The sequence below is a fragment of the Desmodus rotundus genome, chromosome 9, assembly GCF_022682495.2.
Source record: "Desmodus rotundus isolate HL8 chromosome 9, HLdesRot8A.1, whole genome shotgun sequence".
NCBI lineage: Eukaryota > Metazoa > Chordata > Mammalia > Chiroptera > Phyllostomidae > Desmodus > Desmodus rotundus.
In genome coordinates, this window is record NC_071395.1 from 73,082,863 (window position 1) to 73,153,351 (window position 70,489).

Here is a 70,489-nt window from a genome sequence, read left to right on the forward strand (position 1 = left end):
CTCAGCCCCACAAAGACTACCCTTCAAATTCCAGTCACAAGCCCACGTGCTTCTGACTGACGGGCTGTAAATCAGAGGTTCCATTGAACTCCTTGGATTTAACTAACTTGCTAGAGTTGCTCACAGGAACTGTTTACTCCCTGGATTACCAGTTTATTACAAAGGGTATAAGATTTAATGGCCAGATGAAGAGATCCATAGAACGAGGTCCCCAAAACAGCTTTCATCCCCATGGAGTTCAGGCATGGCAGAGGTGTTCTGGTTACCCAATGTGGAAGCTTTCTAAACTCTGTCTTTTTGGGGCTTTATGGAGGCTTCATTTCATAAATCATTAGCCACTGGTGATTGAAGTTGGACCTCTAATACCATGTATAAAAGTAAACTCAAAATGAATCAAAGACCTATGTATAAGCTAAAATTACAAAATTCCAAGAAGAAAACACAGGTATAAATCCTTATAATCTTGAATTAGGCAATATTTTTTTAGAGATGATACCAAAAACAAGCAACAAAGGGAAAAATGTGTATATATATGTATATATATGACATAATCAAAATTTAAAACTTTTGTACTTTAGACACTATCATGAAAGTTAAAAGATAACCAATGTCATTCCAATAAATTCAACAACAAAAAGTAAAATTAAAAAAAAAAACCACATTCTTCATGGTGAGGAAAAACGTTCCCATGAGTTTTGTTGCATTTACTGACACAATTTATCTTAAAACCCAAAACTCTTGGGGACAAATCATGTGTTTTTAGACAATGAAGTCTCATTTATTTTCATTTAAAAAAAAAAAAAAAGCCCCAGCTGGTGTTGCTCAGTGGATTGAGTGCCAGCCTGTGAACCAAAAGGGTGCCAGTTCAGTTCCCAGTCAGGGCACATTCCTGGGTAGCAGGCCAGGTCCCCAGTTAGGGGCATGTGAGAGGCAACCAATTGATTAAAAAAAAAAAAAATCTTTAAAAAAGAAAGTAAAAATCGACAGAATAGGAAAAAATGTTTACAAATCATATCTGATAATATATTTAAAGAACTCAGAATTCAAGAAAAGCAGCCCTTTAATAATTCTAAATAATGTAATTCCCCTTTTAGTAGCATGTTTGCTTTATAAAGATAGATGAACAACAGAAGTCTGAATATTTTTCCTGTTCTTTCACTGAAAGAAAAACATTGGTGTACTTAAAGACAAGCAATTGAAAGCTAATACTTCCATGGGCCATTCAAATCATGATCGTAGTGGAGCACTTAAGATGTATGTAATGGAGCCCTGGCTGTGTAGTCCACTTGGTTAGAGCATTGACCTGAACTACCAGGGTTGTAGGTTCGATCCCAAGTCAGGGGACATACAAGAAGCAACAAATGACTGTAAATAAATGGAACAACAAATCAATGTCTCTCTTTCTCTCTCTCCCCCCTTCTCTCTCTGTCTCTCTGAAGTAAATAACATTTTTAAAATGCATGTAATGGAACTTTAAAATAGATTAAAAATACTTCAGTAACTGCATTTAATTGGTTACTTTGTAATTGGAAATAAAGTCCGTCTTTCTGTAAAAAGAGAAAAAGAAAAGAAAGAAAAGCCCAATTTTTAAATGAGTAAAGGATTTGAAGAGAGATTTCTTCAAAGAAGATACACACTTGTCTAATAAGCACATGAGAAGGTACTCAAAAAGATACATCATTAGGAGTCTTCCGATCAAGATGAAGGCATAAGTGGATACACTTTGCCTCCTTGCACAACCAAAGAAGGACAACAAATTTAGAAACAAAAAACCAGAACTACCAGAAAATCTAACTATATGGAAGTCTGACAACCAAGGAGTTGAAGAAACATTCATCCAGACCGGTAGGAGGGGCAAAGATGGGCAGCCGGAGTGGAGAGGATGCACAGCAAGGCAGCAGCTGGTGGACTGGAAGTCCCACATTCCTGTGTGGATAAACCAGGAGGAACAACTGGGGAGCAAGACAGACTAGGAGTCCAGTGTGGGGAAAGAAATCCTCAAAACCTCTGGCTGTAAATATCTGGAGGGATTGCAGCAGCGAATGCCCAGCCTCCCAGGAGAGTTTGCTGGAGAGGCCCACAGGGTCCTAAATGTACACAAGCCCACACACCTGGGAATCAGCACCAGAAGGGCCAATTTGCTTGTGGGAAACAGTGGAAGTGACTGAAAGCTGACTGAGAGCCAACCACATGGCATTTTGGACCCCTCCCCCACATATGGTGCCACAATGCAGTGATGTGGGTTGTCCCGCCCTGATAAATACCTAAGGCTCCACCCCTTAGGTAGAGTGTAACAGGCACACTGAGACCAAAAACTATGGCCCAAATGGAAGAACAGATCAAAGCTCCAGAAATAGAACTAAGTGATGAAGAGATAGCCAACCTATCAGATGCACAGTTCAAAACACTGATAATCAGGATGCTCACAGAAATGGTTGAGTATGGTCACAAAATAGAGGAAAAAGTGAAGGCTATGCAAAGTGAAATAAAGCAAAATATATAGGGCACCAACAGTGAAGGGAAGTTAACAGGGACTTAAATCAGTGATTTGGCCCAGAAGAAAGAAAGAAACATTCAACCAGAACAGAATGAAGAAATAAGAATTCAAAAACATGAGGAGAGGCTTAGGAACCTCTGGGATTTTAAAGGTTCCACCATCTGAATCATAGGGGTGCCAGAAGGAGAAGAGGAGAGAAAGAAATGGAAAACTTGTTCGAAAAAATAATGGAGAACTTCCCTAATCTGGCAAAGGAAATAGACTTCCAGGAAGTCCAGGAAACTCAAAGAGTTCCAAAGAAATTAGATCCAAGGAAGCATACACTAAGGCACACCATAATTACATTACCCAAGATTAAAGATAAGGAGAGAATCTTAAAAGCAGCAAAGAAAAGGAGACAGTTACCTACAAAGGAGTTCCCAGAAGTCTTACCTACTGATTTCTCAAAAGAAGCCTCGCAGGCAAGAAGGGGCTGGAAAGAAATATTCAAAGTCATGAAAGGCAAGGACCTACATTGAGGAATACTGTATCCAGCAAAGCTCTCGTTTAGAATGCAAGGGCAGATAAAGTGCTTCCCAGATAAGGTCCAGTTAAAGGAGTTCATCATCACCCAGCCCTTATTATATGAAATGTTAAAGGGACTTATCTAAGAAGAAGAAGATGACCAAAAGTATAAATAAAATGACAACAAACTACTATCAACAACTGAACCTAAAAAACAAAAACAACAACTACCCGTACAACTAGAACATGAACAGAATCACAGAAATGGTGATCACATGGAGGGTTATGGGGGTGGGGGGGGAGAATGGGAGAAAAAGGTACAAGGAATAAGAAGCATAAATGGTAGGTACAAAATAGACAGGGGGAGGTTAAGAATACTATGGGAAATGGAGAAGCCAAAGAATTTATATGTACATCCATGGGAATGAACTAAGGAGGGGAATATGGGTGGGAGGGGGTTGCAAGGCAGAGGGGGAGAAAAAGGAGAAAAAAAATTGGGATAACTAATAGCATAATCAATGAAATATACTTTAAAAAGGATAGTGAGGAGAGAATGAAAAGCAGATGAGACCTTATTGGAGTAAATTTTGGAGATTAAAAAAAACAAAAACAAAGGAGAAATAAAGTCCGGAGGAAGCCCTGCGCACAGTTGGGATTCTGGCCTTCTGCATTTCAGCCTGTTAAGGGCTAAGCTCTCCTTTTACCTCCCTGGTTCCCAGCTAGCAGCTCGCACTCCCTCCCTCGTGTGGTCTCCATCAGGTTGCCATGGAAATAAACTTTGTTGCAAGGGAGTCATCCCAGTTAGAAGCCCCGGACCTCCCTGGGTCTGAAACCTGGACAGCCAACTCCTGCAACAGGCTGCGGGCAGAAGGAGGGGCCAGGGGAAAGCGGCGCCTGAGTTGGGAAGCTCGTGGAACCCCGCAGAAGCCTCAAGGCCCCCGGGCCCCGCCACCCCTTTCCGAGCGATAGAAATAGGTCTGCAGCCGCGTCCACAGCTGATCGCGCTGGGACCCAGCCGGAAGCGGCCTTCCCGACCCAGCTCCTTGGCAATGGCTAACGAGCTCTATGGGGCAAACCTTGGGACCCTGAGCGAATTCGCCTGGACCCCAACGCTGACCCCTGAAGGTCTGTTTGACAAGCCTGTCGCGGAAGAACGCTCCGCTGCCCGCAAGCCCAAGTCGGCGATGGCCGTGGGCGAGAAAGCTGGTCCGCGAGTGGGCGCAGGGGTCTGTGCCCAGCACCCCGCAAGAGCCGCTGCGCTCCTTCTTACCAAGGAAGGGGCGCCTCCACTGGACGAGGGCTGCTGTCTCCGCCATTTCCCGCATCTCTGCATCTTTACTTGGCCATCGCCTTCTCCATCACCTCTTGCCTCTTGACCTTTATCCATTTACAGCTTGCCTGAGTGGCTTAGGCAGGGACAGGGGAGGGCGGGCGGAGAACGGAAAAGAAGGGCTCGGCACTTTGTGTTTGGGAGGCGCGCTGCACTCGCTTTAGCTTTTAATACTTGTTTCTCCTCTGCTTGTCGTTTCTTCTCTGCTTGCCACTCACTACCTTTGTGCATCAGTAGGAACGACCGAAAGCTGCTGGAGGTAATGAAATAAGGGTCTCTATATTTGTACTATTTGTACCTTAAGGTTAGGAGAGAGGGCAGTCAGACCCCAACGTTTAGAATCTCAGGGTGCAGTTGAACCCCGTTTATATTTAGGATAATATCCCAGACCGTATCACTTTGTGGTGTGGGGGAACGCATCATTTTGTTTTTAAGGGGCTCACTGTTTTTTTGTTTTTTTGTTTTTTTTTTAATTTTAATGTATTTATTTTAGAGGGGGGAAGGGAGGGAGAAAGAGAGGGAAAGAAACATCAGTGTGTGATTGCCACTCTTGCACCCCGCACCTGGAGCCTGGTCTGCAGCCTAGACATGTGCCCTAGACTGGGAATAGAACCGGTATCCCCTTGATTCGCAGGCCCCCACTCAATGCACTGAGCCACAGCAGCCAGGGCCCCCAAACTGTTCTTTAAGGAATGAACCAACCCTGGCCTGTGGGTTTTCAGAGAGGGTCTGCGAGAGGGTGGAAGCCCTGGCTGGGTCTGGGCTAAAATCCCATGAAGCTGCCTCACCCCAGCAGGAGCCTGCTGTGTCCTGGAGCTGGCACAGACAGATCTCCTGGTGCAAGAGCCAGAGTGCAGTGCTTTTCCCTTCTTTTCCTTTTTTAGACTTTTCTTTGCAAATAACAGAAAAGACATTGGTACTAGTGTAAGCAAGAAAGGGGACAATTAAAAGGAAGCAGAATGCCCATGGAACTCAAGGGCACAAATGAGTTGTGACTTTGGCAACTCAGTGGAAGCAGCGATTGGAAGACGGGGCATTCAGGGAGTCTGTGGTCTCCATCCTTCATCCCTGCTTCCCTTTGCCCGTTGGTTTCCTTCATGTTCTTCCTGTTGCAGGCTGGCTCTCTCTGTTATTCCCAGAAAATGGCCCCTGCTAACCTCTCTGTGGTTAGGGAAAAAGGGTCAGTTGTATAAACATGGCTATTCCTGCTACCATTTAGTCTGTGTGGGGAGTGGAGGCTGTCCTGGAAAAGGAGGGAGGGCTAGGCAAGCATCACACACACCACCCTCAGAGCCAGGCTTTCCCTCAGCTGCTGTATTTCAGGGATGCCTGGGCCTTCACAGCCCACTTTGGTTGTGCAGAACAACAAAGAGTCAAGATCTCTGCTGAAGGGACCCAGCCCCCAGACACTCCCACTCCTGCCGGCAGAGGGGAGGGGGGCGGTTCCTCTGAAGGGAGTGGACAGTCCCACTGCCAGCTGCCCCAGGAAGTGGTTAACATGGGGCAGGAGGATGTGGGTCCCACCCAGTGGGATGCATGGGCCTGGTCCCAACACTGATGTCATTTCTCTCAGGCTTTGGTGTAAAGCGCTGGGGGCAGAACTCAGCTCCCGAAAACAGCAACTGGCCGCATCCCACCAGAAAGAGACAATTAGAACTTCTTGGAGTTCAGTGGATACCACAGGGAGTGTAATGAAATCATGACTTCAGGCCCACACAGAGGCCAGGAAGCCCATGGTTTAGGCAGTCATAATGGGTCTGAAAGTAAGAGATAACGACCTGGTTTCAGCTTCCTCTTCTGGGCCCCTAGAGAGCAAGGACACAGCAGCCCCAGCATTCTCCCTGGTGGATTTGCATTTCCCTGTGTGCAGTGACAGAGAGTCCTTTCCCTCACAGAGGCCTGGGGGGTGGGCAGGAGGGCGGGCTCTGGAGCCAGCTGCCAGAGGGTGAGTCCCAAGTCCACCACTTAGTTCCTGTGAGAATTTGGGGACAACACTTACCATCTCTCTGCCTCCGTTTCTTTGTGACATGAGGATGATAGTGGTACCTGTCGTCAGGGGGTTTGTGATGGTAATTTTGTGTCAGCTTGACTGGGCCACAGGGCCCGGATAGTGGGTCAAACATCATTCTGGGTGTTTCTGTGAGGGTGTTCTTAGATGCAGTTGATAGGGGACTCAAGATGTGGAAAATTTTAGTTTAAGGTAAAAAGTTATAAGCCTAGCAAGTAATGTATATGTTAAAGATTTTGTTTCAGAGACTACAGATAAGGCCCGTCCTGGCTCCTGGGAAAACAGCTGACCTCCTGGGGCACTGCTAAAGAGTACCGCCTGGGGACAACTAGAGGCATCCGGGCCTTGTGTTCCAAGAAGAGGCAGAGGACCACCTGACAATCCACCCGACCCTGGGAACAGCTAACTGCCCAGGACAGGAATGTTGCAGCTTCTTTCACCTAATCCTCCCTGAATCTCAAAGCCCTCACCGCACCTTGTTTATTCCCTGCTATAAAACCCTTGGCCTGGAAAGGAAAGACAAGATGGTCTGTTAGGGTGTGAACCCGCCATCTTCTCAGATCACTGTCCATCTGAATAAAGCGCCCATAAAGATTCAATGGCGGAGTGGGGTGGAGGGTTGGGGAGAAAAGGCATAAAACTGTAATTGAATAACAATAAAAATTAAAAAAAAAAGATTCAATGACTGTCATTGCTTATTGGGTCTGGTAGTGACAGGCAGCAGGAATGCCGGTGTCTTTTCTGGTTTCAAAATTACATGCCTGATAAAAGCAGAGGAAAAGACTGCACACTGAGTCTTTTGTCTTGAGGGTTTTTATCTGTTGTGTACAGGAGGGAGTTCTAGGGGAGGTCTCATCAGAACATTCATCAGCTTCCCAGGTGTGACCCTTAATATGCTGATACGTCAAAGTGAGGTATAGTGGGGTTAGGGGTCATGAAGCAGGGTGCAGCCAAGAGGAGGGCCCCAAGAAGGGATTTGTAATGGGGTCCAGGACTCAGGGTGTCCAGGAAATATTAGAAAAATGTATGTAGGATGTCTTCACCCCCACAGGCCTGAGCCAAGGGGGATGGGACACATGGAACAGGGCCATTCAGAGCTGTTTTGGGTAGCAAGAGCTTTGCAGCTAACCCCTGGCACAGTCATTTAACATATCTATAACCTTTAACTGGTTTCATGGATGTGTTAAGTAGCTGTGGCCATGCTTTGAGCCAGGGGGATGGGACCAAATTCCACCCAGGATGGGACTGGGAAGCAACTCCCCCTGGTTACAGGGCCTGCGTGAGAGCGTGGAGATGATTGGCTCCATGCCATGGGGCCACACCTGCCCAGACTTACTATGGCAGCCCAGAAAAGCTGGAAGAATACAGGGATGCTGGCAGGTGTAGCTGACTGTAGGAGGAGTCAGAAATGGGGCTGCAAAGGAAGATGGGCACTGGGATTTATACCTAGGCCCGGCAGCCATAGAAAGGAGAGACCACACGGCTTCAAAGTAGTGGGGAGGACCACAAGGTTTTAGGAAAGAAGAGAGACCACGCGGCTTCAAAGAGTAGGGAGGACCACAAGGTTATGGGGGCAGAAAGAAGAGACCATGCAGCTCTGAAGGAAGGAGTGAACCACGAGGCTCTGAAGCAAGTAGATAGATAGAGGTCCATGTGGTTCTGAAGTAGGGAAAAGGACCACGCGGTTCTGAAGGAGAGTAAAGAGGACCACGAGGTTTTGGAGTGCTTCTTCTTGCCACGCGGCTTAGGCAGCAGGAGAGACTTTGCAGCCATAGAGAAAGGGGAGAAAGGACTCTTGCTGCTGGGCCGTGAGAAGGTGCCACATGGCTTTGGATTAACTGGAGATTGCGGCAGCCACACAGCTGATGGTGCTGGGAGCCTGAATCACGGACTTCTACTTCTTTTCCTGAGACACGGTACCCCGGACTGGGCACAGGGAGAGGGAAGGACTGTGCATCTGTGGGTATTCTAGAGGACTTTAGTATCTTACTGAAGACATTAGGTCATTATTCTAAGTTTGTGTAACTTTTGAATAAACAATTCCTTTCCTTTTCACCAGTCTCTGGCATTGAGAGACGTCTTTCCTCTGGCGGCGGGCATTGCGAACCTAGCAGGTGGGCGTGGGGAGAAGGAACCTCCAGAGACAGAAAGGCAGAATCCTTTCTGTAATAATTTATCGTGAACCACCCCCACCCTCTTGCTCTGTAACAGTCATTCTCTGGTCAGCTCCACCTGTATCTTGTATTTGTCTGGATCTGACTGGTTTTATGTTTTTTATTCCTCTGACTTTATTGTTTGGGGGGTTGGCTGGCACTAACGGCACAAACTGAGGTAAGGTACCTGCTGTCTGGTTGGGGAGGGGAGATGTGAACCACCTGCTCCTAAGTGGCTTTGGTTAGGGAGGGGAGGGACTTGTTATTTCTTAACTGGCTTTAATTGCTCAGCTGTTCATTTAGCTATTTTGTCTCTGTTTCCCTCATACTGAAGCAGGGTGCAGCCAAGAGGAGGGCCCCAGGAAGGGATTTATAATGGGGTCCAGAGCTCGGGGTGTCCAGGAAATATTAGAAAAATGTATGTAGGATGTCTTCACCCCCACAAGCCTGAGCCAGGGGGGATGGGACACATGGAACAGGGCCATTCAGAGCTGTTTTGGGTAGCAAGAGCTTTGCAGCTAACCCCTGGCACAGTCATTTAACATATCTATAACCTTTAACTGGTTTCATGGATGTGTTAAGTAGCTGTGGCCATGCTTTGAGCCAGGGGGATGGGACCAAATTCCACCCAGGATGGGACTGGGAAGTAACTCCCCCTGGTTACAGGGCCTGCGTGAGAGCATGGAGATGATTGGCTCCATGCCATGGGGCCACACCTGCCCAGACTTACTATGGCAGCCCAGTAAAGCTGGAAGAATACAGGGATGCTGGCAGGTATAGCTGACGGAGGAGGACCACAAGGTTTTGGGGGAGAAAAGAGGAGACCACGAGACTCCAAAGTGAATGGGGAGGAGACCATGCGGCTCTGAAGGAAGAGGAGACCACGCAGCTCCAAAGTAAATGGGAGAACCACGAGGCTCTGAAGCAAGTAGATAGATAGAGGTCCATGTGGTTCTGAAGTGGGGAAAAGGACCACGCGGTTCTGAAGGAGAGTAGAGAGGACCACAAGGTTTTGGAGTGCTTCTTCTTGCCACGCGGCTTAGGCAGCAGGAGAGACTTTGCAGCCATAGAGAAAGGGGAGAAAGGACTCTTGCTGCTGGGCCATGAGAAGGTGCCGCACGGCTTTGGATTAACTGGAGATCGCAGCAGCCACACAGCTGATGGTGCCGGGAGCCTGAATCACGGACTTCTACTTCTTTTCCTGAGACACGGTACCCCAGACTGGGCACAGGGAGAGGGAAGGACTGTGCATCTGTGGGTATTCTAGAGGACTTTAGTATCTTATTGAAGACATTAGGTCATTATTCTAAGTTTGTGTAACTTTTAAATAAACAATTCCTTTCCTTTTCACCAGTCTCTGGCATTGAGAGATGTCTTTCCTCTGGCGGCGGGCATTGCGAACCTAGCAGGTGGGCGTGGGGGAAGGAACCTCCAGAGACAGAAAGGGGGAATCCTTTCTGTAATAATTTATCGTGAAGGAACCACCCCCTCCCTCTGCTCTGTAACAATACCACTGTCAAGGAATTTTTCTAGCTTCTCACTGACCTGCCCCACTTAGAGATGGCATGGTATGAAGTGTGAGGCTGACCCCAGACACCTGCCTGCCATGACCCTGTGAACAGGTGGCCCCAACAACCATCACAGCCCCAGCTGGGAGTTAAAACTTGGAGGACAGTGTGTGGGATAGGCCCTGAGCAGCCAGGCTCCACCATTAGCTTCCTGTGGAGAGTAGAGCTTCCTTAAGGACAGAGGTGGCAAACACAAGGCCCACAGGCTGAATCGAGCCCTCCACCTTTTTTTTTTATCTGGCCTGGCACCTTGTTCCTACTGGGCAGCAGTGCCAGCTGAGCTCCTTGCCAATAGCTAAGGAGCAGTTACATTTATACAGTCCTAAAATTACATTCACCCTTGGAAGACAACCACGAGGCTGATGTGGCCCCTGGTGAAAATGAGTTTGACACCCCTGCTCTAGGAGAATCTGGGTTTGACCTTGAGAATGAACTAAATTAGAACCCATAAATGGACTCTGTCCTGTTCAATGGGATGCCCAGTGCAAGGTAACAGGAACAAATAGGTTTGTCCTGAGAAGGCTCTTCCATGCTTCTCATGGACTCACAAGAGGGCCTTGGCCGTGTGGTGAAGAAACAGGCTCTGTGACATACTGGCAGATTTTTGTCACTTAGTAACACCGAGGACTTCAAATTCAGAGCCCAGTCACGTGCCTGCCACATGCAGCAGAAAACGGCCCACAGGGCAGCTGGTCTGGATTACATTCAGAGAGCAAGTTCATTGTGCCCGCTTCCTTGTCCCTGGAGGAGGAGCACCAGAGTCCTGGGTGCAGAGTCCTGATGATATTTTCCCTTCTGCACAGGCTTATCCTACCTGGGACCAGAAGCAGCCACAGCTCCCTGAATCTCAGGAAAAGAACATTCTTTTCAAGTACAGGTGTCCTGCACCCACCCAATGAGCAGTGAAATGGAAAGATTATGCCTAACACTTACTACGTGCTCTCTTGGAGCTGAACACTGATCCCAGCTCATACATGTATCTCATTTAATCTTCATAACAAGCATCATAGTCGGGGAGACCATACAATGGACCCCTTCAGCTGTGTGGCAGAGGGAGGGTAAAGAAAGCGGGTGAGGCCCAAGTAGATGGCAGGAAGAAGTGACTCTGAGGGAGGAGGGGGACATGGTGGGGAGGGAGTGCAGATTGCAACCCTAACAACCCTAACAAATTCCTAACAACCAACGTGGGCTGCTGAGTATTGCAATGGGGTAAACTGAGTGGAGCTTTGCTCTCAGCAGTGAGAACAACATTGGTACAATGGTAACTCAACACCAATGTGTTTAATTCTAAGATTATCGATTCACTGGGGCCAATGAGGGTAGCCTATTAACGGGGGAATTATTGCTAGGGTGGATCTTCGAATTCCAAAGACACTTGGAGGCCAGGAGGGGAATTAAGGGATATATTTGGGGAATGTCCCTTTATCATTATTATTCATAAACCCTCACTTCACACCCACTGTGTGGCAGGGACTGCCCCAGGCACTGGCACTGACCTGCTGAGACATGGCCCCTGTCCGCAGGATGCTTGCCATCTGGTGTGGAGAGACCAGGAGAGCAGCAGTCGGGACGATGCCAAGTGCTGAGGGTTCTGATGGGGTGGGGGACTCAGGGTGCTCCAGGAGCACCGGGCAGAGGTGCCTAAGCCAGTTGCAAAGACATGGAATCACTGTGCACAGCAGAAGTCACCCAACTAAGGCCTAGATGCCATTCCCCCTGCGGCCTCCTTCTTCACCATCTCCTGGCTCTAGGAATCCATCTAAACTTCAAAAACTACAAAGCACAACTTGAACTAAGAGAAAATCCAAGCTCAACATTGACAAGTAAAAATATATCTGTTTTTGCCCCTATTTAGAAGCCATTTAAAACCTCCAAAGTGTCCATTTCCATGGTGTATCTCTGGCAGAGATACCAGCTCCATTCTTCCCCTAATTCTCCCTGCATGTGGGTGGCACAGAGAGGGCTCTCAGCCTGGCTGTGGTGGCCACTGGACGAGGATCGTGGGTGAGGCTTCTACAAGGTTTGCAGGTGTCCTGCCAGCTGCACATGCACATTCCTGAGATGCTGCCATCCCACCTGGAGTGCTGGCCTGTGGGAGCCAAGGGAGGCAGTCTGGGTGGCCACAGAGCGATCCTGGGCATGGACATGTAATGCCCAGCAAAGGCACCGCCGAAGTTCAATAACTTCATAATAGAAGGCAGGTCAGAGGGTAATTTGTTTAGAGGTGAAGAAACTGAGACCCAAAGAGTGGTCAGGAGAGTCAGGACTTACAAGCAGGTGAGGAGCACCCCCGTTCTCCTCCATGGCCCAATCCCTCCCAGATAACTATTATCAGGTGAGGATGGGTCTCCTTCAGGGCTTGGTAGAGTTTTTCTTTATGTGTCTCACTCCAGGAGCTGCTGAAGCTGAACAGCATCCTCATCTTGTCTGGATTGGTGCGCTCAGCCAGCACCTTCTGATACTGCTCGTCACTCAGCACCTGTCCATGTAGCTTGTCCAGGACTTGTTCCACCGAAGTCACTCAAGCCATCAGCTGCTCCTGATGCCAGTCCACAATGTACAGTAAGGCTGAGGCATCTGGGGGTGAATATGAGTTTGGCAGCAAATAAGGAAGAGCTTCCACTACAGCCTCTACTTCTGATTCCCCACCTCTAACTCTGTGCTCACCTTCTCTGCCTCCCTGGGTGCTCCCCCTGTGAAAACACGGACCACCAGACATGTGGTCTATACCTCTGCCCCCCTCATGTCAGCTTCTAGCCCAGCCTTCTCCTGGAGCTGGGTGTGGAGTCGGGTTCATGATGGAGGCATTGGAGCTTGTTCTGTGGAAGGTACCAGGGTCTCCATGGGCAAGCATAAGGAGGATGGGGAAGGACTCTGCCCTGGGGCACACACCACTCTCCAAGGTCTGATCCCTTGTAAAGTCTGCAATGATAGAGTCCCTTTGTTTCTCTCCTCCCTCCCCTCCAGGAGCAGATAGCACACCCCAGAGCAGCCATGGCTCCTGTGGTCTCCAACAGCTGCTACTGACCTGCATGGCATGGAGGGACCTGCATGGCATAGAGGCTTCAGGTCTGAGGTCTCCTGAAGGAAAACAGACAGGAAGAAGCTTCTGTAACAGTGGTAGTTATTAACACCAACGGGAAGCCTTGAAACGGCAACACATGTCTCACTTCTGAGATATTGGGTTCTTAGGATAAATTACAGACTCATTCTAACAGAATTTAGAGAAAGGGTTGTAGGTGAGTCCATTCCTCATGCATATGGGGAAACTGAGGCCCAGAAGCTATGATCAGAGGGACAGAGAGAGTTATTAATTTGTACCTGAGCACTGCAGACATGTGTTACTTCAGTCTTGGCCTGGACGGTGCCCTGGGGGAGGAAATACTGAGTCCTTGGTAGATAGCTTCATCTATGAGATCTCCTTTTCCGAGTGGAAGTGTCTACCTCCTTGTCTTTGTCTGGCCTTGTAGACTCACACTGTTTATTTTGGACTTGATGTCAGAATCAAGATCAAGAAAATCTTAGTACTCAGAGTAATGGGTAAATTTCAATGGGGAAGCAAACAACAACAGTAACAATGAATGAAAGGTGTAACAATTACTTGCACAGGAAAAGAAGGGGGAGTCCATAGCAGCTCCTGTGGACAAGGCCTGAGAGTTTTGGCCATCCAAGTTCAGTGTGAGGGCTCAGTGTGGGAGGTGAGCTCAAGCACAGGGGAGCTCTGGCTGTGGTGCTGGGGCATCAGGTTCATGTGGTTGGAGGGAGGGGGAGTTCCAAGTCTTCCATGCTGACTGGCTGGTCTTAGAGTCCATCCTGACTCATCCTCAAATGGGCACATCTGCTGAGCAAGGTGCTGGGCTGGCAAAGTTTTGAAAAACTAAACTGTAAGAGGAATGATGGAAGAAACTAGAGGTGCTTATCTTGCATAGGAAAAAATTTAAGGGAGGCCACTACAGTCTTCAAGTATCTGAAAGTCTTTACTGTGGGGATGGGGATAGAGCATCTGTCAGCTGTAAGGGGCAGAATTAAGACTGAAGAGAGGAAGAGACTGGCTTAATGTGAGAAAAAATAACCTTACTGCTATATTTATTAAGGACTGATTCATGAGATGAGAACATACATCAGTAATTTAATTTTTTCTGCAATAATACGAGTTAGGTATTATGGTCTTCATTTTATAAATGAGGAACTGGTGAATCAAATGAGTTAAGTAATTTCCCACAATCACCCAGCAAGTAAGTGCCAGAGTGAGATTCAAACCCAGGCCTGATGCTGGGGCTGGTTAGTGCACACCTGCGATGGTGCTCAAGTGAGACTGAGTGAAACCTGTTCCCTTTCTCCGCTCTGGGAAGCTGTGGTAGCAGCTCAGGAGGCAGATCCAACTTATTGCAATGGTAGACAAGTGTTAGCTGTCCCTTCAAGGAATGTTTAGGGGATTTTGGTCCTTGAGGCTGTTAGTGCTCATTTAAAAAACTATAAATTGTCATCCATTCCTGAAAATTCATTATTTGATTCTCTCTTGCCTACCTTGAAGAAAGCTTAGTGACCCAGGGTAGAGTATCCGCTATTGTCAAAATTGGCTTAATTCAGGACTTCTGGTCAAGATAGAGGCGTAGGTAGATACACTGTACCTCCTCACACAACCAAAAGAAGGACAACAACAATTTAAAAACAAAAAACAACCAGAACTGACTGAAAATCGAACTGTGTGGAAGTCCAACAACCAAGGTGTTAAAGAAGACACATTCATCCAGACCGCTAGGAGGGACGGAGATGGGCAGTTGGGTGGAGAGGACTCATGCAAGATGGCGGTTGGTGGACTCAGTGAGGCAGCGGATTGTGGAGTGGGGTGGGCAAGGCAGCAGCTGGCAGACCCTGCGACAGACCAGGCAACCCAGGGCTCCAGCTTGGGGAAATAAACCCTCAAACCACTGACTGAAAACACCTGTGGGGGTTGAGGTAACAGTGGGAGAAACTCCCAGCCTCACAGGAGAGTTTGTTGGAGAGACCCACACGGTTCTAGAATGTCCACAAACCCACTCACCTGGGAATCAGCACCAGAGGGGCCTAATTTGATTGTGGGTAGTGGAGGAAGTGACTGAAATCTGGCAGAGAATGGAGCAAGAGGGGCCCTCTTGGACCCCTTCCCCACATACGACGTGGGTTGCCCTGCCCTGGTGAACACCTAAGGCTCTGCCCCGTTACATAACAGGCGTGCCAAAACAAAAAAATGGCCCAAATAAAAGAACAGATCAAAGCTCCAGAAAAAATACAACTAAGCAATGGACAGATAGCCAACCTATCAGATGCACAGTTCAAAACACTGGTAATCAGGATGCTCACAGAATTGGTTGAATTTGGTCACAAATTAGATGAAAAAATGAAGGCTATGCTAAGTGAAATAAAGGAAAATGTACAGGGAACCAATAGTGATGGGAAGGAAACTGGGATTCAAATCAATGGTGTGGACCTGAAGGAAGAAAGAAACATCCAACCAGAAAAGAATGAAGAAACAAGAATTCAAAAAAACAAGGAGAGGCTTAGGGACCTTCAGGACATTTTAAAGGTTCCAACATCCGAATTATAGGGGTACCAGAAGAGGAAGAAGAAGAGCAAAAAATTGAAAACTTATGTGGGCAAATAATGAAGGAGAGCTTCCCCAATCTGGCAAAGGAAATAGACTTTCAGGAAGTCCAGGAAGCTCAGAGAGTCCCAAAGAAGCTGGACCCAAGGAGGAACACACCAAGGCACATCATGATTACATTAGCTAAGATTAAAGATAAAGAGAGAATCTTAGAAGCAGCAAGAGAAAAGGAGACAGTTACCTACAAAGGACTTCCCATAAGACTGTCAGCTGATTTCTCCAAAGAGACCTGACAGGCAAGAAGGGGCTGGCAAGAAGTATTTGAAGTCATGAAAGGCAAGGACCTACATCCAAGATTACTGTATCCAGCAAAGCTTTCATTTAGAATGGAAGGGAAGATAAAGTGCTTCTCAGATAAGGTCAAGTTAAAGAAGTTCCTCATCACCAAGCCCTTATTATATGAAATGTTAAAGGGACTTACCTAAGAAAAAGAAGATAAAAAATATGAACAGTAAAAATGACAGCAAACTCACAGTTATTAACGACCACACCTAAAACAAAAACAAGAGCAAACTAGGTAAACAACTAGAACAGGAACAGAACCACAGAAATGGAGATCACCTGGAGGGTTATCAGCAGGTGAGTGGGAGGGAGAGAGTAGGGGAAAGGTACAGAGAATAAGGAGCAAAATGGTAGGTAGAAAATAGACAGGGGGAGGGTAAGAATAGTATAGGGAATGTAGAAGCCAAAGAACTTATATGAGTGATCCACAGACATGAACTAAAAGGGGGAAATATAGGTGGGAGGGGGTGTGCAGGGCGGAGGGGAGTGAAGGGGGGAAAATGGGACAACTGTAATAGCATGATCAATAATATATGTATTTTTAAAATTGGCTTAATTCATACAATCATATTATCATCCAGTTCTGATTGTTTCAGCTCACATCCAATCTGTTATTAGAAAAATTGCCACAGGCCTTGCTGATATCAAACTCTGTTAATACAGGGCAGTGTGGAGACTTGAAGGTGCATGGGAAGGGGAATGGAGTTTAGAGTCAGATTAACTTGAGTTCAAATTCCGGTAATACAGTTGTTATATAAATAGAAAGATTAACTTCTCTGGGGTATTCTCATCAGCAAGTTGTGATAATACGGAATCTCTCTCTAGCTCTCTCTCTCTCTCTCTCTCACACACACACACACACACACACACACACACATTCTGTAACTGACTTTCTGAGCTCCCTACTCTTGTCTTGACTTTACCTGATTTCACCACGGCCTCCCACACCAGAGTTCCTTCTTCCTTGTGTCTTGTGTACAGCCTGATACTTGACCTCAAATGGCCAATGTATAACTCAGAGAAGAGCTGGGCATTCCCAGGGCTCCGATAGCAGAGCTCCAGTTCCTGTAGGAGGAGATATCATGTGAGAGGCAACTACTCATCCTGAGAGTGAGGTCTCTCTCCACCTGACACCCTCATGGCCTTGCTGAGCCCCATGGGCACCCTAATCCTAACCCTAACCCTCACCTAGCCTTAACCCTTGAATGATCTATATTGAAATTAATCACACTCACACTCTCACACCAGTTCACACTCTCTCTGCTCTTTTCCACAAACCCCAACCCAGAAGAGAGAGGACACAGCTGGGTGCCTCAGGGATGAGTCAGGACTCATCCACAGGGTAGTGCTCACACATCCTAAACCAGATCCTTCTCCCTCCTCCTCCCCCATCTTGAGGCCAAATCCTCATTTCTCCAGCCCACAGCCTGTCTTCTCAATGGATCACAAGTTTGACCTACATTGAACCAAGAGAAAATTTATATCCATCCCCTTTTCTAAATCCCATTCGAGACAGACTTTTGATTCCCAGCTGTCTTCCAAAACTCCCCTCCCCACTTTCCCACACTCAGTAAATGGCACTACCACCCACTGAGCCCTCATGTTCCAGACTTAGGCATCATCCCTAACTCCTGCCTTTCTCTCCCATCACCAAGTCCTGTTGACTCTACCTGCAACCTGTCCCTGAGTCCATCAACTTATATATCTCCACTGTTACCTCCCTAGTCAAGCCTCCATCAGCTCCTGCCTGCCCTATAGCAAGGGCCTTTAGACTCGTCTTTCTGATTTCACTCCTAACTTCTTATCACCCATTCTTACCCAGCAGGCAGAGACATCTGCATGAAACTCAATCACTCTCGTTTTACAGGTAAGACCCTCTAAGACACTGTCATTGCACTTGGAACAAAATCCAAACTCCACACAGGGCAACATGGTTGATGGGCCCCAGGAAACCTCTGTCTGTTGTGTGACCCCATCCACTTCCTCTCTTTGCTGCAGTCATTGAGCTCCACCACACTGATCTCCAATTTGTCATGTGGAGGTGCAGGGTGCTTGCTCCTCTCTGCTTCTGTTCCTGTAGGGCTCTGTCACAGTGTCCACCCACCAGAACCCTTCTTGTCACTCAGGTCTCAGCTCAGATGTGGCTGCCTCAGTGACACCTCCCAAGACACACCTTCCTAGACGACCTGTTGTATAGTAGCCTAAGTTACACTCTCACGTGGTCTAGTGTGTTTTCCCACAGTGCTTTATGTTTTTGGTCACTAATTTTTTAATTATTTATTTAGGTCTCAACCCACCAGGATGTCATCATCCCAAGGGCAAGGCCTTCTCTGTCTTGTTCAGTGACCATCCCAACTGGAGCCAGCACATAGTTGGCAGTGGGTAAACGTTTGTTGAATGACTGAGTCCTGTCTCTCCTCCCTTGTTAACAACTGACACAGCAGGAAACTGTAAGGTATTCATCCCTGGATTCACGTGTCCCTACTGAAAGGTCACATATCACTCCCTCCTGACTACTGCACATCGACTCAGTAAGCCTCTCTTTCCAGCTCTGTCCATATGTCAGGCAAGAGTTTCAAGTTCTTTCTAAGTCCTGGAGGGATCCCAGGACTCAGGGTCATATCGTTCCAGCACCATGGTGGAGGGGAACCCTGTATGAAAGGTCCACTTGGAACTGGAGAGGTAGTGGAATGGGAGAGACTGGACTGTGGGAAGCAGGTAAGGAGGTTGAGGCTGGTGAGCAGGGTGGGCAGGAGCCAGGGCACTGACGCTGGGGTCCTCCAAGTAGGAAGAACCAGGAAGCAGAGGCCCTGATCACTGAGAGAGGTCAGGAGGGACCAGAGCACCCACTGCAGCCTGCCCCAGCCTCTCATGGAGAAGGACGCTCTGACCCTGCCGGGCACAGGTCCTGACCTGGCTCCAGGAAGTTTGCATCTGTGTCCTGGCTCTGCCTCTCCTTCCCCATGTAACTCACGATTCTTCTCTGTGCCTCAGCTCACTCCACAGGTGGCTAAATCCTCTGCCACCCATGGCTGCTAACAGTGGTGACATCCTCAGTGGCAGCAACAGTAGCAGCAGAACAAGTTATGGGGCACTAACTAGGAATAGACTTTGTGCTAGATGTCTAACATGGATTCTCTCTTTGACCCAGGAGGCAGGCTCTTACTCACTCATTTTACAGATAGGGGGACAGATGCAGAGAGCAGAGAAGCGACTTGCCCCCTGTGGTGGTGTGGGGACCGGAACCTGCTTCTCCCCGACCCCCTTCAGTGCTTATAGCACAAAGCCAGGCAAGTTCCTGCTTGAGAGGCAGTGTGAAACCCACATCCTCCCTGCAGGTGCCTTCTGAGTGTCAGCCTCTGGTCCCTCTGAGTCCTCTGAGCTCTCCCTCCCTGGTGTGTGTCAACCACATGGGTTTCTGAAATGCCCTTGGCCAGTGTTATATGCGAGAGCGAGATCTCTCGTTCCAGGAACTGACGGACTCAGACTCTTAAGAGATTTATAGATGGTTTATTGGCCAAACAAAGTTTTTACCTGCGCAGGGGCGAACTCTCCGATGAGAGCCGCGCCAAACGCTCACAGGCTAGCTCTTTTATAGGGTGAGAAGCAAGCAAGCAAGTTACAAAAGCAGGAGTTGCTGTTATCTCTGCATAGCTCTTGGCTCTGGAGGAACATTAACCAGATGTTAAAATTTTCTTTTGAAACCCTGTCTCCTGTCGATAAGAACCACCTGTCCCACTTAATTTGTACCCTCAGTTTAAAGATAAGGGTCCAGACCCGAGATGAGTCCGGCACCCAAAGTTTTATGGCCCTCTAACTAATTGGCTATAACTCAGAATGAGCCCTCTGCAAATCACGTATTGTTTACCTTTACTTTGGCCGACAATGTTGTTTCTCTCCCCTATCTATTCTGGTGACCTTCAAGAGGTTTTCTGCTTAGCAATGCCTATAATTGCCTAGCTTTCTTGCCTAGCTCTCTTGCCTAGCTCTCAACAGCCAGTAGTGGGTTCCAGAAAGGCCCTTCTTCCCCAGCAAGCCTCTTAGCTCCATTCTTGTCTGGGCCTGGATCTCCCTCTGAAAGTGCAGGTGCCAGTCACTGCCCAGAGGAAGGACTGCTAGGGTTCAGTGGGAGATGGGGGCTGGGGCCTTGAGATTGACAACACACAGAGGGCACTATGTCTACCCACCCGACTCCAAGGCTGCTCTTTCCGGACTCGGGCACACAGCTCACTCAGGCCCATCTGCTCCCAGGTCTGCAGGGCCAGGTCCCAGGCCTGCTGCTCCCCATACTGAGCCACCAGGCATGAGACCACCTCCATGCTCTCCACCTTCTCTGGTTGAGTTGTGGTCACACAAGGAGACTGCTTGCGGAGATCCTGGTCAGGCAACTGGTGCTGGAACTCCTTCAGCTGCTCCTTTGGCATTAACTCCAAGTTCCAGACCAGCTGCTGCTGGACACTATCTGCCATCTCTGCTCCCCCAAGCTGGTCTGTTGCACTGGCCTTGTCTGCGCCACTGGTCATCTCAATCTCGGCTTGGTGGGCTTTGGGGATGTTCACTGTGAGGGGCATCAGGCAGGCAGAGAATAGTGCTCATTCTTCGGCCCAACCTTCTCTCAATGCAGGAGTCCCACATGAGTCATTATCTTTAGCTTGTACACTGCTGTTCAGCATTCAGAACCCACTTTGTAAGCCCAGGGTACCTGACAATGGATGGTACTGGGGGAAGGGAGGTGAAGGGGAGAGGCAGGGAAAGGCAGGGGAAGGATGAGTATAGACTGGCTGGGAGGCACTGGGAGGGGTCAGGTTACTGAGCTGCTGGGTCTGGGCTGGGGGGCAGTCAGGAGAGGACAAGGGAGGGATGGGAGGATGGGATGTTCAGGACACTCACTGTTCTGTGCTCCTCAGTCTTCCTTCTCCTGGACCTGGAGGACTGGAATCAATTAACACTAGAATTGAAAACCTGAATGACCAGTTTTCAGGACTGGCTGTGGCAGAGTCTGCTCCCAAGTGTGTTTTATTGTGTTTTGTTGATCCGTGCCCCCTTTCTGGTTCTTCCCTGGGTTGGGTTGGGCCTGCCCTTGGCAGGTCCTGTAAAGGGACCTGCCAGTTTCTGTGCCCCTTGTCCATTCAGGTTCTTTTTCTGGGTTTCCCAGGGCTGGGTCCTGCCCTTTCATGTGGCTATTTTGGCTTCTGCTGCTCATGAACTCGGTGGAAGGGTTTTTCCTCCTCTTCCTCCTCCTCCTCCTCCTTGTCTGAGGTTTCTGGTGCCTGGTCTCCCTGGTTGAGCTCCAGGGAAAGGCTCCTGCCTGCCTGGAGGATTAAGTCCCAAAGGCAGAGAAGGCAGCCTCCTGCAGTTTGTGAATAAACCTGTAAATGTTTTCCTAGGAAATCAGGGTTGCTGAAGCGCTGTGGCTTCCGGATGAAGTGAGCTCAGTGCCTGCTTCAGCTCCCCAGTTTGTTGAGCTAAATGTCTAATTCAACAGAGTTACTAAATAGGATTTGCTGGGAAGCACTTGTGGAGGAGTCTGTTTCCACTGCCAAAAGCCAGGTCACCTAGGAGGAGCTGTAGGAGGCTGCAGTGGCATTTGGGAAGAGAAGGCTGGCATGGATGGGGCTGCTGGGGGCATTTCCCCTTCCTCTGGCTGATGGTTTGGGAGAGGCTGAAATCATCATGGAGGGGAAAACCAGTACGGTCTTTATACATACATTGCTGTTTTTTAAAAAAATTATAGTTTACATTTGATATTAGTTCCAGCTATACTGCATAGTGGTTGGACAGTTATATATTTTATAAACCAATCCCCACAATATTTCGAGCACCTACCCAGCAAGCACATATTATTATAATACTTTGTTCCTTATGCTGCACTTCATATCCCTGTGACTGTTTTGTGATCACCAGTTTGTAAGTCTTAATACCTTCACCTTACTCACTTAATCCTTTTCCTCTGGCCACTGTCACCCTCCCTCAAAGTCCGCTTCTGTACAAGTGATAGTGAAAACTCTCCAATGGAGGCGGAATCCAGAGGTTATGCACCTTCTACGGTTTAGTGAAACCATCTGATAACAGGAAAATTAAAATGGAATAAGCATTGCTAAGACAGCCACTGTAAAGAGTCAGGAGGCTGTTAAGGATGTGGGACCTACACACACCTGTTCCTCAGCGGTCAGAGCTGCTCAGCCTGATGCTGAGCTCAGCTGAGGCTGAGCCATAACCATCCCCAAACAACCACTGCTCTGAGGACATACACGAGGACTTTCCTTCTTGTAGTTTTTGTCCATTTGGTTTGTATGTTGGAAATAACCACTCTGTGTTAACCTAGTGCCAATTGATGGTCACTCAGACCAATTCAATGCCAACAGGAATCCCAAAATTGAGGTGCAGGGAGGAAACTGTATTCAGTGCAAAACAGCTCAATCGTGATACAGGTAGGCTGTGAAAACAACACGCCTGTGAGGAGGCCATGGGCCAAGTGACCCTGGGGCCTAGTCCTCTCCAACTAGACAGCTATGATGTGCTCCGCACTGTTCAGCTCTGTGCAGGTCTGCTCCGGCCTGCAGCGGTCTGCTCATTCAGCTCTGGCATTGCTGTTTGAGCTCCAGCCAGGGAAGCAGTCTTTGGTGGAACAACACAGTGTGCTCCCAGAGCTTCAGGGAGTGACTTATATGGACAGAAGTTCCTGTCCCTGGTCCCTGACTGGTTTGTCTTCATGCAAATGAGGGCTACAAATCCTTACAGTTTGACGGATCCCAAAGTACTGTCCTGTTTGTCAGGATGGAGTCACCTCTGATTGCTTGGTGACATCTAAGGTCCAAGGAAGGCCAATGGAAGATACAGCTGCAGCAGCTCTGACTGGACAGGGAAAGCTTCAGTCCTATTGGCTGAGATAGGAATCCAGGAGCTCCTTTACAAAGGCTGGCTCAGACAGCAGGAACACAGTGCAGGCAGGGGGTTCAGTCCAGGAGGCAGGCAGCTTAGTGCAGGCTGCTCTCTGAATGCAGGTTGCATGAGAGGCCCCTCGTGCAAATAGAATTGGCTGCTAGCCTCTCAAAACGGCACACTAATGTCTCTAAACTCTTCTCATCTGGTCAGCTAGCCCCAAAGCTCGAAGAACACTGGACAGTAGCACGTCCTTCTTAATTAAAACAGCTTCCTTAAGCTAGTTTTTATTTATTAAAGATGAGTCCAAATCTCATGCATCTGGAAAGCAATTGTGTTAGTTTCTGTTATTTCTTCAGATGATAAAATGAGCACTCATTTGTGTTAAGTCAATGAAATAGGGCCCTTTTACAATTAAATGTGAATTTACAAATATATGTTGGTAGTTCTGCCTGGTGGCAAAATATACCTCATCTGTAATATCCATATAGAGACATACATAAAGAGTATCAAATGATACAAAACGAAGGAAAAATATGGATTCAAATATGTTTTCTGGCAGATGCACTAAGTTCAGGTTTTGTTCTGGTGGCCAAAGTTTTTCGTGCTGTAGCAATTTCTTTAGAGCCTTTTCTAAAATCCAAGAAGGCATGCTATTGTCTCTGACAGGTTTGAAATCCTCTACTGTAAGGATTCTCCTTACGTGTCTTACCAACAAACACAAAGAAAAGAATGTGGAAAGCAAATGTGCACACTCAAGTTGGAAGCCTCAGAAAGTGCAGTGTCCCCCAAAGGCCTGAGTGTTAAAAGGGGCAGATTTCACTAGGGGAGGAGAGAAAGCGTGGGGGTAAATGGGTGCATGCCCTTCTGGAAACAAAGAATGTGGGGGAGGAAAAGAAATGGAGCAGAGCGTGGCCAGTGTGGCAGGGCAGGGTGGAGGTGGGGAGTGAGGAATCCTCTGAGGGTCTTCAGCAAACCTGGCTTTGATTCCCAGGCACAAGGGAAGAGGAAATGTTGTCCCATGACCCCCCTTTTGTCCCAGTTCCACAAGCGCTGGTTTCCTCTTCTAATTTGTCAAGGCATTTCCCCAGTGAAGAGTAATTTTCCTCTAAGGGACAGCAGTCTCTTGATTTTATCTAGTGCTCTCAAGTGACCTGTTTAAACACAGCGTTCCTACTGGTTCTGGAGGTGCGTTATTTTTTGTTCTAGTTCAGTGGGCAAGTAGACAAGCTTTAAGGTACCAAAGAACCCGAATTTGGCCAAGAAAGCTTGAATTTTATGTGATTTTTGTCTAGAAAACTAGCCAAATACAGTTCTCTGAACTGCAGTTTTAGTTCATGCCATCAGCCTAAGTTCCCCATCCTGCCACCAAGTGGTGGCTGGTGAGCATGGCAAGTTTAGGTGTGGGTTTCTCATTTTGCACTCTGCCTCATGGGTGGTGACCTCTCCCCAGGTGCCCATTAAATAAGATGCACTCCTCCTTATCAAAGTGTGTTTTGGGGTGCCTGTCACTTTGGACATCCCTACAAACCTTGTGGGCAAAGTTTGCTTTCAACCTGGAGGACCCCCCTTCCTAAGTATCAAATGTGATGATGCCAAGCCCTTTCTGGAGGATGCCTTTTTTACTGGCAAACACGACCGAGGGATGCCCCTCCCAGGCATCAAACCCGAATCACACAGAGGGGCACTCTCAGTGCAAATGTGGCACCAAAGTCACCAGGGGAGGGTCCCCTACCAAAACTGAATAAGGTCTCTGAAACGTCATCTACCGCATGGGCAGTCTTGGATCTGAGGGGACTTACCTGAGACCCGCAGTCACCACCAGATGGACAAGTCGAGCACAAGGGGCTCATGTAGGCAACAGATGCATTAAAAAACCCCCATTTTTTAATTCATTTTTGAAGAGAGGGGATGGGAAAGGGAAAGAGAGGGAGAGAAACATCCATAGGTTGCCTTTTGCTCACGCCCCAACTGGGGACCAACCCACAGCCCAGGTTGTGTCCTACTAGGAATCAAACTGGCGACCTTTCAGTCTGCAGGGTGACACTCCCACCAACTGGGCCACACAGGTCAGGGCCAGATGCATCGTAGCTAGGGCGCTGTCAGGAGATCAGGTCACTGCCCCATGTTAGGTGTCAGCCATGGTCACTGGCACCAACTGAACAGCGACAGAAACCCCCAGTTTGGGGTGCGGTGAAGAAGGAGTCTTTGCTGAGTGCAAATAGCTCAGCAGTGAAACTGCACAGCTGCAGAATGACAAGACTGTGAGAGAGCTCAGCAGTGTTACAGCTCAGTTATGAGTCGGCACAGCTGTGGAGCAGTGTGGCTGCAAGGCGGGACCCCAGCAAGATGGCTGTATGGGGCGGGACAGCTCTGCTCCGCCCGGCTCTGGTTTGGTCCACTAGCTGTGCTCTGTGTGCTCTGGGCTGGCAAGATGTCTTTGCTGTTTCAGCTCCAGCCAGGGAAACACAGTCTTCAGTCTTCTTGGAAAGGGAGGTTGAGTCCTCTGAGCCAGGAGGAGCTGACTTACAAAAAGTGAAGTTCCCACCCCTGTCCGTGAGTGGTCCATTCTCATCACATTCCCTGAGATGCTACCATCCTACCTGGACTGCTGGCTTGTGAAACCCAAGGGAGGCTGCCTGCGTGCTGATGAAGCTTTCTTGGGCATGGACATGTAATGCTGAGTAAAGGCATCACCGAAGTTTGACAACTTCATATTAGAACGCAGGTCAGATGGCAATTGTTTAGAGGTGAAGAAACAGACACCCAAAGAGTGGTCAGGGGATTCAGGACTCACATCAGGTGAGGAGCCCCCCTAGTCTCCTTATTGGCTCTACTTCTCCTCGAGTTCCTTAATTAGGTGAGGATGGGTCTCCTTTAGCGCTTGGTAGAGTTGATCTTTGCAGGCCCTGTCCCAGGAGTTGCTGAAGCTGAACAGCATCCTCATCTTGTCTGGATTGGTGGGCTCTGCCCGCACCCTTTCATACTGCTCATTGCTCAGCACCTGTCCATATAGCTTGTCCAGGACTGGGTCCACAGATGTCACTCGGGCCACCAGCTGACCCCGATGCTGGTCCATGAAGTGCAACAAGGCAGGAGCATCTGGGGGTGAAGGTAAGGCTGGCAAGAAATAAAGAAGAGCTTCCACTACAGCCTCTACTTCTGATTCCTCACCTCTAACTCTGCACTCACATTGTCTGCCTCCCCCTGTGAAAACATGGACAACCAGAGAGGGGCCTCTGCACCCCTCATGTCAGCTTCCAGCCCAGCCTTCTCCTGGAGCTGGGTGTTGGGGGTGGGTTCATGATGGAGGCTTTTGAATTTGTTCTTTGGAAGGTGCCAGGGTCTCCAAGAATAAGATTAAGTATAAGAAAGGACTTCTGCCTGGAGACACACTTCACTCTCCAAGGCCTAATCCCTTGTAAAGTTTGCAAAGCATCCCTTCCTCTTTCTCCTCCCTCCCCTCCAGGAGCAGATAGCACACCCCAGACCAGCCATGGCTCCTGTGGTCTCCAACAGCTGCTACTGACCTGCATAGCATGGAGGGACCAGAGTGGCTTCAGGTCTGAGGTCTCCTGGAGGAAAACAGACAGAAAGAAGTTTCTGTAACAGCAGTAGTTATTAACACCAACGGGAAGCCTTGAAGCTGCTACACATGTCTCACCTCTGAGATTCTTGGATTCCTTAACAAGCTACAGACTCACTCTAATAGCATTTCAAGTAAGGGTTGCTCGAAATTCTATTAGAGAGAGGGAGAGGGAGAGAATAACTTCTCCCTGAACACTGCAAACATGGTTTAATTCAGTCGGGGCCTGAATGGAACTCTGGTGGAGAAATAACGCGTCCTTGGTAGATAGCTTCAACTATGAGATGTCCTTTTTCCGAGTGGAAGTCCACCGCCTTGTCCTTGTGTGACCTTCCAGACTAATACTGTTTGCCTAGATTTGGATGTCAGAAGCAAGAGTTAAGATCAAGAAAACCTTACCACTTGGAAGTAATGGTTGGATTTCGATAGAAAAAGTAAACAATAAGAACAAAAGTAACAAATGAATGAAGGGCTCTTACAATTACTTGCATAAGGAGAAGATGGGGGAGTGCATAGCAACTTCCGTGGACACGGTCTGGGAGTTTGGGCCATCCAAGTTCAGTGTGAGGGGACAGTGTGGGAGGTGAGCTCAAGCACAGGGGAGCTCTGGCTGTGGTGCTGGGAGCATCAGGTCCCTGTGGATGGAGAGAGGGGGAGTTCCACGTCCCCCATACTGACTGGACGGTCTTACAGTCCATTCTGACTCATCCTCAAATGGGCACATCTGCTGAGCAAGGTGACTGGGATGGCAAAGTTTTGAAAAACCAAAATAAAAAGGAATGATGGACGGGACTAGAAGTGCTTAAGTTGCATAGTAAGAGAGTTAAGGGAGGCCAGGATCAGTATTTGAAGGGCTTTCCATAGAGATGGAAATAGAGCCTCTGTCAGCTCCCAGGGAAGAATTAAGACTGAGGCGAGAAAAAGACTAGCTTAGTAAGAGTAAATATTAGAATATTGCTATATTCATTAAAGACCACTGCATGAGATACATCAGTAACTTAATTTTTTCTGCAATAATATATTAGGTATTATGGTCTTCATTTTATAAATGAGGAACTGGAGACTCAAATGAGTTAATTTCCCACAATCACCCAGCAAGTAAGTGCCAGAGTGGGATTCAGACCCAGGCCTGACACTGGGGCTGGTTAGTGCACACCTGCGATGGCGCCCAAGTGAGACTGAGTGAAACCTGTTTCCCTTCTCCTCTCTGGGAAGCCATGGTAGTAGCTCAGGAGGCAGATCCAACTTATTTCAACAGCACACAAGTACTAGTTGTCCCTTAAATGAGTGTTTAGGGCATTTTGGTTCTTGAGGCTGTTAGTGCTCGTTTAAAAAACTGTAAATTGTCATCCATTCCTGAAATCTCATTATTTGATCCCCTTTTCTCTACCTTGAAAAAAGCCTAATGACCCCAGTTAGGGTATCTGCTATTGTCAAAATTGGGTTAATTCATACAATCATGTGACCATCCAGTTCTTATTGTTTAAGCCCACATATAATCTGTTATGAGAAAGTTGGCCAAAGGCCTTGCTGGTACTAAAGTCTGTTAACTCGTGTGGAGAAACGACGTGCATGGAACGGAGCTGAGAGTCTAATTAAGTTCATATTCTGGTCATATACCTGTTCTGTAAAAAAAAATGGACATAACTTCTCTGTGCTTTTCTTACAAGCAAATAGTGATTGCACACACTGACACAGACAGACAGACAGACATTCTGTAACTGACTTTCTGAGCTCCCTGCACTTTACCTGATTTGACCAAGGCCTCCCACACCAGAGTTCCTTCTTCCTTGTCTCTTAGGTACAGCCTGATACTTGATCTGAAATGGCCAACATATAACTCAGAGAAGAGCTGGGGTTCCCCAGGGTTCCGATAGCAGAGCTCCAGTTCCTGTGGAAGGGGTCATCATGTGAGAAGCCACCATTCATCCTGCAAGTGAGGTCTCTCCCCACCTGACACCTTCTTGGCCCTGCTCAACCCCATGTGGAGACTTGCATGATCTGTACTTAAATTATCACCATATCAGGCGCTGCTCTTTTCCATATTTTCCACAAATTCTGACCCAGAAGAAAGAGGACACAGCTGGGTGCCTCAGGGATGAGCCAGGACTCATCCACAGGGTAGTGCTCACACATCCTAAACCAGATCCTTCGCCCTCCTCCTCCCTCATCTTGAGGCCAAATCCTCATTTCTCCAGCCCACATCCTGTCTTCTCAATGGATCACAAGTTTGACCTACATTGAACCAAGAGAAAATTTATATCCATCCCCTTTTCTAAATCCCATTCGAGACAGACTTTTGATTCCCAGCTGTCTTCCAAAACTCCCCTCCCCACTTTCCCACACTCAGTAAATGGCACTACCACCCACTGAGCCCTCATGTTCCAGACTTAGGCATCATCCCTAACTCCTGCCTTTCTCTCCCATCACCAAGTCCTGTTGGCTCTACCTGCAACCTGTCCCTGAGTCCATCAACTTATCTTTATCTCCACTGCTACCTCCCTAGTCAAGCCTCCATCAGCTCCTGCCTGCCCTATAGCAAGGGCCTTTAGACTCGTCTTTCTGATTTCACTCCTAACTTCTTATCACCCATTCTTACCCAGCAGGCAGAGACATCTGCATGAAACTCAATCACTCTCGTTTTACAGGTAAGACCCTCTAAGACATTGTCATTGCACTTGGAACAAAATCCAAACTCCACACCAGGGCGACATGGTTGATGGGCCCCAGGAAACCTCTGTCTGTTGTGTGACCCCATCCACTTCCTCTCTTTGCTGCAGTCATTGAGCTCCACCACATTGACCTCCAGTTTGTCACGTGGAGGTGCAGGGTGCTTGCTCCTCTCTGCTTCTGTTCCTGTAGGGCTCTGTCACAGTGTTCACCCACCAGAACCCTTCTTGTCACTCAGGTCTCAGCTCAGTTGTAGCTGCCTCAGAGACACCTCCACAGACTACCCACATGGCCTGGTGAGTTTTCCCACAGTGCTTTGTGGGTTTTGGTCACTATTTCTTTAATTATTTATGTAGGTCTCAACCCACCAGGATGTCATCATCCCAAGGGCAGGGCCTATCTGTCTTGTTCAGTGACCGTCCAAGTGGAGCCTGCATGTAGTTGGCAGTGGGTAAACGTTTGTTGAACGACTGAGTCCTGTCTCCCCTCCCTTGTTAACAACTGACACAGCAGGAAACTGTAGGGTATTCATCCCTGGATTCACGTGTCCCTACTGAAAGGCCACATATCACTCCCTCCTGACTACTGCACATCGACTCCGTCTGCCTTTGCCACTTAAGAGAGTTCGAGGACTCGTCTGAGAACAGAAGGGAAAGGATCGACCCTGGTTCCACTACAGACTGTCCTTCCGTGGATGCTCTGACCCTGAGCAGCATAGTCTGGGCTGAGGTGAAAACGGGGACATCACGGCTGAGTGTCCAGTGTCTGACCACCTCCACCTCTGGTGAGAAGGGGAGACAGAGAGAGGACAAAGCCAGCCCCTGAGGTCCAGGAACTGGTCTGATGCTCACAGCTGGATCTCAGCGTTGTTACTAACGCATCTGTGCTGCCACCTCAGCCGTGCGTCCTCTGGCTGTGCACACACGATCTCTGAATGTCCCTTTCAGACAGGGTGCCGTGCAGCCCACAAAATGCCAAACACCATCCCGCCCCTCTACACTCGTGACCGCTACTTCATAAATTGTGGCTTTGTGCTGGCTGAGTCTGCTGTCCCCAGAGACAAAGTCACTGAGGTTCCCAATGACTGAATTTCCCTGCCTTCTGACAACACCAGATGGAGAGCAAACCTCCATTTCCTTAGATCTTCCCCCGGGTTACCCAACCACGTCCCACATCACAGACAGGTTCTTTCTGAGACCCTGACCTGAGCAGCCGACGGTTCCCACTGGTGCATGTTCTCAGGCTATGATGAGAACTGACTCTGGTGTGTTCCCTACGGGTGTGTTCCTGGTGCTTGTACTTGGAGATCATCGACACCCTGTAGCCCAACCCTTCTCAGTTCCCCTAAGTCCACCCTGTTGTGGTCCCTATGCTGAAGGTGACCCTCACTCCTACTGGCTGTCTTTCTCCCAATCTTTGAAGCCTTCCCTCTTACCCCAAATCCCATTTGCTGTCAGCTGTACCCCAGTTGGGCCTGTCCTGGGAAAGCCCTTTGACTGGCCCCACAGCTATTCCCAAGCATGACCTCTGACCTCAGGGAGGGGGAACTTGGGGGCTGCTCACCTGAGGGATTATTACCATCTCCTCTGAACCAGACACAGTGTATCGGGAGCCCATGTAGAGCGAGCTCAGCGGGGGCGGCTTGTGTAGTTGCACAAAATGGAACTTCTTTTCTTCATCGTCTATGGCCTAGGGAGCACACAGAACACGCATCAGGGAGGGCAGTCTGGATGTGGCTCAGAGATTCTGCCCTGTGAAATCTGGTTCAGCAAAGTGAGGCGGTGCCTTTACTTGTTTCTTTGTAAGGAGGGGTCTATACCCTCCATGGTATATTGATGCCCTGGTTACCTGCACCCCCTCCTACGTGACTGCCAGTCGTGGAGCCCCATAGTTGGCCTTGGCCGTGTTTGGGATCTCGTTTGGGTAAAACTAGGAAAGAAGTGAGAATGGAAGGGGACAGCTCTGGGTATGGAATCCTCCCATCCTCTGACCCCTGGAAAGAGGCTGATGAAGTGTGAGTGATGACTGATGAGTGATGAGTACATGGTGAGTGAGGGAGCAGTGAATCCAGCTGGGGGAGGACCTAGGGGCCCAGGAGACCAGTCCATGGCCGCACAGGGGCAGGATTACTCATCTCTTTCAAGTTTCCTGTTTTGGAGGCAGTTCTTATGCCCTACTGACCCATCTATGGGGCTGTCTAGGAGCCTGTCATGTCTCTGTCAGCCCATACTGGCCCAGCCTTTCTGGCTTTGGTGTCACCTTGAGAATGGAGCAGTCGTTGGGAATCAGGTAGAGGTGGAAGGTGAGTTCCTCATGCTGGAGGCGATAGTAGAGCAGCACACTGGAGGTGATGGGAATGCACAGGACAGCACGGATCTTTCTCAGCAGCACCATGGGGAAGAAGCTGGGGTTCTCCACGACTGCATGGTGTGACTCCACCCTAGCGGGGGTCTCCAGGACTATCCCCTCCCATTTAATGTGGGCCACTTGGAAGCAAGATTTGTCCACATTTTGTCCTGAAAAGAATGAATTTGAGAAACAAGGATTTAATGCTGCGACAGAGCCAGGCTTGGCATGGAAAGTGTGGTCCTCAGGTGCAGGCTCAGTGGCTTCCCTGAGGGACCCAGCTAGGAGAGCCAGAAGGACTGGGCCTGGGCTTTATTGGAGCTGCTGGTACAGGTTCTCTACAGAGGGAGCACCTCCGGAAGGCCCTCAGTCTAAACCTACACTCAGCTGTGGTCCTGGATTCGGGAAACGTATTGACCCATGGTTACTGTGCTGGTGTGGACTCTAAGTCAGTGAGTGATGCCTGTTGGCCTGACTTCCTGCAAATAGAGAACGGGAAGGAAAAACTACAGTGGGAAATGGAGTGTGCGTGGGTAGTGTACATTTGTGGACTGTTTGTCACCTACCCTCAGATTCTTCTTTTTGTGGAAGAACCAGCTCTGTCTCAGGACTCAAGTTTGGTCTTCCACTCGGGAAGCTGCTGCTCCCATGAAGCAATGACGCAGGTGTGTGACCAGGACTTGACTAAAGTGGATGCTCCTAACCAGGACTTCGATCTGGAGGTGGTGACACAGAGATTCTTCTGGCAGCAGCTACGGATTCAAGAGTCCCGTAGCCACCACGGCAGGGCGATCTGCAGGGGCTGTGTCTGCAGCAGACGTCTCTCCATCTTACTTGTGACAGCCTTGGCTTCCTAGCATTCTTTGGTTGCTGCCTTTTTTTCTTTAATACTGGTTGCCTAATCATTTGCTATGTCTATGAGCTACTTGACAGTATTGCTAGACATTTCTTTTCTGCATAAATCACCAGTATTTGTTTCTATGTTTTTACCAAGAACTCAGATCAGTGCACCAGGTGTGAATGTTGACACCAGGAGAGAGCTTGAGGGAGGAAGGCTGGTAGTGGGAGAATCAATGGCTCAGGTGTCAGGGGTCCTGGCTCCATCCCTGCGTTGCCTGGCAACTGCTGTAATGCAGGCGGTTTCTGGGCAACCAAGGCCCATCCAGGAAGGCTCACAGGCCCTCAGTCTGCATGGGCACCAATGGGAACATTGCAGACTAATGTGTATCTCAGGAGGGGCAGGGAAGATGGCTACTCTGGTCTACTCAAATATTAATTGCTTTTTTGAGTGAAAAATAATACCACAGAGGTGTACAGCATTTGACAAAATGTATAAGTATTTACCTCTGACCCCACCAAGCAGTGCAACTGTCATTACCATCCTTCCCTGTTTCATGAGTCTTTCTCTGCGGCAGGACCTCTTCATGTTTCTGTTACAGCAAGGAGCTTTGTCTCCTGTCTTTCCCACACTGGTTTGAATTGTCACAAGCCGCTGCAGACCTTTCCAAGGTCCCTGCTAATACGTGATCCCTGCTAGCGATGCAGCATCCCTGGTTCACCGCTCCCTTTTGGTTTCAGAGCTGAGGTTGCTTCCATGATAAACAGTCCTGCAGCGCACATGTTTCTGCAGAGAACTTTTCTATTTCCCTTGGGGTAGCGCTGATAAGTCCCAAGGGATGCAAAAAGTGTGTGAAAGGATGTGAACATTTCTTGTTTTGCCAAATTGTTTCTCTAAGAGGTGGTGCTCTTGTCACTGCCCTGGTGACACTCGGTGTATGTCATCTTGCTCTCCAGTGCTGAAATGTCCTCAGGTGTCAGATGGAGGAACTGAAGCCCTGAGCCAGCCAGAGCCTTAGGGTGGGAGCCCTGCACTCTGACCATAGTCTGTGGCTCTTGCAGACACTGTGCCTCACTAATTTTGGCTGAATTCTGGGAAGTGCTGTGTGTGCATCCAACTTGTCTCCTTGCCGGGGAGACCAACTGTCTGGCTTGCCTGGGACTGAGAGTGTTACAAACTTTATGTAGAATCTTACAAATGAAGAAAAATAGCAGCCAGTGCCCACTTCCCAAATGAAGCCACTATTAGGCACTGGGGTCATCGTTTCCAAGACGATAAGCAGCTTCAGCACAGATAGCAGGAAATGAGGAGACCTGGAAGGGGCTTGGTTTCATGGCTGGGCCTCACACAGTGAGCTACAAGGAGACTTTGTGCATTTTGCTTTTTGCTTTATGTACAGTATCCCAAGGGAAATGTCCTGTCCGGGTACAGGGTGAGGTCCAGAATGTGGCCTAGAGAAAGCTGGTGGACATGGGCTTGGGCAGACACAGGGTGGGTGTGGATGGAGCTGTTTTTCCTGGTGGTCATAAACCCAGGTTAGAATCCCACCTCTGGTCAAGCATCTTCACCTCTCCATGCTTCTATATCCTCATACCTACAGTGGAGGAAGCGATAGTTTCTAACTCACTGTGTCATTAGGAAAATCAAGATGATATGAATATACATGGAGTTACTGCATGATATTGTGGACACAGAATGCTCAGTGATTGTCCACAGTTGTAAATATTAACTTTGTACCAGGAGCCCTCAAATGAGAGTGGCACTACTTGGTGAATTCACTCCTTTCCTGATGTGGCCTTCAGTCTCAAAAGCTTAGGCTCAATTCCTTGTGTTGGACAGTTTCATCTTCCTTGGGCAAATCCCATTTTGCAGGCCAACCAGAAAGTGGTGTAGGACTGACCAGAGCAAGGCTAGGGTGTCCTCATCACAGGCTGAGGCCAGCTCACCCAACCCTGAGAGTGGTCTGACTGGGGGGCTGGGAGCAGGAGCTGAGGCACATTTGTCCTCTCAGGCCTTGTTACATTCTTGTTCCAGGCCTTACACATGAGGTTTGTCCTCCTGCAATACCCTAGTGTAGAGCATGGAGTGGCGGTGTAGTCCCAAGCTTCCCAGGCCAAGAGCAGACCAAGTTCTCTCACTGATGGTAAGAAATGAACCTATTGATTCCACTGGCCAAGTCCCTGCCTCCCTGACAGGGCCCTTGGAGATGCCCTGGGCCAAGGTCTCACTCTGCAGAAGGAGCAGGATGTTTGTTGTGGTGGCTTTTCATCAGTCTACAGATGGTCAGGTGGGAGGAAGTTACCTGTCAGCTTGTTGTTGGAGCCCGCAGCACCTGCTCTTCAACTTCCCCATGTGAATGGGCCTCTACAGTGCCTGAGCTACCTTGTGCTTTCCTCCCCACTGTACACTCCCAAGTCTTCTTTAGCTAATCTTCCCCAGTGAAGCTTCCTGTTTGTGAAGCTAGGCGCCCCTGGACCCTCGAGTCTCTCCCCTTGGGACTGGCCTCTGTTCCTCCTGCGCCCGTGCTCTCCTCCTGAGGAGCAGCTTGAATTGATGACTAGACCTTGTGGCCTCAACACAGGAGCCTCCCCTGGGTCTGGGCAGCTCTGTTCTTGTGTAGTTTTTCATTGTTTTTCTTTCTACTAGTTTGTGAATGTCTGTCCTGACATACGTATATATTTTTTGACTGAGGACTTGAGTATTTTAATATGTGTACTTAAAGTCTGAAGTAAATCAATGCTTATATGTAGAAGTGATACTACATATATTTAAGTACTGGAATGGCACCATGAATTAATATATCAATCTCTACAGTCTCACAGTGCTTAACCACAAGGATGCACTCTGCGAAATGCCCTTTTCAGCAATTTCGTTGTCATGTGAACTTCGGAGAGTGCACGTGCACAAACCTAGATGGTGCAGCCTGCTGCACAGCTAGGCTCTAGGGACTCCTCCCTCATATATGTATGTGGTCTCTCATTGAGCAAACTGTCGTTATGGGGTGCATGACTGTAAATGAAACATCACAAATATATCCTCCTTTATTACCTAAACTATGCATATCATATGGGTGCTTACAATGATATGAGCTACCACATGAATTGTTTAATAAATCATTATATCATAATTAAAGAAAGTTCCTGTCTGAGTCCTGATTGACAGGAGGGCCACATCAGGTCCTTCTAACTGTGTCACTAAGTTGACAGGTATGAGGCGTCTGGCAGCCAGCAGTGGCTGGCTGTGCATCTGATGCCTCTCATGGCCTGGACCAGACAGCCTGAGCCGCAGCCCCTGCCCAAAACACTGCTCCTGCTGCCCGCAGTCTCAGACTCTGCTGCCCACCCTGGGGGACGAGCAGAGATGCTGCCTCAGCCACCCTGTCCGTGCTGGCACAGGCGCAGGCCCCGTTCCTTCCCTGTGTAGCCAATGTTGGGCAATGTTGTCAGGTCACTTGTGTTCTCAAAAAATGGAGAATTCCTCTATTCTGATGAGTCCAGAATTATTTCAGCATTTCAACCAGGAGGGCAGGGGTAGCGCCGCCTTCACCTCCTTGTGAACAACACCAGGACCTTTGGGTGCTTTAGCGCTCGCTCCTACTTGCTGTTGGCATTTTAGTTCTCTCTCTTTTTAAATTCCCCACACATCAGACATTATTATTGTTGCTTTATCCAGTCTTCGGTTTGAGTTACCCAGATGTGTCTCCGTATATTGGCGGGTCATTTCATCTTGCACCTCACACCTTCCATGTGGGATCACTTTCCTTTTTCCTGAGATACGTCCTTTAGATTCCCTTCAGCAAGGATTTGTTTGTGGAAAGCTATCTTGGTTTTAGTTTGTTTTCAAATGTCTATTTTACCCTCTTCTTAAAAAATAATTTTTCTGTGGCTTTTATTCTTCACTGACAGTTAATTTCTCAGGACTTTGAGGATCTCATTCCATTGTCTTTTGCCATCCCTTGTGGCTGCTCAAAAATCACTGTCATCCCAACTGCAGCTCCTTGCTCTATAATCTTTCTGTTTTTAAAACCTGCCTTTAGACGTCTGTATTCTTTAGGTTCACATTAATGGGTCTAGTGCTGATTTCTATTTCTTTTCTCCTACTTTGAAGTTGTGGAATTTCGCCTTCTGAGAAATCGTATCTTTCAGGATTCTAGAACTTTCATGGCAATTTTTTCTTTGAATATTAGATCTTCTCCATTTTCTCTTTAATATCCTCTGGAAACCTGGGTAGATGCACATTAGGCCTTCTCATGGCGTCTTCCATGTAACTTAATCATTTCTTAATTATGCTTTATCATATTTCTGTCAATTTAGCTTGTTTTCAAACTTGATTTATCATTTTAATGGTTTATTGTTTGTTGCTCATATTTTCAGGGCTGTTTCTTTAACCACAAGGAACATACTTATTCTGCATTCTCTTTCGGATAACTGAAATGTCTGAAGGCTTTATGGGACCGATATCTCTGGTACCTGAGTTTTCTGTTGTTTCTCACATATGATGCCTTGTTCACTGTTACTGAGGTTTTGACTGAGACCTTATATTTTTTGAAACTTTATCTGTAGGAAGTCTTCAGAGGTGGGAGAGGTTAAGACAGCCCTGAGACCCTTTGTGAGCGCCCCTGTAGCTGCTGTGCTTCTTCTGTGGCATGAGCTCTCCCGTGGAGTCTGGTGACACTGTTTCTTCTCCCTGACTGTGGCAGGACCAGTGGCTTCCCATTTGTTGTTAATCTCCAGAGACCCCAGCCTTTCTTGTTCATCCATTTAGCCTTACTTTGCAAACAGTCTTGTCTTTGAAAAGTCTCCTCGAAAATCTCAGCTGAGTGTGTCACATGTTTCCTGCTGGGACCGTAGTGATACAACCCATGTGAAGAAAACTTCATGAATGCTAGTTATTATTGTTATAGAGGAGTTCACTTTCTATTGAGGGAAACTTCCAAGTAATTCGGGTGAAAGTAATTATGATGCTGAGGGACAAAATGTTTAAAAAAAGATGTGCCCAGAGCACTGTGGAATGAGAGAGAAAACTGTCTGCACTCTTGTAACCCTCCCTCAGTCTGTCGGAGGAAGCTGCAAGCACCCCCCCCAGGACATTGCGAACTGAAGTCACTTCAAGCCCATGCTTACCACCCTCACCTTCCCTCCACGCCCCCACTTGCTTACCTTGGAGATCTACAAAGTGAGGGATGTACACAGCTGCCACAGCTCCTGGTTCAGCCTTGATGTTAAAAAGAGGCCCTGCCACCATCCAGCTGTGCTGTGGGACAGCCTGATACACGACCTCTTTCCAGGGACAGAATTGAATATCAACGGTCACTGGCCTCCTCACCACGAAGGAGAAACCTGTGTTGTTCCACGGGAAGAAGCCAGCCATTGGGAAGTGAACTCTGGGGATAATAGAGAGAAGTAGACATTGGTTAAATACTCTACACAACTGTACTGAGTACCAACTAAATACCACGCTCCATGCACAGCCCTGTGTGTCCAGCAGAGTGGCTGCGAACTCAGACACCATCGTCAGAGGGATGTGGGTTTGAGTCCTGGCCCCTCTGCTCTCTACTGCGGACCCCTGAGCAAGTCATTGACCTTCCTCATCTGTTTTCTTATGTCTAAGAATAGCGCCATCTCCTGGAGTTGTGATAAATGACCTAATGTGTGCTGACAGCTACTATGTGCCTGGGTGGGACATTATTGAAACAGCCTTAGCTATTTCTATAATGATGATGAGAATAATAATAATATTAATAATACAATAGGAAAGGGTTATTGTTTTTAAGGGGCCAAATGAAAGCAATTTGTATGGTGCTGTTAATGCTAACCTCTTGGAGCACAAAGAAACACTACACAGAGATGGTACACTGTCCCCAGATTTCCTTTGGGTAAAGAGTGGGTCCCTGGGATGTGTAGCTTCTGAGGGTAAGTTGGGGGTAATATCGTCTCCCAGCTGAGCTCACGTCTGTGACAGTGGATGGCACTGTGTTATCTGAGAGACGGGGACTAAGATTATAGACGTTTATTACTTATGACTGGGAACCCTTGGGAGGTGGGGCTGCCATATGCACCTCATGGCTCCTTGTTAGTGGTCCGTACTTTGCACATAGTGGATATTAATAAAACAAATATAGATGGAAACAGATTTAAATAAGTTTATGAGACACACAAACCAAATACATTGAGTGGACTTTATTTTGATCCCGATTAGAAGAAACTACCTGCAAAGAGACTTTTTAGATAATTGAGCGTGTTCAAATACAGACTGAGTGTTAGATGAAAATGAAAACGACTCATTGTAGATATTGTTAGATACGATAAGTGCATTTGGTTTATAAAGGAAAAGGTCTTCATTGGTATGTTTTGAAATGAATCACAAAATATTTAAGGACAAAATCTCATATCTTGGAGTAAAATGCTATCACAACAAAAGAGGGGGAAATTGAATAGTTGGAACAAATGTGGTAAAACCGTTGTTGGAGATGAGTAATTGGTGGGTGGAAATTCCTTGGACCATTATTTTGTGTTTGTTTGCAACTTTTCATCATAAAACCTCTTTTTCCATAATAAAAGCTCCAACCTAGTATCTCAGCCCTGCCTTTGCCTGTGGGCTTGGCAATGGGAGGGGCCCAATGGGCCATAAGAAGGGTGTGGAGTGTCTGTTGGGATCCACTGTGGGGACGTCAAGGGTGGGGAAGGCCAGCCTGGCACAGCAGAGTCCCTTCACTCACCTGTACAGACTCTTGTCTTTGTCAACCAGTTCTGAAGTCACATGCTCAGTTTGGCCCCAGAAGTCATCTTTAGTACCTAGAGGCTTCATTGGGAGGTCCTTTGGTGTTTCAGAATACAGAGTGAACGTTACCATCTTTCCTGCTTCAGGGGAGCACTTCTCTGGAAGAGCAGGGTGATGGTCAGCTTTAGGTTCTCATGTCTGGCCTCCCCCAACCCCTCGACTCTCCCATGGAGGGCCCTTCCCAAGGCGGGTCTGCCTGGACTTGGCAGGCAGTGTCTGGAGCCTCCGTCCCTGCTCCTGGGGCTGTCTGCCTGCAGTGTGAGGAGGCCAACATTGCTGTCCCCTGACCAGACCCCTGCCACCTCCCCCTCCCCACCGGTCCAGAGGTATTGCTATTCCCAGTATGTACCAGGAAGCTAGCTTGTGAGAGGAACCTGGGTATAAAATGGATGGCCAGGGATGAAGAGGGGAATCCCAGGCCTCAAAGCCCAGCGTGGGCGTTGGAAGACTGGGCCCCTGTCAGAGTCTGAGACCCAGCGATGCCTGGAGAGGAGGGGCCCCAGCCTGTGAGGCTGGGAGAGAAGGAAGCAGAGATCTTGTAAGGTTCCAGGTATGGATGTTCTCACATGGGGCAGGGCTGTTCTGGGGCATTTTGGCCTGTCCCACACCAGAGGCAGGGAGACGGAGGGGATGACCTTCCATAACCCTGTACCCCTGTCCCAATTAATGATGCTCCCAGCCTGGTCCCTTCAAAGTACCTGATTCTGGTGTCTGCCATTTCAGTAGGGACGTGTCATCATCCACCTGTCCTTTACCTGGGGCCTGTTTAGGAATCGTCAGGCTTGGCTTCCTAGACACAGAGTTGTTCATTGTCCCTGAGATGTTGGAGGAAGCTGGTTCTGCCTACAAGACATCCCCCTTAAATTCAGCTCATCTGAATTTCAACTTATGGCCTCCATCCAAGATTTTCCCACAGGCCCTGTCTCTGTGCATGGCCCCCAACCACCCAGCTAACCATGCCAGAACTGGGGTGTAGTTCTGACTCCTTGCTCCCTCTGAGAACGGATGAATCATCTTGACACTGATGCTGGAATAGCTCTCCTTTCTAGTCCCTTCTCTCTCCCTCCATACGCTCCATCCCAGTCCCCTCCTGGGATTCTAGCTTGAACCATGTAATCCTCTACCTAGCAGTCCCCTGCTTCTTCTATTGTCCAGATCCAGCCCATTTCTACACAGCAGGTGAGCTTCAGTATGAACCCAACTCAGCACTTTGCTGCTGAAGCCCTGCGATCTCTATTACTTTTGGGGTTAGAATGAACAGTTCTTAACATGGCCCAAGGCCTATTTGTGCTACTGTTCCGCCCCCACCGCCACCTCACAATCTCACCTGCGCCCACTCTCCCTGTTCACTCATGTGAGTCCAAGGCTTCTCAAGTTCCATAACTGGAGACCTTGTTTAAACACAGATTCCTGGGCTCACCCCATACATTTTGATTCTGCAGATATTGTGGAGACTAAGATTTGCATTTTGAATGAGCTCTCAGGGATGCTCGTGCTAACCCATATCAGAGTAGCAGTGCTCCTCGTCCTTGGCCTCCTTTATTCCTCCAAGGAGCTCAGATCAGAGCCTCTAACTCTGCCTGGAATTGGCCCTTCTCCGACCAGCTAAGCCCTCCCATGTTTCAGAACTCAGCTCAGGCCCTTTGGACAGTCTACTAGGCCCACTGGTGCACACACCCTGACCCCAGACACAGTGATACCAGCAGGGGTCTCTTGGGCCTGTGTTCCTGCTGAGTAAAGCTCCTGGGAGCTGGGTCCTTGCTCAGGGCCCTGTGTTTAACACACTGTGGGTCAGAGGGGATGCTGGTTCCCCGATGAGGGGCTCTTGCCCTGAACTTCAGAGCCCTTTCCTTCCACATCAGGTGAGGAAGAGCCCTCAGAACTAGGACACCGGACATTTGCAGTCACAGGCCAAATACACCACAATGAAGCGACAAGGGCTGCTGCAGGTTTCCAGGAGGGAGATGGACTTCCCTGTTCCTGAGGCATGCCCCTCCTGCTGGGCTGTGGACATAACGGGTTTATGTGGATGGAGAGCAGGAGGGGTCTTCCCCCTCAAAGCTCTCTTCCTCTCTCTGTCTGCCGTTCAGGGTCATTGCTTCCCATGCTCCAAACCTCACCCACTCATGTTCATTGTTTTCATTTGTTCATCTCCTTACTCACTGAATGGAAGGGTTTCAGCAGGGAAGGGACATGAGATGGTTTGCACTAAACTAACTAACTAACTAACTACTTCACTGGCTGCTGTGGTTTCTTGGCTTCCTCCTGACTCCGTTGGTCTCTACTTCCAACCTGACCCTACCCTACTTCTGCTCATGTCTCTGGACCAGATTCAATGCTTGAACCCTGGGCCTGAGTCTGCTCGAGGGAGTTCTGTGTCTCCCTGCCTTACCAATTAACTTCGAACACCAGAGGCTCCTCCAGGTTCATATTCCTCAGCATCTTTTTCACCTCCTCACTCAACTGGGTCCAGTCCAGGCTGCAAACACAAAGGGAGCCCGGTTATCCTGACACTCGCACGATCTCAAGGTCTGCTAGGGCCGGGAACATGGCATCTTCCACCTCCCACAGGAACCTGTCACAGGTTGGATTCCCCAAAATCAGCTTCTGAGATGCAAAACAGATTTGGGAGGTTTATGAGAAGTGTCCCTGGGTCAAGCCCAGGGCAAAGGAAGGGAGGGAGCAGGACTGGGCAGAGGGACAAGTTGGGCTGTGATGCAATCTCAGTGGATACAGTGACTGCCGGACTTCTGATATGGGCGTGACCTTCCAGAGCTGCTCCATACTGGGAGGAGGGGCTGGGTCTTTATACCACTACACAGGTCTGTCATTGGATGCAGACCTCCCCAGGAAGGGAGATGACCTTGTGTGAGATGGCCCCAGTTGTGAGAGGCCATCCCTGTAGCTGGCTGCTGGCAACACTCCCAGGAGCTGGGGTTACATCTTCATTCCTGGAAGGGAAGTGGGCAGCACTTCACAGCAGCCTCCAGAGGACAGCCTTTCCCCATGGTCTCAAAATGACCACAGATGAGTAGGTCCTGGGATTTCCTTATTAGAGGCTGGACGGTTTTCTGGAAAGAGAGCCCTCTTTCCACTCTCACAGGCCTTGTGTGCTGGGGTGTCTGTTGGATTTGGGAGCTGCTGCCCTCTCTGGGCCTCCACATCCTCCTCTCTAATAGGATGGCCCTGCTCTGCCTATTGTGAGCCATGGTCATGGAAGTGAGAAGACCCTGCTCCCTGTACAGGGTGCACACTGTACTGATTACTGCTGTCAGAGCTGTTCCCTCTGGGGAGGGCATGAGGCCACGATGTGGGAGGGGCTCCCTCTCAGCAAAAAGAAGGAGGGGACAGAACCTTCACAGGATGTCCAAGAGCAAGCTATCAAGAGGTGACTAGTAGCTGCTGAGTGGGGTGTGAATGCAGGCATACTGTCAGGCTCTGCTCTGGAGAGGCCCTTCAACACACAGGGGTGGTGGCAGCCACAGATGCGCAGTGGAGAGGGGTTGGGATGTGAAGGTGCCAGCCCCAGGGACTGGAGCTCCCTTGGGTGTGAAGGGCCAGAGCTGGCTTTGGGGGAATACATATGTAGAGTGTTTAATCCCTGCTTTACTGTATCTCCTGCTGCTATAGGTTTGAGAAAGGGGGACCTGGAGGAGGAAGACTGAGGGCTCAAGCTTTCCTGTCCTCTCTGAGAGCAGGCAACTGGAGCCTCAGCCAAGACCTCGGGGTCAGGATGTGAGGTTTGGAGCCCTGCCGGCTCTGAGAGTGTGTGATGGGACCCCAGCCAGAGTGACAGGGAAATGTTGTCAGAATCAGCCTGTGGGCTTTTTTTCAGGCTAGAAGAGGAGAAAGGAAGAGGCTGAGATGCAGTGTGGGATTGAGGGTGGGGATCCCTGCCCTTCACCACACTGGGCACCAGGGCTCTGAGCCTGTGTCTGTCCTGGGGTCTCCCCGACACTCTACTCTTCACATGGACTGTGGCCCCTGCCTGGGCCTGGTCAGCCGTTGTTTCTGCTTCAGGTCTTGGCCTAATATCACTCCCCAGGGAAGCCCTCCCTGGCCCTCAGTCTAATTCCATCTCCCCCCATGTTACACTCTCATAACCCAGCACATTTTGCCTTCCCAAACTGCACGGAGCTTAGAAACATACACTGTGTGTTAATATGTGGTCATCATCTCTCTCATTCCCACTGGACTATAAGTTTCAGGATGGCAGGGCATTGTGCCTGTTGCTCAGTATTGTCCTCTCAGTGCCTGGCCCTGTTGTGGCACATGGGAGGCATGCAATGAGTGAATGAATGAATGAATGAACGAGGAAGTGAAGGAAGGGCGGACTGCCCTGAAGTGAGGAAGTGAACCTGGGAGTCCCCTAGAACATGTGGCCTCACTGTTGGTTATCATTTGATCCTCTCAGCTCTGCTCCCAGAACTGTCCTGGTTTTATATCCATTGTATTTCATCAGAGTCTATAAGGTGGGTATGAGTTTCCATTATACAGATGAAGAAACCGAGTCTCAGAGGTAGACCTGCCCAAGTCTCACGGTGTAAGTGGCAGAGCTCGGGGGGAACCCAGGCTGGCAATTTGTTTTTTGTCCCTTTACTTCCCTTGTCCAATTCAGGGCCCCGCATCCCTTCTATTCCTCTCCCTCCCCTCCCTGTCCTATTCCCATAAGGGACCCACAGGGCCTTACCGCAGGAGGATGAGTTGGCAGGTGGCTTGCCTGAGCCCTTCACAGAGCAGCCTCCCACCGAGGTCGCCCAGGTTGTTCTCATGCACAGCCAGTATTTTCAGTCTGGGGCAGCCCTTGAACATGGAGGCCAGGTCCTGGCAGCAGGCAGACGTGAGGCCACAGCTGGCCAGCCTGTGGGAAAGATGTGCACAGGCCCATAGTCATTGTTCGAAAGGCCTCCTCCTTGGGGTAGCTAGGGTTGGTTTCCCTTTCTAGAGCCTGTGGCTCTTTGGGGGTCCTTGGTGGGGTTAAAGGAAGACAAAGGCGTGTCTGGCTGCAGTAACCTCGGAGGTTGTAACTTTCTCCTGTAGCCAAGGAACCTCTCAGGATGCAGCTCGTCACCATTTGTGTGTCTCTCACCAACTTTGCCACTCCCCACATCAACCCCACATGATTAACTCATCCAACATCTCACTTGCACCCTGGGTCTAATTGTTAATACATCGGCTCTGCCAAATGCCCAGTTAGCTGACATGCGATGCTTTGGCGCATTTCAACATGAGGGTACCTACCTGTCCCCCACCCCATCACTCCACCCTGCTTAGCTCTCACCTCTCTGTCCCATGGCCTTGGGACAGCTCCCTCCCCTTCTGTGTCCCCTCTCCTTATAGTGGGGTAAATGAGGAACAATTACACCAGTTGCTCCAGGTTGTAGCACGCCTGTCCCAGCTGCTGGAATAGGTGTCGTGCCCCAGTGTCCTGAATGTTGTTGAGGCTCAGGTTCAGCAGGGTCAGGCTCCAGCTGGTACTCAGCCCATGGGCCAGGTCCTTGCATTTCTCTGCTGTGAGGCCACAGTCTGCCAAGCTGTGGGAGACACGCATCTGTTAATTCCACAAACACCCACTAGCACCCACTGGCACCTCTCCTGGGTCAGGCAGAGTTAAGTAAGATCCCCCAGACCCTCAGAAATGCACAGGTATGGGGGATTGATGGAAATAAAAAACAGTTGGTTGGTTTTCAGATCTGTTTGAAAACCTTTCGTGTTTCTTGTCATTTGAGTTCAATTCAAGGTCCTTGTCTTTGACAATGGGACACTTGAGATCTGGCTCCTTGTCATGTCTGTTCTCATCTAGTAACCCTTTTATCTGCATCCTCACTGAGCTCCTTGCTGTTCCTTAAACACTCCAGCCACAGTCTCCTCTCAGGGCCTTTGCACCTGCTCTTTCTTCTACCAGGAATAGCCTTATCACCTGATATCTCATGGCTTGTTCTTGCACCTGCTTTTCGTATTTGCTCTGAAGTTATCTTGGGGAGCCCTGGCTGGTATGGCTCAGTGGATTAAGCACCAGCCTGCGAACCAAAGGGTCAGTGGTTCGATTCCCAGTCAGGACACATGCCTGGGTTACAAGCCAGGTTTCCAGTGAGGGGAGGGTAAGAGGCAACCACACGTTGATGTTTCTCTCCTTGTCTTTCTCCCTCCCTTCCCCTCTGTGTAAAAATAAATACATAAAACCTTAAAAATAATGAAGTTACCTTGGGAGAAGCTTGCCTCACCAGCCTTGCTGTTTAGAATTGTAGCCCCAGCCCCCATTCCTTTCATTTTAATTTTCTCTGTAGCTCAAATCACATATATTTTATTTATTTATTTGCTGTTTTACCCCTTGAGAATATATGTTCCATCATTACCAAATGAAGAGATGGGAGGATCATCTGCCTGCCTGCCACCATTAAAAGCCAAACTAGGGAGGCGGGTCCTGATGCAAAAGGAAAGAGGTTTATTTAGATGCTGTGCATGCCGTCATGGCAAATGGGGGACTCCCTGTTTCAAAGCTCATCCCCTCCACAAAACCAGGGCAAAGTCCAACCATCCTCAGCAAAACCGAAACCAAAGCCAGTGCCCAGAGTTCCTGCTCCATTTTAAAGTACTTCTAGTTGGATCCCCTACGTGGCTGTTATGTGGTCATCCAGGTCGCTTAGCTTGTTCCCAGCTGCTGTTTGGTGTCAGGCTCCCTCATAAAGGCTGTTTCTGGGGTGGGTGTGGCCCCATGTCATATGCCCCTGTTAAAGAATGGATGAGGGGGCAAGGAGGTGACAATATACTATTACCGAATGGACCCCCCCTTCTCCTGGGGTCCCCCATACTAGGTTTGCCTTGCCCGCCACCAGGGAATGATGTCTCTCAATGCCAGAGATTGGTGAAAAGGAAAGGAATTATTTATTCAAAGGTTATACAGACTTAAAAGTAATGACTTAATGCCTTTGTTAAAATCCCAAAGTCCCTTAGCATACCTATAAACGCACACAGTCCTTCCTTCCCCCCTCTGCCCAGTCTGGGGTACCATATCTCAGGAAAAGAAATAGGAGTCCATGGTTCAGGTAGCCCCCAGTTCTTCCCAGTAATCCGTGCTTGGCTGGCAGGCCTCCCTTGGTTCCCAGCACCATCAGCTCTGTCGCCGCTGCAGTCTCCAGTTAATCCAAAACCATGTGGCTGGCACCTTCTTATGGCCCACCAGCAAGAGTCCTTTTACCCCTTTCCTTCCCTCAGCTTTCCCCTTATCCAACAATCTTTCTAGCTTTGGGTATGCGTGGGCACTGTCCATCCTCTTTCTAGTTTAAGCTGTGCTTGGGCCCTGTGCATTCACATTTCTAGCTTTGAGCCATCAATGTAAGAACCTTCCCCCGCTGCCATCCAGGCCAGTGGGAGAGACTCCCCTAACTCTGCTGTGGCAGGAGGCAGCTTGGCTTCCTTGCCTTCAGTGCTTCCGCTCATGCAGAGGCAGCTCCAAGCAAATGCTCCAGCACAGCTTGGCCAACCACCACTCCTACTGGCGGAGGCAGTGCCTTGCTGCTCACAGTGTCTGCCAGAGCTCCCTCGACCTCTGGGCAGGCCAGTCAAGCAGCCTAGATACTGTGATCAGCTGAGCCTCCAGGTTCCCTACTCCAACCTCCCAGGTGCACCACCTCCTCCTGCAGTTTGGCACAGTCTGCCCAGTGTCTGGGATCTCTTTGCTGAGGAGTGGGCTGAGGGTATGAGCTTGTCCACTAGTAACAAATATCATGAGGAAGGAGTCTTCATTACTGCTTGTGCCTCAGTGCCGAGGGCATTGTCTCACACATGGTAGAAACTTAGTAGGTATGTGGTTAATGAGTGAGTGAAATAGAGTGAAGAGGGGCATATCGGGTGTATCTGAAGGCAGAGGAATGAGGGTTAATTTTGAACTGTGAAGAAGTAGCAAATATAAGGGGTGCCTTGAATGGTGGGTAGGGACTCACCTAGATGAGGTGGAGGGAGGGGACTCTCCTGGTGGGCAGAGTTGGCAGAAAGCCTACGTGAGGGGAGATGAAGTTTGAGGGTAAAGAGAAAATACTGAGATGGTGGTAGGCCTTGAATGTGGTTATTAGGTGTGTGGACCTTGTTCAGGTGGCAGCGATGAGCCAGTGAAAGTTCTTGAGGAGGGTAGTCATGTGTTCCTTTCATTGCTTGAGAAAGATCCCTGGTGAGAATGGAGGATGGTTGATGGGGTGAGGCAGGAAGCAGGTGGCCCAGGTGGGAGAGGACGAGCACCGGGGTCAGAGCAGTGCCTATGGGACACGTTCCTGTGGCCCCACAGCACTCGATGCCCCTGTAGAAGTGGGGGCAGGAGGCTTCTGGAGTGGATATGGAGCTGGTACTGCTGCCACGTACTGAGTGAATCAGTGTGAGAGGAGGCAGCTTCAGCCTTGCAGATGTACAGCCTGTGTAGTGGTTGGGGTTTGTTGCTCTGTGGTTGCCATCTCGAATTTCTTAATAATTTTATCTGTGAATTTGTTTTTTGTAATGAACTCTGATGGTACAATAGATATTTGTCTCACATGGGACCCCGTCTCCTGCCATGTCACCCCTCTGTGGAAGAGTTCTTGGCCATCCCTTCCCTGACCCTTGATGCTGTGGAGCCCTTGATAGCCTCATCAGGCATGGTGAATCGGGGCTGGCATTTGGAGTAAGGCTTGGTGACAACAGCAAGGCACGTTTGATGACTTGTTTAGGGCAAGTCTCTCACCCACTATGATTCAGATAAACAGAACATCATGGAAATACCCTGTCAGGCGGTGGGTCTCCGTTCTGCTTTGGATTTGGTTGGTGGTCTTTGATGGTCTTTCCTCTACTGTGGTTTGGGGTGATGGGCCCATGGGAGGAGAAGTCTGGACTGACCCTTCCACCCACTCTAGGGCACGCTGCATGGGTCTGGCGGCTAGTGGGAGGAGAAACCAGGCAGCTGATGGGCTGTGGTCACACTGACTTGTGCGTAGGGCCCCCAGGCATCTGAGAGGGTCTGTGTGCACCTGTATCATGCCAGATAGAAGCATAACAAATAAAAAACAGCGTGTGGATAGTGACAGATTGGGGTGGAAGGGATAAAGATTTGTATGTTAGTAATTTTAATGGTACGGTTTTTTCTGGTGTTTGAGTAAGGGCACTGAATGTTCATTTTGTACTTGATCTTATGAATTATCTAGTTGGTCCTGAGAGGAGTGAAAAGTTTTCTTTGTTTAGGGAGGAAAGTCTCATCTAGAATATACTGCATTTCAGGAGCCTCTGGGACATTCTGGAGAAGGGAGTTGGGTTTGGGTCCTGAGCTGAAAGCAGATATTGACAGGTGCCCCCTGGAGGGGTCTCAGATGTGATTGTGGGAAGGGTTCTGAATGAGGTGGAGGACACTGAAATCAGGAACTGTTACACTTCTCCTGGTTGGACGTCACACGGACACTGTGTTAAATCTTGCCACTGCAGTTATTAGATGAAGGCTGTGTGTAGGTTTTTCATCTTCAAGTTTACTGATCTTTAATGTTAATTCACCATGCCTATTGCACATGGTGGTTGGTTGCCAAGGTCTGCTGTGGGACCCATACCCTTGACTTTCTTCTACATCTTTGTCCTGGTTTCACACAGCCCCACGTCTCAGTTTTCATGCAGTTCTTCTCTTTTCCTTCTGTCCCCAAAGGGGCCAAGGCTCTTCCGTCCTGTGTCTTTGAATTCACCTCCTCCTACCTCCTCTCTGACCTTCCTCTTTCTGGAACCCTGTTTCAGATCTCTGACCTCTGTTACCAGTTCCTTCTGCTTTGTCTGTGTGCTATGCTCAATTTTACATGTTCATAAAAAACAAAACACCGAGAATCCTTGAGTCTAGCATATTCAACTGATTTCAAGAGACATTCAAACATTAGTTAGGGCTTTGCTTGAAGGTCTTAGATATTCTTATGTAAATATAAGGCAGTAAGTCTTTGACTTTTTCAGCTTATCTAGTGAGGAAATATTCACAAGAGTTAGTATTCTTGTGAACAACTACTTTGTGTCATACCACCTCATTGAGTCAGCATGACTTCGATCCTGGCTTTCATGATGAAGAGTCAGAGGTGGTACGCGGCTGCGCACTCACTGAGTTCAAGTCCCAGCCCTCCCATTCTACTGTGTAAATCTGGGCAAGTCAGTGAACCTCCCCGAGTTTCAGTTCTTATTATGTGGAAATAATTTTCTAATCTTTGCCACTTCCACAGAACTTTTTAGAAAAATTTCACATAGGAATCTTAGTGGAGAAAATTAGGAGCATGCAAACACTGCATATGAAACACAAATTGACAAGCTACAATGATGACACCTGAGAGATAAAGTTATAAATTCAGGCCTTGACGATTAGGAACTGGTATTTGTTTATTAAATCACATTATTTCCTAGCAATTCACTTTCCTCATTTATAATTTAGAGTGATGATCAATTGTGGCAATAAATATATGTATACAAACATATATAAATAATATGTAAACATTCTATATATAGCCTAGTGCTGTTAAAAATAATGATTTTTCTTAATCCCTTTCAATCACGTGAGGTTCTCTTGAACCTTCTCTTATATTTCTACTTACACATTTCTTTATTGAATTTCTCCCTCTTTTTGAGAAACCATTGATTTGCCTGCCCTTCTGTCATGTTCAATTCAAATGCGAGTGACAGACTGTCTTCTCTGTGGGGCATGTGTGTAACTTAAACTTTGCCTGGAGTGTCCATGAGGGGGTTACCGACTAAATTTTTCTGTGGATGTTGTTCCTCATTTTCCATTTTTACTTCTTTTTTCACCTCCTCTTATTCCTCTTCCAGTTTCCCTCTTAACATTCTTTTTCTTTTCTTCCTCTTTTTCTCCCTCTCCTTCTCTTCAATTTTTATTTTTCCTTATTTTACCTTCACTGTGGGTCTTATTTGACTACTCTGGATTTTGACCTCAGGGCATAACTGGGTGGCTGTATTTGCAGTCTCATTTTTACCTCCATCTTTTAGTTAATCCATTCCAATTCAGATTCTGACTTCATCACCTCACAAAACTGTTCCTGCTGCAGACATCCATGAGTTCCCTGTCACAAATCCAATGGACAACTTTCAGTCCTATTGTGCTTGACCTCCCAGCAGCAATGGCCCCTGATGACCACATATTCCTTGAAACCCTCTGCTCCGGTGTTAATTCTTTAAAGTTTTGGTAAAATTAATCAGTGAAATCATCGGGTCTGTGATTTTCTGTAGGAAGGTTTTATTCACTGTTTCAATCTCTTTAAGTGTTATATAGGTTTATTTAGATTTCCTAAATCTTTTTGAGTCAGTTCCAGTAGTTTGTTTTTCTAGAAAATGGTCCATTGCATTTAGGTTATATAATTTGTTAGCTTAAAATATTTCATAAGCCCTGGCAGGGGTGGCTCAGTGGATTGAGCTCCAGCTTCTGAACCAAAGGGTTGCTGGTTCGATTCCCAGTCAGGGCACATGCCTGGGTTGCAGGCCAGGTCCCTGGTGGGGGTGACGCATGACAGGCAACCACACGTTGATGTTTCTACCACTCTCTTTCTCCCTCCTTTCCCTCTGTCTAAAAATAAATAAATAAATATTAAAAAAATATTTCATAATATTTCCTTAAAGTTCTTTCAAAATTTTTCTATGATGTCAATTGTGATGATCTCTCTTTCATTCCTGATATTAGTAATTTGCAACTAGTAACTAGTAATCATCTCAGTTTTTACCTAGGCAGTTAGCTAAAAGTTTGTTAATTTTGCAGGTCTTTGCAAAGACCTAACTTTTCATGTCATTACTTTCTGTATTGTTTTTGTAATCTCTGTTATTTATTCCCACTCTAGTTTACATTATTTTCCTCTTTCTGCTTGCTTTTCATTATATTTGTTCCGTTTATTGTTCTTTTTCATTCTTAAAGTGGATTGTTAAATTATTGACTTGAGCTCCTTCTTCTTCTTTTCCTCCTTCTTCTTTCCCTTCCATCCTCTTCTTCTTTCTTTCCTAAATAGACTTTTTTTTTAAAGGTTTTAGTTTTTCAACAAAATTTGGGCGGAAACACAGGGAGTTAATATATATTCCTGCCCTCAGACACACAGCTTCCCCCGTTACCAACATCGGGCATCAGAGCAGGGCATTTATTGCAGTCAGTGAGCCCACAGTGCCACACCATAACCACTCAAAGTTACATCAGCGTTCACTTTACTGTTTTATAATCTATGGCTTCTGACAGATATAAAATGACATGTATCCACCATTACACTGTCACACAGAACAGTCACTGTGCTCTGTCTGTCCATCCTTACCGTCCCCGAGCCTGGCAGTCACAGATCTTTTTACTGTCTTCATATGTTTGCCTTTTGAAGAATTCCATGTTGTTGGGATCATACAGTATGTAGCGTTTCAGATTGGCTTTTGTTCACTTAGTAATATGCATTTATGTATCTCCCATGTTTTTTCATGGTTTCACGGCTCATTTTTCCCACACTCATTAATGTTCCATTGTATGGATGTACCACAATTTATTTATTTGCTCACCTACTGGAAGACATCTTGGTTGTTCTCCAGATTTGGCAATTGCAAAGGTGCTATAAAGTTTCATATGCAGGTTTTTGTGTGGACACAGGCTTTCAACTCATTTGGATAAATGCCACTCTCCCTGGATACAATGGTAAGGGTGTGGTAAGTTTTGAAGGACTCTGTAAAGTGGCCGTATAATTTTGCACTCCCACCAGCAATGTAAGAGATTTTCTGTTGCTCTACAAACTTGTCAGCATCAGGTGTTGCCAGTGTTCTAGGTTTTGTCTGTTTCAATGGGCGTGTAGTCATATCCCTTCTTCTTTTTAAAATCTAGGCAGTGATATCTATTCATTTCCTCCTAAGCAAGGATTCAGCTGCATCAAATAAGTTTTGCTACGTTGCATTTTGTTTTCATTCATTTCATAGTATTTTTATTTTTTATAGTGTAAACATAACTTTTTTGTATATTATTTAATCTTTATTGTATTTTTTCCAATAGTCTTTAGTCCCCTTATACACCCCCCATCAAAGTATTTTCTAATGTCCCCTGTGATTTGTTCTTTGGCCCATTATTTATTTAGGAGTATGTTGTTTCATTTCTGTGTACTTGTGGATTTTCTTCTGTTACTGATTTCCAATTTCATTTCATTATGTTCAGAGAATAGATTTTTAAAATTTTTATCTTGAAAATCTTTTTTTAATTGTTGTTCAATTACAGTTGTCCCCATTTCCCCCCATTACTCTCCCCTGTCCTCCTCACCCCCCATCTTCCATTTTCAATCCTCCCCCCATTGTCTTTGTTCAGGGTCTTTTATATATGTTCCTTGACTTGACCCTTCCCCTCTTTTATATGATTTCAATTCTTTCAAATTTGTTGAGGTTTGTTTTATGGGGCATCTTATTTTTGCAGAGCTTTATTTGATGCCTGCTTGAGTATTCCTTTAGGATACTTCAAAAGAACTTGAAATATAGATGCACAAAATCCCACTCATGACGTCCCACCCCCCACCCACTCCTCTTCCACTATTTCCCATCTCAGTGAAGGTGCCACCATCCCCTGCATACCTCTGGCCTGAACTTAAGATCATCTTCTATGTCTCCATCTTCCTTTCTCTGTGAATCCAATCTATTACTCATTCAGGTTTATTTTACTTTATTTTAGATCTCCTGAGTCCCTTAACCTGTTTACATTTCCATGGCCCACATTGTCATTCGAGATGCCATTATTTTTTGCAGAAACTACAGTAATTTCCTTTAGTACATGCTCTAATCATCTTTACAGGAACAACTGAAATGTTCCTATGAACTGGTTTCCAAACCTCTACTTCTGCTCTCCTGCATTGTTTTTATATTACAGCCAGATTCTACTTTGAAAATGCGCTGATCTTATAAATCTTTAGATTATAATCACGTTGCATTAGAAAAACACCCCCAGATTCTATCAGGGCCTTGCATAGAAGGTCTGGCTGCATGATCTCTGTAACCCCTGTTGCTCCTTCGCTCTCCATCCTCCAGCCTCACTGGCTGGCTTTCAATTCTATGACATCCCTTCCTCCCTCCTGCACAGGGCCTTTGAACTTCCTTCCCTCCTGCTTCATTTTATAGTATCCTCCTGAAGGATACTGTAAATCCTCTGTATCCTTCAGATGTCCTTCAATATTCACTTTCTTAAGGTCTTTTTCATGGGAGGCCCTTATCTGGGCCTGAAATTTACATGTGTTTGTGTGGTTAATGGCAATCACCTGCAAGCTCTGTGAAGATGGAATCCTGTCTGCGTTTGTTCACTGTAGTAGCCATGGCCCTTACACAGTGCATGGCCAGAGAGGGGCTCAGTGAATGTTTGTTGAATACAAAGATCACACCCCCATCCTGAACACAACTTCTATCTTCATCTCCTGTCCATCCCTCTTTCAGAACAGAAGTGGTGTCAGACTCACCCTAGGGTCTCCAGGCGGCAGTTATGACATTTCAGGACCTCACAGAGACTGTGCACTGCAGAGCCGCTCAGGAAGACTCCTCTCAGGTCCAGCTGCTTCAGGGTTACAATGACTTTGAGACAGGAGAAGAAAATAGGCCACGAGGTGTTTTTGAACGGGCCCCAGCTGGACCTGAGGGGGAGAGAACCAGAAGAGATGAAACCTGTGTGTGCTGAGAGGGTGGTCATGTGCACAGCCCTGCACAACACAGTGGGGTTCGGATCCTCTGAGCACCAGGCTGCAGTGGGCAGGGTGACCCCCAGGGCTGGTCAGCCTTCCCGACTGCCCCTCTGCTCCCACTACCCTGGGCTAAGTGTCACTCTACCATGTGGTTCCTCATTGTACAGCCCCTGCCTCTGTACTGCACTGATAATCTGGTGGGTCTGTTTCTATCTCAGTCTGGGACATTCTCGTGGGCAGGGGCAGATATTCTTCATCCCTTCGATCTGCAGTGCCCAGCACAGGGCCTGGCACAGAGCTGGGGGACACAGTCTTCCTCTCTTCATGCAGACAGGCCTTTCTTCCTGTGGCACAGATGTTGTGAAGTCCCATTTCCCAGAAAGGAAAGGAGGAGATGGGAGGAGGGGACAGAGTCTGGGTGAGGTTGTTTCAAAATAATTTTGTGATGGAATGTTGTATATGACTATGTATGCTGCTGTCCAGCTTGAGTAGGACCCTGTCTCCTCTCAGGATAGCAAGACTCAGAGAGGTCTCCAGAAAAGAGATGGGAAAGAGGAATGTTTCAGAAGAGAACATATTCAGGATGTGGGGAGAGGATGATGGTGTATCTCTGAGAGGTTTAATGTAGATTGTAATTTCCACCAATTTAAATTACACATTTTCACCCACTATGTAGTGATTTCATCTAGCACCAAGGCACAGTGACTCAGACTCTTTAAAGATGCAAACTGACACCTCTCTTTTCTTGCCTGATGTCTTCACCTCAACAGCCCAGTAGCACCTTGACTTGATATGTCCCCACCTCCATTCATTCATCCTCCCCCCAGGTCTGCAGAGCGGAGCAGAGGCAAGGAGCAGAGGTTCTGGAGCCAGCACGTGAATTCCACTGGTTGTGACTCACTCCCAGGAGGGGACAAGAGGACCTGCTGCAGAGGGTTCCGTGAAAGTGCTATAGAGACTTTCACAAATCTCAGTGTGGTTGTAACATTCACAGCTCTAAGATGTATACTTGCTGCAATGATACCAAAAAACAGCATTTGAAAGTCAATTAATTGTTTTAAAAAAATATTTAGTTAGATTTGGGAAATTTATAATACATTTTTAAACTTTCTGTTTTGTTGAACATTTGTCAGCTTTAACCTTCAAGCAGAAGGAATGCAATGACAGAATGAAAAACGTATTATCACAATGCACAGCGCACAGAGCTTAATTAAAAACCAAATACCCGGCCCAGCTCATCGGTACTATCTCATACTGGTCCTCCTCTCCCTCCCACAGCCCTGCGATAGTCTATGTCATTTCTTCCTGTGCTTCTTGATTTTTTACAGTATCCCTCCTATTCTCTCTGCCTTGCTGGCTAACTCAATGTTTTTATTTATTTTAACTTAAAAAATTCATTTTATTGATTATGCTATTAGGGTTGTCCTGATTTTGCCCCTTTGCCCCCCTCCACCAAGCACCCCCACTTCCTCAGGCAGTCTCCCCACCATTGTTCACATCCAAGGGTCATGTGTGTTCTTTGGCAACTCCATTTCCTGTACTGTACTTTACATCCACATGGCTATTCTGTGACCACCTATTTGTACTTCTTAATCCCCTCACCTCTTCACCCATTCTCCCACACCTCCTCCCATCTGGCACCCATCAAAATGCTCTCCATATCCATGATTCTGTCTGTGTTCTTCTTGTTTGCTTAGTTTGTTTTTTAGATTCAACTGTTTTTAGATATGGATTTATTGCCATTTATTGTTCAGAGTTTTGATCTTCATCTTTTCCTTAAATAAATCCCTTTAACATTTCATATAATAATGGTTTGTTGATGATGATATCCTTTAGTTTTTTCCTTGTCTAGGAAGTTCTTTATCTGCCCTTTGATTCTACAATATAGAACAACCATCAGTCAGAACCATCAGAAATTGAGTTGAATGGAAGTCTGACAAGTACAGAACTAAAGAAACCACATACATCCAGACTTGTAGGAGGGGCACGGACGTGGAACGGGCTGGCCCTGCACTGACGTGTGGTAGATGAAAATTTAGGAGAGTTATCTTGGGAGCAAGGAGTCCCAGCCTCACACCAGGCATCCCCTGCCCCAGCTCAGGATTCCAGTGCCGGGAAGATAAATCCCCACAACTTCTGGCTGCAAAATCCAGTGGGGATTGAGTTGGTGGAAGAAACTTCTGGAGCCACAAGCAGTTCCTCTTAAAAAACCCACACATGGACTCTCCTATACAGACTCACCCCCTCTGAGCTCCAGCACCAGTGGTAGCAGCTTGAAAGTCACCAGTGGTATATAGGGAGAAACCAAAGTATCTGGCATCAAGGTGAGCAGATACCATTGTCCCTTTTCTAAACCTTCCCTCTACAGAGCCAGCAAGCTGGTGCAATATCTGAGACTCCATCAATCTGGCAAACACTGTTTGACCCACCTTGGAGATCTCCAGAGACTCTGCCTCACCCAATTACGGGCCCACCCCAGCTGCTTTTCCATATATCCGGTCTTGGCTCATGTTTCACAACCTCCTAAATACTATTAAACAAGCAGCAGCTAGCTTCAGTGAGTCCCAGGCCTGGCCCTAGCAGCAGCCAGCTGAGATTCACAGCTTGGCTTTGCCTGGCAATCTCCAAGCCCAGACAAGTAGCAGCCACATCGGTTGTTTTATAGCTCAGGCAGGGTGCCCTGGGCAAAACACAGGTGGGGGCTGACCTTGGCCTGCACCAAACAGGAAACCCCAGGGCCAGTGCACCCAGTGGATAGCCACATACCATGTTTGAGCACCACCACCCTGCCCCTGCACAGCTGATCCTCCATGGAGGGCAGAGGTTGGTGGTCAGTGGTCACAGCCAGTCTTTGCAGCTGACTGGCCTGAGTAAATCCCTCCCATTGATCTTCCATCAGCAACCCAGGCTCAACTACAAGAGGAGGGTGTACTCAGCCCACATGAAGGGTGCACCCAGGGTACCCACCTTGGGTGTTGGACGCTGTGCCACGGGACCCTACAGGACACTTAGTACATTAGGCCACAACACCAAGACATGGAGTCAAAGTGGCTCTACTTAATACGTAGAAACAAACGCAGGGAGGCTACCAAAATGAGGAGACAAAGAAACATGGCCCAGATGAAGCAACAGATCAAAACTCCAGAAAAATAATAAACAAAATGGAGATAAACAGTGTATCAGACACAGAGTTTGAAACACTGGATATAAGGATGCTCAAGGAACTTAGTGAGGACCTCAGCAGCATAAAAAAGATCCAGTCAGAAACAAAGAACAATTGAAATAAAGAACAACTTACAGGGAAACAACAGTGGAGTGGATGAAGCTGAGAATCAAAGCAATGATTTGGAACATAAGTAAAACAAAGAACAACCACACAGTATAACAAGAAGAAAAATGAATCCAAAAACTGAGAACAGTATAAGCAGCCTCTGGGACAACTTCAAGAGGTTGAACATTTGCATCATAGGGGTGCCAGAAGGAGAAGAGAAAGAGCAAGAAATTGGAAATTGATCTGAAAAAATAGTGAAAGGAAAACTTCCCTAATTTGGTGAAGGAAATAGACATGCAAGTTCAGGAAGCACAGAGTCCCAAACAAGATGGATGCAAAGAGGCCCAGTCCAAGCCACATCATAATTAAAAGGTCAAAGGTTAAAGATGAGGAGAGACTCTTAAAAGCACCAAGAGTAGACCATATGATCTCACCTTTAAGTGGAACATAATCAATAGAAGAAAAAAAGCAAACAAAATATAACCAGAGACATTGAAGTTAAGAACAATCTAACAATAGCCAGGGGGGAGTGGGGAGGGGACAGTGGGAAGAGAGGATTACAGGAAGTACTATAAAGGACACATGGACAAAATCAAGGGGGAGGGTGGAGGTGGGGGAGGGAGGTGGGTTCAGCTGGGGCGGGGTGGAGGGATGGGGAGAAAAGGCATACAACTGTAATTGAATAACAATAAAAATTAAAAAAAAAAAAAAGAAGTTACCAAATGTGTGCCAGATGGGATGGGGTGGGGGAGCATGGGTGAAGAGATGAGGGGACCAAGAAGTGTAAATAGGTAGTTACAGAATAGCTATGGGGATGTAAAGTACAGTATAGGAAACGGAGTAGCCAAAGAACTTATATACATGACCCACGGGCGTGAACAAAGGTGGGGGCATTGCCTCAACGAGTTGAGGGTGCTTGGTGGAGGGGGGCAAAAGGGGGAAAATTGGGATAACTGTAATAGCGTAATCAATAAAATACAATTAATAACAATTAAAAAAAAGAAAGAGGAAGAAGCAAGGCTGTAGCTAAGATTTCAGCTTGGTGACTCAGTGTGGTGAAGGCCAAAACAAGAGAAGTCAGGAGAGGGAATGGACTAGGGCTGTGGAATAAGCCTGCCTTCCTCTTGGGGTTCACCTGGAGAACAGAGGCCTCCTTGGAACTTTCTACCACCCTGACCCCACAGAACTTCAGAGTCCACTGAGACCAGCACCCGAGCTGCATCCAGGCCGGGACCCTGCTACACATGGCACCTGGCTGGGCAAGTTTCACTGCCTGGCCTGCATGGGTCTCGGTCTACCAACTGTCAAATCAGAGGGTGTGTGATCTCAACTGGAATGTTCCCAAAAGATCATTTCTAGGCCTCCTGGCCCCACCACCTCATCCTGGCTCCTCTGTCCTCCTTATGCAGCTTCCTGGCCCAGGTCCACCTGCAGCGATAGCCTCACCTGGGTGCACACCCACTGGCTGCCATGCAGCCCCGCCTGGGGCTCTCATGCCGACTCAGCAATCCTCACTTTCCAGCTCTGTCCATATGTCAGGCAAGAGTTTCAAGTTCTTTCTAGTCCTGGAGGGGCCCCAGGACTCAGGGTCAAAGCGTTTCAGCACCGTGGTGGACATGAACCCTATAGGAAAGTTCTGGAGAGTAGAGGGATGGGCAGACTGGGCTGTGGGAAGGGGGTAACCAGGTTGAGGCTGGCGAGCAGGGTGGGCAGGAGCTGGGGCACTGACGCTGGGGTCCTTCCAGGAAGAACCAGGAAGCAGAGACCCTGATCACTGAGAAAGGTCAGAAGGGGCCAGTGCATCCACTGCCGCCTGCCCCATCCTCTCATGCAGAAGGACGCCCTGACCCTGCTGGGCACAGGTCCTGACCTGGCTCCAGGAAGTTTGCATCTGTGTCCTGGCTCTGTTTCTCCTTCCCCATGTAACTCACGATTCTTCTCTGTGCCTCAGCTCCCCCCACAGGAGGCTAAATCCTCTGCCACCCATGGCTGCTAACAGTGGTAACATCCTCAGTGGCAGCAACAGCAGCAGCAGAACAAGTCATGGGGCACTAACTAGGAATAGACTTTGTGCTAGATGTCTAACATGGATTCTCTCTTTGACCCTCCCACAGCCCAGGAGGCAGGCTCTTACTCACTCATTTTACAGATAGGGGGACAGATGCAGAGAGCAGAGAAGCGACTTGCCCCCTGTGGTGGCGTGGGGACCGGAACCTGCTTCTCGCTGACTCCCTTCTGTGCTTATAGCACAAGGCCAGGCAAGTTCCTGCTTGAGAGGCGGTGTGAAACCCACATCCTCCCTGCAGGTGCCTTCGGAGTGTCAGCCTCTGGTCCCTCTGAGTCCTCTGAACTTCCCTCCGTGGTGCTGTGGTGACCACATGGTTTCTGGAAATGCCCTTGGCAGAAGTGTAGTCCAGCAAGGCCCTTCTGCTCCAGGAAGCCTCTTAGCTCCAGTCTAGTCTGAGCCTGGATCTCCCTCTCTGACAAGGAAGTCCTCAGCCACCGTTCAGAGGAAGGTCCACCAGGTGGTTAGGGGTGGGGGTGGGGGATGGGCAGGAGATGGACTGCAAGTGTGGAATGCTTTGTCTACTCACTTGATTCCAAAGGTTGCCTCTTCCAGAGCTTGAGCACACAGCTCGCTCAGGCCCATCTGCTTCCAGGTCTGCAGGGCCAGGTCCCAGGCCTGCTGCTCCCCATACTGAGCCACCAGGAGGGAGGCCACCTCCATGCTCTCCGCCTTATCTGGTTGAGTTGTGGTCACAACTTTTCCCCTCCAGAGCTGGTGCTTGTAGAGAATCTGACCATGCAGCTGGTGCTGGAACTCCTTCAGCTGCTCCTTCGTCAGTAACTCCAAGTACCATGCCAGTCGCTTCAGGGCACCTTCCGCCATCTTTGCTCCGCCAAACTGATCTGCTGCAGGGGCCATGTCAGCTCCCTTGCTCTTTTCAGTCCAGATTTGTATGGTATCAGGGATGTCCACTGTGGAGGGAGTGTAGTGAGGGGCATCATCAGACAGGCAGGGAATAGCGCTCATCCTTGGGCCCAACCACCTCCCAATGCGTGAACTCCACTGGGGTCCTTATCGTCACCTGCAAAACTGCTGTTCAGCATTCAGAACCCACTTGGTAAGCCCCAGGGCATCTGCCAATGGATGGTGTTGGGGGAAAGCAGGTGAAGGGGAGAGGTGGGGAAAGGCACTGGAAGGAAGAGTACAGAGGGGCTGGGGGACACTGGGAGGGGTCAGGTTACTGAGCTGCTGGGTCTGGGCTGGGGGCAGTCAGGAGAGTGCGGGGGAGACGTGGGGGATGGGATGTTCGGGACACTCACTGTTCTGTGCTCCTCAGTCTTCCCTCTCCCGGACCTGGAGTCCTGGAAGCAGCCTTGTGCTGTGATGCTGACAGGAGTGGGGTGGGGGCAAGGGGAGCACAGAGTGGGCTTTCAGATCGCAAGCTTTGGCTCCAAGCTTCACTCGGGTCTCTTTAAATTTCTCCTCTGCCTGGGACCGCAACCAGGAAGAACACTGAACACTGGTCTGCCAGAGGAAACCACACAGGGGTGTGGCCAGGCGAGGGGAGGGGCCAGTAGAGCCCCAGGCAAAGCAGGAACTCAGAGCTAGACCGCCAGACTCCCCACGCTGAGGTCAGGCCACGGGCAGAAGTTCAGTAGGGCCGCTGTGCTGGGTGCAGGCCCAGTAACCTGGAGGGACCCGCATCTGCACACGTGCACCCTGCCTGTCTGTCATCCAGAGCCTGCCCACAGAGCCAGGGCTGAGGCTCTTCAGGAAGCTGGGCGTGGGGCCCGGAGCAGCTCTCAGGATGGGTGGGCCCCCAAGTCTGCCAGGGCAGCTCTTTACTGGGGCACCACAGTGGGTCAGGGAGCAGTTTTCCCAGCCTCTCAGAGTTCTGGGTTTCTGAGGCCCAGCGCATTCCTGCCACACTTCAGGAGCCACTGAGGTTGTGCTCTGTCCAGGGGCCCTCTGCCTTGGGGCTGCTCAGCACTCAAGTAGTAAACATCCGCCTGAAAGGGGAACAGCCCCTGCCTCATTGCCTGTGGGAAGCTTTCTGCTTGTTTAGTAGAATTGGCAGAGCTGTGCACTCCAGATGGAGAAGTGACATCATCTAACTGATTCCCTGTGTGTAGCAGTTTCTGGGAAATGCCTTGAACTGACCTGGGCTGGAGAAGCCCAGGCAGAAGGAGCTTCAGCTCATTGCTGACCTGGGCACAGACCCCCTGGGTGGCTGATTCATTTCTCTGAGCCTCAGTTTGCTCACTTATTAAATGGGATATAATAGGTTTGCCAAGAGGCTCAAATGAAGAAAAAGATATTAGCAACCTTTAAAATTGTTATACAATGTTATTTTTTTAATGGCCAACAAGCACACTGGAGGACTTTCAACAACCAGACCTGCCAGGAGTGACAAGTGCTGCCCTAGAGGTGGGCTGAGCAGTGGGATCTGAACCCTTCATGGAGAGCCCTGAGACCCCATGTGGTGGGAGGTGAGGCCTGTAGGAGGGGTGTGATACTGTTTTATTTCCTCCTGACGCTAGCTAATGCTGACCCCAGCTGTCTGGACACCAGCTGGGTGTCCTAGGGCTCAGTTTCACTCTGATAATACTCAGAGTCAGTGCAGGTCCCACCGGTTTAAGGGCCCAGTCCCTCAGGACTGCTCTCCACTGCAGATTTCAGGTCACCCACCTTTCGGTACAAGTTGGCCACAAATTGAGAGGTCTCAATGACCCCCTCCCAGATAATTTGCTTGAATAACTCACAGAACTCAGAAAAACACTTTACTTACTGGCTTATTAGAAAGGATAGAGGAACAGCCACTTGGAAGAGGAACACAAGGAGGGGTTTAGAAGATTTTATGGAGGTTTCATTACTAGGCATGATGAACTCAGTGGCTTTGGTGACAGAGTTAATCTCTGGCCCCTGTCCCTGTAGGTCCTGCCTTGGTCTTTCTGGTGACCAGGCTCCATTCTGAGGCTACCTAGAGGCCCTCACTCCTCTCACTAGTGTACAAAGGACTCTCATCAATCCAGAGACTCCAAGGGTGAGGGCAGCTGTGTGCCAGGAACTGAAGACAAACAGCAAAGGGTTTATTTGTTGTTATATCACAAGGGTGCTAGTAGAAACTTCCAGCCTGGGTGGAGGCCCCAGGTCTTAGAGGTCAAGGTGAGGCAGAGAGAGGCTGGTAGAGGAGAAGAGTAGCAGAGAAATGTGCTCCCCAATACCCCTCTCCACCTACCTCCCCAGCTAAGCCAAAGTCTTGGACCCCAGTGACCTCTCCTTGTTTTGGGGGTTTGTTTCTGAGCTGTGGATGTGACACGAGAGCTTCAGTGCCCAAAGCCATCAGCTATGGAGTTTGGAAATCTTTGACTAATCATTTAACTAGGACACAACTAGAAGGCAGGTGGAAGCAGGTGTGGAGGTCCTGAGAAGCAAGGGACCTTGGTCAGTTGTCGCAGCAGGTCATCAGCTAAGTGGGCCGGAAGCCAGGTCTCTGCATAAACAGGCCAAGGACTTTTTCCATCAGTGTATTCTGTTGAATTATAGGTCCGTGGATTTGGAGGAAAGGATATGGTTTTTGGAGTCAGTAGGCTCACCTCTGCCTTTAGCAGTTTTGCAATTATGTGCAAGGCAGTGACCTGCCAGGTCTCAGTGTCTGCATCTGGAAGTGGGGAGGACAAGCCCATTTCATGGTTATGAAACCACATAATGCTCATGGGTGCCGTTGGCACAGCTGCGGGAGCCCTAGATCGGTGCTGAATACAAGTCGACCCATCCTTTTTCTTCTTATTTTCCTGCCAACATCCTACTCATTTTTTAATGGTCAGCGCAGATGGTACCTCTTCCATGAAGCTTTTCCTTCTTTGATTCTTCATCCCACAGTTTATTAAGCAGATCCCAAGATGTCTTGCAGTTCAGCTGTCTGCACCTGGAGGCTGGAGAGTGCAATGGGAAGTGTAGGGGTTTAGTATCTGTTGGGTCTGGGTTTTGAGGCTGCCTCTGCCCCCAGCTGTTCTTGGGCAACGCCTACTTTTTGACTTGTCTGTAAAATGAGAACATACAGCGAGCTCCACATTACTGTGATGGTTACAGAACTAATATGAACGGTCCCAGCAGACGAGCTGGGTCGCAGCACAGGGTCAATGAACATCAGTCACCTTTGCCTTCTTAAGATCATGATTTCCTCATGTAATTGAAGGCAGGTAATTGATTTGTCTTCTTTTGGATCTAGAATTAGAGCTCAATGCTTTGCACGGTGGTGATGTTAATGCAGAAGTACTTTAAAATATTAGTTTTATTTCATTTTAATTTCTAAGTAATATGTGTGAATATAGTGTCATCCTGAGAACTGCAAGCAACACAGACAAGGCTGCACTGAGATCGCCACTGTTCCCAGCATGTTCTCTGTCCTTCAGAGAGTCAACGACACACACACAACAACGTATCTAAGAAATATACAGCTTTGTCGTGTAACACAACATATGTTTTATTCTAAACGATGCTGAACTGTTTTGTAGGTGATATGGATGCACACAGAAAAACCCTGCCTGAGTGGCCTCGCATGTGCCTCCTGGGATAATGTAGATGTCTCCTGGGACAGAGACCTGGAAGCAGAATGCAGAGGTTATGCACCTTCTACGGTTTAGTGAAGCCATCTGATAACAGGAAAATAAAAATGGAATAAGCATTGCTAAGAAAGCCACTGTAAAGAGCCAGGAGGCTGTTAAGGACGTGGGACCTACACACACCTGTTCCTCAGCGGTCAGAGCTGCTCAGCCTGATGCTGAGCTCAGCTGAGGCTGAGTCATAACCATCCCCAAACAACCACTGCTCCAAGGACACACATGGACTTTCCTTCTTGTAGTTTTTGTCTCTTTTGTTTCTATGTTGGAAATAACCAGTCTGTTTTAACCTAGTGCCAAATGATGGTCACTGGCACCAATTCAATGCCAAGAGGAATCCTCAATTTGAGGTGCAGAAAAGGAAACTTTATTCAGTGCAAAACAGCTCAATTGTGCCCTGGCTGGTGTGGCTCAATGGATTGAGTTCTGGCATGCAGACCAAAGGGTTACTTGTTTGAGTCAGGGCACATGCCTGTGTTGCAGGCCAGGTCTCCAGTGGGCATGCAAGAGGTAACTACACATTGATGTTTTCCTTTCTGTCTCCCTCCTTTCCCTTCTCTCTAAAAAAAAGTACATAAAATATTTAAAAAGAAACAGCTCAATCGTGATACAGGTTGGCTGTGAAAACACACCTGTGAGGAGGCCATGGGCCAAGTGACCCTGGGGCCTAGTCCTCTCCAACTAGACAGCTATGATGTGCTCCTCACTGTTCAGCTCTGTGCAGGTCTGCTCCGGCCTGCAGCGGTCTGCTCATTCAGCTCTGGCATTGCTGTTTGAGCTCCAGCCAGGGAAGCAGTCTTTGGTGGAACAACACAGTGTGCTCCCAGAGCTTCAGGGAGTGACTTATATGGACAGAAGTTCCTGTCCCTGGTCCCTGACTGGTTTGTCTTCATGCAAATGAGGGCTACAAATCCTCACAGTTTGATGGATCCCAAAGTACTGTCCTGTTTGTCAGGATGGAGTCACCTCTGATTGCTTAGTGGCATCTAAGATCCAAGGAAGGCCAAAGGAAGATACAGCTGCAGCAGCTCTGACTGGACAGGGAAAGCTTCAGTCCTATTGGCTGAGATAGGAATCCAGGAGCTCCTTTACAAAGGCTGGCTCAGACAGCAGGAACACAGTGCAGGCAAGGGGTTCAGTCCAGGAGGCAGGCAGCTTAGTGCAGGCTGCTCTCTGAATGCAGGTTGCATGAGAGGCCCCTCATGCAAATAGAATTGGCTGCTAGCCTCTCAAAACGGCACACTAATGTCTCTGAACTCTATTTTCCCATCTGGTCAGCTAGCCCCAAAGCTCGCAGAACACTGGACAGTGGCACGTCCTTCTTAATTAAAACAGCTTCCTTAGGCTAGTTTTTATTTATTAAAGACGAGTCCTAGATCTCATGCATCTGGAAAGCAATTGTGTTAGTTTCTGTTATTTCTTCAGATGGTAAAATGAGCACTCATTTGTGTTAAGTCAGTGAAATAGGGCCCTTTTACAATGAAATGTGAATTTACAAATATACGTTGGCAGTACTGTCTGGTGGCAAAATATACCTCATCTGTAATATCCATATAGAGACATACATAAAGAGTATCAAATGATACAAAACAAAGGAAAAATATAGATTCAAATATGTTTTTTGGCAGATGCACTAAGTTCAGGTTTTCTTCTGGTGGCCAAAGTTTTTCGTGCTGTAGCAATTTCTTTAGAGCCTTTTCTAAAATCCAAGAAGGCATGCTATTGTCTCTGACAGGTTTGAAATCCTCTACTGTAAGGATTCTCCTTACGTGTCTTACCAACAAACACAAAGAAAAGAATGTGGAAAGCAAGTGTGCACACTCAAGTTGGAAGCCTCAGAAAGTGCAGTGTCCCCCAAAGGCCTGAGTGTTAAAAGGGGCAGATTTCACTAGGGGAGGAGAGAAAGCGTGGGGGTAAATGGGTGCACGCCCTTCTGGAAACAAAGAATGTGGGGGAGGAAAAGAAATGGAGCAGAGCGTGGCCAGTGTGGCAGGGCAGGGTGGAGGTGGGGAGTGAGGAATCCTCTGAGGGTCTTCAGCAAACCTGGCTTTGATTCCCAGGCACAAGGGAAGAGGAAATGTTGTCCCATGACCCCCCTTTTGTCCCAGTTCCACAAGCGCTGGTTTCCTCTTCTAATTTGTCAAGGCATTTCCCCAGTGAAGAGTAATTTTCCTCTAAGGGACAGCAGTCTCTTGATTTTATCTAGTGCTCTCAAGTGACCTGTTTAAACACAGCGTTCCTACTGGTTCTGGAGGTGCGTTATTTTTTGTTCTAGTTCAGTGGGCAAGTAGACAAGCTTTAAGGTACCAAAGAACCCAAATTTGGCCAAGAAAGCTTGAATTTTATGTGATTTTTGTCCAGAAAACTAGCCAAATACAGTTCTCTGAACTGCAGTTTTAGTTCATGCCATCAGCCTAAGTTCCCCATCCTGCCACCAAGTGGTGGCTGGTGAGCATGGCAAGTTTAGGTGTGGGTTTCTCATTTTGCACTCTGCCTCATGGGTGGTGACCTCTCCCCAGGTGCCCATTAAATAAGATGCACTCCTCCTTATCAAAGTGTGTTTTGGGGTGCCTGTCACTTTGGACATCCCTACAAACCTTGTGGGCAAAGTTTGCTTTCAACCTGGAGGACCCCCCTTCCTAAGTATCAAATGTGATGATGCCAAGCCCTTTCTGGAGGATTCCTTTTTTACTGGCAAACACGACTGAGGGATGCCCCTCCCAGGCATCAAACCTGAATCACACAGAGGGGCACTCTCAGTGCAAATGTGGCACCAAAGTCACCAGGGAGGGTCCCCTACCAAAACTGAATAAGGTCTCTGAAACGTCATCCACCTCATGGGCAGTCTTGGATCTGAGGGGACTTACCTGAGACCCGCAGCCACCACCAGATGGACAAGTCGAGCACAAGGGGCTCGTGCAGGCAACAGATGCATTAAAAAAACCCCATTTTTAAATTCATTTTTGAAGAGAGGGGATGGGAAAGGGAAAGAGAGGGAGAGAAACATCCATAGGTTGCCTTTTGCACACGCCCCAACTGGGGACCAACCCACAGCCCAGGTTGTGTCCTACTAGGAATCAAACCGGCGACCTTTCAGTCTGCAGGGTGACATGACACTCCAACCAACTGGGCCACACAGGTCAGGGCCAGATGCATCGTAGCTAGGGTGCTGTCAGGAGATCAGGTCACTGCCCCATGTTAGGTGTCAGCCATGGTCACTGGCACCAACTGAACAGCGACAGAAACCCCCAGTTTGGGGTGCGGTGAAGAAGGAGTCTTTGCTGAGTGCAAATAGCTCAGCAGTGAAACTGCACAGCTGTAGAATGACAAGACTGTGAGAGAGCTCAGCAGTGTTACAGCTCAGTTATGAGTCGGCACAGCTGTGGAGCAGTGTGGCTGCAAGGCGGGCCCCCAGCGAGATGGCTGTATGGGGCGGGACAGCTCTGCTCCGCCCGGCTCTGGTTTGGTCCACTAGCTGTGCTCTGTGTGCTCTGGGCTGGCAAGATGTCTTTGCTGTTTCAGCTCCAGCCAGGGAAACACAGTCTTCAGTCTTCTTGGAAAGGGAGGTTGAGTCCTCTGAGCCAAGAAGAGCTGACATTCAGAAAGTGAGGCTGCTACCCCAGTCCTTGATTCGTGCATTCTCATGCAAATAAGAATTCACATCTTCAATTATTTTGATCTGAAAAACATTGTCCTGATTGGTTGAAATGTAGCTTTTGTTGGTCAGTGAAAATGGTAATGAAGGTTGCCCCCTCCCCCATACAGTGAAGGTTCTGATTGGACAGGGAATGTTGCTTGCTATTGGTTGAAACAGGATTGCAGGAACTTCTTGTTAGAGCTGTCTCAGGTGACAGGAGCACAGTGCAGAAGGTAGATCCTTGTGGGAGGCTGGCTCCTTACCGCAGGCTTCTCTCTGAAGTGGGGTTTGTGTGAGAGCACCCTGTTACGTAATGGCTGCTCAGCTCTGTTTTAAAATTTGAGACCATTTAACCACCAGGAGTCCTTCTTGCTAACTTTCTTCCTCCCCGGATGGAGAGGGGGTTGGAGTGAGACCACTAGCAGGTCACTTTATTGACTAATTTGCTGGGGAATTGTTAATGGATGCGTGTGAAGCTGCTGCCCAGTCAGAGGCTAGAAGCTTTGTAGGTGTTGCCAGGTTTGTATCCAAATACAACGTGTGGTGTGGAAATTGTCTTGTGGGAGCCCAAGCAATAAAGCTCTTTTCTCTGCACATTCACCCAAGGGCATTTTCATTTGCTTTTTTAGAAAGAGAGAGAAAGGGAGAGAGAGAAACTTAGATGCCAGAGAAGCATCGATTGGTTGCCTGTGTACACACCCTGGCTGGGGATCCTTGCCAGGACCAGAGACCCTGAGCCTGGACAGGGGGTTGCATAGGCCTGTGAACAGACCTGGGAGGAACTCTCAACCTAGGTATGTGCCCTGACTAGGAATTGAACCTGTAACCTTTCAGTTACTGGACAACGCTTTAACTACTGGGCCGTACTGGCTAGTGCTCTGAGCTCTTTTTTGCATTTCCAAGGACTGAAACTCTCCAGAGGGAGGACAGAGGACCTTTGGCTTCTGAGGAAGGAAAGGATCCCTTCCGTGGTCAGAGTATGACTTCCTGAAAGTAGGCTTCTGCTCTGAAGAAGGTGAGGTGTCCCCGGGATCAAAGACTTTGGAGAAATTCAGGGGCATGAGGACATGGCCGTTAAATAATCGGTGGAGGCTAGCTTACAAGACCGAGAGTTTGTTCAACTGGCCTATGTCTGCCTTTTATTGACCAATGACTGTGAGTTTGTTCTTTAATGGTCCTGCCCCATGCTTCTCTGCTAATAGCAGGCCTTCCCAATAGCCCGTCCTTGTCTTCCCATTGGAACTTAGTGGCTTCCTGTGCTGCCACTCTGTGTTGTCCAGCAAGTCAATACACGGCACAGTCTAAATCTAACATTTCCCACGTATTTCTCAACCTGTCCCCCAGCATGCTGACTTTTAGTTTCATGACATACAGTGTCCGCCCGCCCGTGATAATAGGTCTAAGGGAGGCCATGCTCGGCCAGTGCCTGACTGAGATGAATTTGGGACTTAGATAACAAAGGGTCACTAGAACCAAATGACTATCACAAGCTGGATACATTGTATGAGATGGAAAAGGGCAGAGATTTAATAGACCCTGGAAAGGCATTCAGTTCACTAAGTTTCTGCCTTATTCCAAAAGGGTTCAAGGGCGGTGTGTGTTTTTAGGACCCTTGGTTGTAAATAACAGAAAAGATATCAGAACTAGCTTAAGCAAAAAAAGCGACAATTAAAAGGAAGCAGAACGTCCACGGAATTCAAGGGCACAGATAAGTTGAAGCTTTGGCAACATAGTAGAAGCAGCGATTGGAAGACGGGGCATTCAGGGAGTCTGTGGTCTCCATCCTTCATCCCTGCTTCCCTTTGCCCGTTGGTTTCCTTCATGTTCTTCCTGTTGCAGGCTGGCTCTCTCTGTTATTCCCAGAAAATGGCCCCTGCTAACCTCTCTGTGGTTAGGGAAAAAGGGTCAGTTGTATAAACAAGGCTCTTCCTGCTACCATTTAGTCTGTGTGGGGAGTGGGGGCTGTCCTGGAAAAGGAGGGAGAGCTAGGCCGGCCACTCAGGAGGTGTCTGCCACACTCCACTCCTGGCTACCCATCACACACACACACATACCCATCACAACACACAAGTATCACACACACCACCCTCAGAGCCAGGCTTTCCCTCAGCTGCTGTGTTTCAGGGATGCCTGGGCCTTCACAGCCCACTTTGGTCGTGCAGAACAACAAAGAGTCAAGGTCTCTGCTGAAGGGACCCAGCCCCCAGACACTCCCACTCCTGCTGGCAGAGGGGAGGGGGGCGGTTCCTCTGAAGGGAGTGGACAGTCCCACTGCCAGCTGCCCCGGGAAGTGGTTAACATGGGGCAGGAGGATGTGGGTCCCACCCAGTGGGATGCATGGGCCTGGTCCCAACACTGATGTCATTTCTCTCAGGCTTTGGTGTAAAGCGCTGGGGGCAGAACTCAGCTCCCGAAAACAGCAACTGGCCGCATCCCACCAGAAAGAGACAATTAGAACTTCTTGGAGTTGAGTGGGTGCCAGTTCACAGGGAGTGTAATGAAATCATGACTTCAGGCCCACACAGAGGCCAGGAAGCCCATGGTTTAGGCAGTTGTAGTGGGTCTGAAAGTAAGAGATAATGACCTGGTTTTAACTTTCTCTTCTGGGCCCCTAGAGAGCAAGGACACAGCAGCCCCAGGATTCTCCCTGGTGGATTTGCATTTCCCTGTGTGCAGTGACAGAGTCCTTTCCCTCACAGAGGCCTGGGGGGTGGGCAGGAGGGCGGGCTCTGGAGCCAGCTGCCAGAGGGTGAGTCCCAAGCCCACCACTTAGTTCCTGTGAGAATTTGGGGACAACACTTCCCATCTCTCTGCCTCCGTTTCTTTGTGACATGAGGATGATAGTGGTACCTGTCGTCAGGGGGTTTGTGATGGTAATTTTGTGTCAGCTTGACTGGGCCACAGGGCCCGGATAGTGGGTCAAACATCATTCTGGGTGTTTCTGTGAGGGTGTTCTTAGATGAAATGAACATTTAAATGTGTAACGTTGGCATTAGTAACATTGGAATTATAGTGCAGATTGCCCTCCACAGTGTGGTCAGCCCCCTGCAATCATCTGAAGGTCGGAATAGACTGAAAGACTGACATTCCCTGAGCTCCAAGGAATCCTGCCAGCAAATAGCTGCAGCAGCTCTGCCCTGGGTCTCCAGTCTGCAAGCCCACCCTGCAGATGTTGGACCTGCCAACCTTCATAATCGTGTGAGCCAATGCCT

General features: G+C 48.3%; 2 protein-coding genes across 3 annotated transcripts; one reads left to right on the plus strand and one right to left on the minus strand.

Moving 5' to 3' along the window:
* The first annotated feature begins 3,444 nt into the window (after positions 1-3,444).
* Positions 3,445-6,933, plus strand: LOC112308730 (uncharacterized). Its single transcript, XM_053911256.1, is given in 5 exon segments — positions 3,445-3,448; positions 4,063-4,115; positions 4,117-4,333; positions 4,336-4,590; positions 6,573-6,933. Coding segments are annotated over 4 exon segments (342 nt in total). The 3' UTR covers positions 4,404-4,590; positions 6,573-6,933.
* A 16,861-nt stretch (positions 6,934-23,794) lies between these two features.
* Positions 23,795-60,544, minus strand: LOC112308560 (NACHT, LRR and PYD domains-containing protein 1). 2 transcript variants are annotated; one of them, XM_024564848.4, is made up of 14 exons: positions 60,338-60,518; positions 59,605-59,989; positions 53,521-53,691; positions 44,452-44,622; positions 43,779-43,949; positions 41,481-41,567; positions 39,787-39,878; positions 39,027-39,186; positions 37,468-37,691; positions 31,384-31,640; positions 30,688-30,813; positions 28,204-28,345; positions 26,399-26,443; positions 23,795-25,988 (listed from the first exon to the last, which is right to left on the minus strand). In XM_024564848.4, coding segments are annotated over exons 1-14 (2,319 nt in total). In that variant the 5' UTR covers positions 60,339-60,518; the 3' UTR covers positions 23,795-25,701. The 2 variants fall into 2 exon arrangements, with proteins under 2 accessions (XP_024420616.2, XP_053766578.1); XM_053910603.2 differs by lacking the exon at positions 28,204-28,345 and having other exon boundaries at positions 25,774-25,988; positions 60,338-60,544.
* Positions 60,545-70,489: the final 9,945 nt, after the last annotated feature.

Excerpts from the sequence above, each read along its gene's own strand:
- LOC112308560 (XM_024564848.4), bottom strand. Across the intron at positions 41,568-43,778 it reads TGCCAACTCATCCTCCTGCG|CCTGGACTGGACCCAGTTGA; the intron begins GTAAGGCCCTGT and ends TTGTGTTTGCAG. Across the intron at positions 30,814-31,383 it reads ACGACTGCTCCATTCTCAAG|GCCATAGACGATGAAGAAAA; the intron begins GTGACACCAAAG and ends TGTGCTCCCTAG.